This window comes from Pleuronectes platessa, chromosome 6 (assembly GCF_947347685.1).
Source record: "Pleuronectes platessa chromosome 6, fPlePla1.1, whole genome shotgun sequence".
In the NCBI taxonomy this organism is placed as follows: domain Eukaryota; kingdom Metazoa; phylum Chordata; class Actinopteri; order Pleuronectiformes; family Pleuronectidae; genus Pleuronectes; species Pleuronectes platessa.
In genome coordinates this window covers 16,855,476-16,916,423 of record NC_070631.1, presented here as the reverse complement: position 1 = coordinate 16,916,423, position 60,948 = coordinate 16,855,476, and the positions used below count along the sequence as shown (strand labels likewise).

General features: G+C 40.4%; 6 protein-coding genes across 8 annotated transcripts in view; 1 reads left to right on the top strand and 5 right to left on the bottom strand.

Annotated features, from left to right (window-relative positions):
* Window positions 1–412: 412 nt before the first annotated feature.
* LOC128442035 (taste receptor type 1 member 1-like) lies at window positions 413–6,215 on the bottom strand. Its single transcript, XM_053424202.1, has 6 exons — window positions 6,031–6,215; window positions 5,422–5,728; window positions 4,554–5,279; window positions 4,164–4,370; window positions 3,774–3,894; window positions 413–1,341 (listed from the first exon to the last, which is right to left on the bottom strand). Exons 1-6 carry the CDS (start codon window positions 6,213–6,215, stop codon window positions 413–415), a joined length of 2,475 nt encoding a protein of 824 aa, XP_053280177.1.
* Window positions 6,216–12,320: 6,105 nt separating this feature from the next.
* On the bottom strand, window positions 12,321–18,123 carry LOC128442033 (taste receptor type 1 member 1-like). Its single transcript, XM_053424201.1, has 6 exons — window positions 17,939–18,123; window positions 17,330–17,636; window positions 16,462–17,187; window positions 16,072–16,278; window positions 15,682–15,802; window positions 12,321–13,249 (listed from the first exon to the last, which is right to left on the bottom strand). Exons 1-6 carry the CDS (start codon window positions 18,121–18,123, stop codon window positions 12,321–12,323), a joined length of 2,475 nt encoding a protein of 824 aa, XP_053280176.1.
* Window positions 18,124–21,768: 3,645 nt separating this feature from the next.
* LOC128442032 (taste receptor type 1 member 1) lies at window positions 21,769–25,441 on the bottom strand. Its single transcript, XM_053424200.1, has 6 exons — window positions 25,257–25,441; window positions 24,706–25,003; window positions 23,882–24,607; window positions 23,231–23,437; window positions 22,865–22,985; window positions 21,769–22,752 (listed from the first exon to the last, which is right to left on the bottom strand). The coding sequence occupies exons 1-6, from the start codon at window positions 25,439–25,441 to the stop codon at window positions 21,824–21,826; spliced, it is 2,466 nt and encodes an 821-aa protein (XP_053280175.1). The 3' UTR covers window positions 21,769–21,823.
* A 550-nt stretch (window positions 25,442–25,991) lies between these two features.
* Window positions 25,992–34,525, bottom strand: rer1 (retention in endoplasmic reticulum sorting receptor 1). Of its 2 annotated transcripts, XM_053424596.1 has the most exons (8): window positions 34,368–34,525; window positions 32,534–32,615; window positions 32,005–32,109; window positions 30,776–30,872; window positions 30,326–30,404; window positions 29,342–29,477; window positions 27,971–28,025; window positions 25,992–26,537 (listed from the first exon to the last, which is right to left on the bottom strand). In XM_053424596.1, the coding sequence occupies exons 2-8, from the start codon at window positions 32,612–32,614 to the stop codon at window positions 26,527–26,529; spliced, it is 564 nt and encodes a 187-aa protein (XP_053280571.1). In that variant the 5' UTR covers window position 32,615; window positions 34,368–34,525; the 3' UTR covers window positions 25,992–26,526. The 2 variants fall into 2 exon arrangements, with proteins under 2 accessions (XP_053280571.1, XP_053280570.1); XM_053424595.1 differs by having other exon boundaries at window positions 25,992–28,025.
* Window positions 34,526–35,815: 1,290 nt separating this feature from the next.
* On the bottom strand, window positions 35,816–51,925 carry tp73 (tumor protein p73). 2 transcript variants are annotated; one of them, XM_053424573.1, is made up of 12 exons: window positions 51,632–51,925; window positions 50,415–50,663; window positions 42,274–42,460; window positions 41,965–42,080; window positions 41,536–41,645; window positions 41,189–41,331; window positions 40,999–41,087; window positions 40,712–40,839; window positions 40,051–40,205; window positions 39,730–39,862; window positions 38,123–38,216; window positions 35,816–37,819 (listed from the first exon to the last, which is right to left on the bottom strand). In XM_053424573.1, the coding sequence occupies exons 1-12, from the start codon at window positions 51,650–51,652 to the stop codon at window positions 37,418–37,420; spliced, it is 1,827 nt and encodes a 608-aa protein (XP_053280548.1). In that variant the 5' UTR covers window positions 51,653–51,925; the 3' UTR covers window positions 35,816–37,417. The 2 variants fall into 2 exon arrangements, with proteins under 2 accessions (XP_053280548.1, XP_053280549.1); XM_053424574.1 differs by having other exon boundaries at window positions 41,198–41,331.
* Window positions 51,926–59,550: 7,625 nt separating this feature from the next.
* Window positions 59,551–60,948, top strand: part of wrap73 (WD repeat containing, antisense to TP73) — a 13,749-nt gene continuing 12,351 nt past the window's right edge. The window contains exons 1-3 of the mRNA XM_053424575.1: window positions 59,551–59,713; window positions 60,298–60,385; window positions 60,552–60,704. Of these exons, the coding sequence (XP_053280550.1) occupies window positions 60,317–60,385; window positions 60,552–60,704 (222 nt within the window). The 5' untranslated portion in view covers window positions 59,551–59,713; window positions 60,298–60,316. The remainder of the gene's footprint in view (window positions 59,714–60,297; window positions 60,386–60,551; window positions 60,705–60,948) is intronic.

The following is a 60,948-nucleotide window of genomic DNA, read 5'->3' as shown; positions in this document are numbered from 1 at the left end:
GCTCTCCCCTAATAACCACAAAAACGTTAATCTGAAAAGAAAAAACTTTCCATTTATTATTTTTTTTACATACATTTTTCTATTACTGTTGTAAATGCAAACCTGTATAATAAATCTCAATTGAGTCAGCTACATGTCATAGAACATAATGATATTTTAAAGTTTGTGTTTTGTAGAATTCCTTGTAGGTGAGAACACAGAGGAAACAAGAGGTGTGAAACTGCAGAAAATGCATAGATGGTTGAATATGTCAGCAGCTGATACTGCGCTGGAAGTTCTAATGATTATTGCAAGAATCAGTTGTATGAGTTATATGTCAAATTGGAGTACATACAATTTTTAAGGACTTCAGATGTTAAAATATTTAGAAGACCTGAAGCACATCTGATCCATCAGATATTACAGTAAGCTGCTACTGGCTCATAGTTTTGGTATAGTTCTGAATGAGACCTTGGAAGTACTGCTGTGTGTTTTTCTTGGGTTGGAAAATGATGATGTAACATTTTGGCAGGAAGTACCACAACAGAAAGGAGTAGAGACTGGAGAGCACTGCCACAGCGTTAAGCGTTTGGATGTATCTTCCCCGGTAAAGCAGGTATCCAGTGACAAAGATGATCCAGGTGAGGATCAGCAGCAGCAGACAGAACGTTATCGCTTTGGCCTCGTTGTAATTTTTGGGGAGGTCTTTCCCCATGTAGGAAAAAATAAAGCAAAGAAAGCACAGACATAGAAGTAAAGATACAGGAGCAGAGCAGGATTCCAGACTGAGGTCACAACTAAGTATGATTTTATCTGGGTACCATACAGTTTCATTGTAGGGCCTGGGGGGAGCGGTAGAATAGCCAATGATTATAAAGAGTACCTGAGTGACAAATGCCACAGTGATGACCAGCCACTGTCCATGATACTTCATCCACCAGCTGTGCAGCTTGGGAAACTTGGCAGCCATTTTGAAAACGCAAACAATTTGAAACGAGCGCACAACAAAGCATGCCATACAAACAGTATAGAACAAGAAGAACGGTAAGAACCTCAAGATACAATAAGAAACAGTTGGTTTGCCAAAGTAAAAGAAAATACTGAGACTACACAGACTGAGGCAGCCTAAGATTAGGAAGCACATGGGTCCCCCAGCAGATCTGACAACAGGGGTGTTGTAGTTCACGGCAAAGAGACCAGACATGGTGAGTGAGATGCCCACCAAGGCCGAGGCCCCGAACATGATCAGTATAGCCCCACTGTCTGTGAATGGGATGTACTCCACCAGCCGCAGGGTGCATGAGGTGCTTCCTTCTGCAGACCACTCTGTCTCCTTACAGTCTATGCACTTGTAGGGATCCTCTGTTAAACAAGAGAGAGGGATGATTTGTTAATACAGTTTTGGAAAGATAATCAGACAATAGAGGAAGCAGTTTTACTCTCTTCAGCTTTCATAATCCACCACTCCAGTGCCTGTTCTAAACCCATCTGTTTGGAATGTTAATGAAAATAATATGTATTCATTTTTATTGTTTGTGTGTTGGATGTTGTGTTCAGAGTTTTTTATAAACAGACTATAATGCAGAGTGACATTAGAAAACCCTGTGATCATCCTACCTGGGTTATCTGCGATGAAGAGCTTTAATCCATGTTTTTCATCAAATGAAACTGAATTAGCTTTATAACTGTTCAGTAATGTGCTTTATATATGAAGCCCAGGTATAACCTAAGGCTATAGTAGTGCCATAATATGAATGATGTTGTACCTAAAGTGTATATATGCTAATTAAATAACTTGATAAAGCTATAGGATATAGTTGGACATCATATCTGTACAAAGTTTCAGTTCTAAATTAAAATAATAAAATAGGTAGTGTGTAGTCACTCTAACATGCTCGTTATGTGAAAAGATCAGTAGTTGGTGGTAGTGTCCATCACTCACAAATAGTGCCTCCCTATTGGTTGAGAGGCGGGATCTAAAAATACGACAGGAGAGCGCTCGAGACAGAGTAGAGGGAGAGAAAAGAAAAGAGACTGACGGAGTTGAATTACAGTAAGAAAGAGAGGGAAATTGATAAGAATATACTACAGCAGTATTAAGAAGGTGAAACCATTTTAAGGGTTGAACCTAAGGGTCTGTGGTGTTTATTCAGCCAGCGAAGTATTTTAAGTTTTCCCGTTTTTGGAGATATCTAGCTGGCTCAGCATTGTGGACGGAGACAGTGCTAGCGGATTTAGCGGAGGTGTGTCGCCGTCGTCAGGCAAGCTAACGTGCTGCTCAGATAGCAACCGAGCAACCCGGACGATCATTGGAGGCAGCCTACGAGGGAGCTACGCAACGGAATAGCGCAGCTAGCTACCAGGATTGCTAGGGGTTCCATTCAGCCTCGTTGGACGACCAGTTAGCTATGTGTGGATGCTAGCGGACCTACTGAATGCAGTGTTATCGTGGTGGTCGTGAGTAGCCCTCATTGGTCGCAAAAGAGTCCAGTTAACAGGCCTGCAACGGGGGGGGGGTTGAACTGACCGGTTTGTTTGTTGTTTTCCAATGCCGGCTTTTGTATTTTCTTTTACCAGTATGATGTTCTTGTTTGTAACAGATGATTGTTATTCCATGTGAACACAAAGTTATGTCATACTAGGAAGATTTTCTGTGACAGTTATTATTCTGGGTGGTTTATTATTAGTTACCATAGTGATAAGTCAGTTTTAAATGTGAGATGCTGTTGGTTATACAGGGCCTAAATATAGTTCAAAAAGCCTAAAATATAACTAAATCTATTTTCTGGTAGCGACTCATTTTTATTTCAACTACACTATTTCCTTGGTTAAATAAATTCTATGTAAATAATTGACAATGTGTTATTGACTCCACTCATTTCTATTAGTAGGTATTATTCAGGTGGTATAAATTGAACTCAGGTAAAAGCCGAGTCTTAACAGGGAATTGACAAAAGGGCTACATATATATATAAATTTGCTGATTTACTTAACTGGTGTTGTTTTTTTCATGAATGTCGGCTATTTAAAAGGTCAACTCAATCTTCACACCCAAGGTCACAGCTCTGTAATTCTGCTCAGTACCAAGCAATACTACAAAAAAACGTGTGATTTTACTTTGAAGACTTGCCAAAGAGGAAGTTGTGCTATGATTGTTTTTGCCATATAGGAAATCAGCACCTGTGAATGTCTGTTAGTCCGAAATGCTGAATTTAGTTTATTATCAAATTGATCTGGCGGCGATATTGTCCGCCCCCACTGATTGCTAACGAGCGCTGGTCACCTGTTTATTTAAATGTTATTAATATTGAACATATCATATGTATTAATCCCACCAGAATTGTAACTGCACTTTCCTGGGCCACAAATAATACACATGCTAAGTATAAAGCTGCTGAAAGTAACGGCTCAGGAGATTTGCGTTCCACATACAGACAGACGTTTATGGAATTAACAGGTAGATGTTCTGTCGTGACGATATTTTGTTAATTTAAATTTGTTTTAATTTGATATATATAAATATGGTTGAAAACTTAAGAAGAGTACATTGCATTGAATGGAATGGGTTCAAGGTGTAGCTGAAGACACCAGTATATTCTTAAAACCCAAACCAAATCATTTCACCCAAAAATCTCTGGATTCATCGGCCATGTTCAGGGGTCAGAGTGAAAATGGAAGCTTGTAGGTGTCTGAATGTTAAACAGCTTTCCAAATGACAGGACTCATCTTATCAAAATAAAAGGGCGGTAGTGTTTTTCTAGAAATGTTCCTTATTTTCCTTTATAATAATTTACCTGTGCTGTTGACATAAGTTCCATTCCGACAGAGTTGACATGTGAAGCAGCATTTGTGGATTCCATCTTGCTGTTTTGCATATCCCACTTCACATGGTGGGCTACACTGTGAAGTTGGCACCTGAATTGTTCAGCAGAAAGTAATTTAAGATAAGTAAATACCGTTAAGGATGAAATTTGAACTCACAACAGTCTTCATATGCAGCTTTTAAATATCTTGACATGTTTTGTAAAGTGGGAACAATCCTTTTTAGACACGATTTCCCTCATATGTGGCGTGTTGTACCACAATCTGTTTGTGATAACAGTTTGTCTGCTCTTTCCACTGCCGTTTAATGTATGCACAATTTTCTCAAACAACATACTGTACTGTGGGAAAAAATGACTTACTTCTCCACCTGAGTACCACTTTACTTTGGTACTGTTAATAAAATGATGGACTGATGGGTGAACATCGTAAAAGCCGATCTTCTGGGCGTCACCACTCTGGTTCCAGAAAACTATAGAATAGGATCCAAACCTGGGGTTTCCATTTTGATCAAACCGAATAGTTTGATTCATAAGCATAAAGTTTGACTTCTTCAACTGTGCAAGAACCTGATGTGGACACACAAAGTTCAGAGGAGCGTTACTACTTCTGTTGGTTGTAAAGTGGATTGTATATGATGTGTATCTAATAAAACACACGTGAGACAAGTATTTTGGATCTTGGTCAACTTATCTACAGGTGCTATCGTCATAAAAATCAAATATAAACCCTCTAATCATTTTCATACTCACCATGTAATTGGACAGTGTAATATTGTCATTACATTGACCAGCTTCACATTGTAAGGCATTGTGTAGGGCGTTGGCAAGAGCATGCACAGCAGAATACACAGCAAAAGAGAAGGATGGGTCCATAGAAATGAGTTCCTCTGCAGTCAGGCTGTCACAGTTGCAAACCTGATTACACAACGTCGGTTGTTTTGCATTACCACATTGAATCCTGCTTTTGGAAGAAAGGATAAAATCACTGAAACCAGGTATCGTCTCTACTGACTGAGACACGCCAAGCACAGTTCCAATATTCTGGATTCCTCTCTCCTTGGGAAGCATCTTGTTTAAGGACCAGGTGTCCCCTGCTATCCACACCTTGTTGGTGACATTCAGTCGTATTGCTGACCTAATGAGATCTTCAGCGGTCAACTTAGAAGCATATACAACAATGATGTCTATCCTCTGTACGTCTATCTGTCTGAACATTTGGGAGTGATTAGTGTCGTCAGTGAGCGTTTTGGTGAACGGCAAGCAGATCTCAGTGTCTTTAATCCTCTTTATGAACGACGTCAGGCCATCAACGCCAAAGTCGTTACCACTATTGAGGAAAGCAACCCACTTCCATTTGAAGTGCAGTAGGATGCTGACAATCACTTCTATGATTTCTTCATTGGAATGCACTGTTCGCAGGAAAGAGGGATATTTCGCTTTCTCTGAAAACGCAGAGCTGGAAGCTCCATAGCTGACCTATAAGAAGAGTAATAGAGAAATTGGCAATATTTTCATTGGCAGTAAAGAACAAATAAATTCACAATGTCATGACTAAGTCGAAATGTAAATTAATTGACATTGTATGAGGGAAAAATATTTAAAAAGAGGACAGATTTACCATAGGGATGAGATCAGTCATGAACAGTTGGGCGACAGTCCGTGTCTCAGTGCTTGAGAAGGGGCCGACCACTCCTATCATCTTAGTCATTTTGAACATAGTCTTATGTTTTTCATCCAAGACTTCAATTGAGCCATTGAATGAGATGAGTTGGAAAATTCCTGGGAAATTCTGAAATTCCGAGCAGTGGTCAAAAATCTCATAACCAAGACACACATTAGGCAGCAGGTTGGTGGAGTTATTGATTTGCTCCACAGCGAATCTCATCATCTGAAACCTCCGATAACTGGACACAATGAAGGGTTGACTGTGGACAGAGGAAGGACAACAGGAGAGCAGGACCGACTTTAAATCAACATTAAGTCTTCAGACGTCAACACTGATACGTTTACATGAAGAGAAATTACATATTTCATGGTACAATGATCGAGATCAGATGTTACACCGTCAACTTGATCATCTACAAATAACTGGAGTGGGTGTGAAGGAAAATGTCTTATGGAGCTTTACTAACTGGCTTTTACATTCAAGTATAATCCATTACACTAAGACCTGATCTTATGCTTTCAGCTTCATTAAATATCAATGCAAATGTAAAATAAAACTCACCTGGAGCAGTTGATGGCCTCTGGTCTGACTTGATGTACAGAGTCGATGACATGATGAATATCAAAAAGTCCACCTATCAGATAGTCTCCTTCCAGCTGAAACTCCGAGGCTGGGACAGTGCACTGAGTCGAGGAGGCGCGTAGAAGAGAGCCCAGCAGACACAGACAAAAGAGAAAATGTTTCATGGTTGTTCATCAATCTGCTGTGATCTCTAAAGGGATTCAGCCTCTGCTTTTAATAAGCAATGTGTGGCTTGTAATGGCAAACCCAAAGTCTTGATTTCCATGCAGCTCACAGATTAGTATGCAAACAGTATCTGAGGTGCACTTACCCCTGTGATGGCTACACACTGAGGTGAGCGATAATTATGAGCAAGCAAAGCCTCTAAGCTGTGTATATGACAAATGGTATATACATATGTATACACACACACACACACACGCACACGCACAAACACACATGTTGTCATGGTAATAAAACACACAGGTTTAATGACAAAATGATTTTGTTAGGTTTAGGAAAAGTTAATGTCTTGATACTTTCAATGGGGGGGGGGGGAGGGGGGGGTTGATCTATGGATGGACCTTGCAGTTTTGTGGTATGTCTTATTAGATAACTTCTCCTTATTGCATAGTGGCTAAAAATGTTGACACATTTAACTGTAACGTTTTCTATTACATAAGAATCGCAGTATATCAGTCAAAGATGACCTTTTACTTTAGGGCCTTGTCTTACACTCGTTGCACCAATTGTGTATTTGTTGGTTCCACATTAATGCAGTTGTCAGCTTCTCATCCTGCGGCCCCTTAATTTAAATAGCAAATGCTCTTGCAACTATGTCAGCACCCAGATCTAAAAATCTGAGGTCAGTGCATTGTTGGCACATTGCCATTTTGAAGCATGCGTGTCTTTTTACTTTGTACACAAGTGAACTTGTTTCTTCAGCAAAGAAGCGTTGTCTCTTACCATCTGACACATTCCCCATTTTAACATTTTAATTGCACTCCACCAAGGTACAAGGTGGGTTTTAAAGGGAATGGGACTTTGGCTTACTGCATGTTCTGTAAAAACCCACATCACATGGACACAATCTACATACACTTGCACCATATGCTTCAAATCATGTGCTTGTAATTAATAATGGCTTTAACTACTCACAACTGTTAAATCGGTCATTATAATTTAATTGCCTTTGTAAGATAAGTTTCATATTGAATTCAAGTGTTGCCATCGGGATGGTGTATGGATTACAGGGATGAAGTAAAGACGAGGCTGTGAGGTTGTGTGTGGTCTCAAGCAAATACAAACAAATGAATTAATTCAACCGGATATCTTTGGTTAATGCTAAAATGCTACATCCTCTTACAAATGAGATCTGCATGAGTTGAACCTTTGACCACACAGGTAATTTGGGAGCAGATTATTTGCAATCTGTTTGAGGATTATTATGAAGGATGACTAAAGATCATCCTTCATCGTCCCGGCTCGTCCAAGGCCATGTAGCGAGACTCCCTACAGGGGCATGGTGTGACTATGACGTTTATTTCGGTCGTAATCCCATTCGATGCCCTCTAGCATATCGTTTCTGAAATAGAGGAACCACAACAAATCGCGGGAGTTGTTTTTTTCCAGAGTTTTTGGGACGGTAGACATGCCAGATAGTGGAGAGCGGGGTAATGTGGGACATTTTTTACATTTGCTCCCCTCTAGGCGAGCTAAAATGTATATCAGTCAAATTTACACATTTCCAATTAATTCAGGATGTGTTCTAGCAATGGAAATGATCAGAATGTCTTCAGGACAAAGGGCAGTGAAAATATGATTCTTTAAAAAAAAGTGGTCTTGTGTCCCACTTTACCCCGGCTAATGTGGGACATCGGGTAATGTGAGACACCCCCTGTATCTAGGCAACGGAACACATTTGTGGTCATTTGAACTTTATGTTTTCAAGCCCCTCCCATTCCCCCCTTGCCATGAAGGAGAAGTTGGTGCTGGTGCTGTGGAAAGTATGTTTTTTAACAAAAATTTGTTTTTTGCATGTAAAAGTAAATTTTCTTGCTTTGAACCTAATCTACTGTTGTGTCAAAACAAATTGAATCAGAAAAATTTATATCATACATGTTGGTGAACTTCCAACATATAAAACCATGTGATTGATGCTAGCTGAAGATTAGCCTGAATTGATAAGAGATGTTTTTTCTAAAACGGTGGCTGTTGGGTAAAGTGGGACAAATGCTGTGGGGTAAAGTGAGACAGTGTCTCACTTTAACCCACCATGAAGCACAAGTTAAGTTTAGTCTTAAACATATTTTAGTGTTATATTACAATATATATGTTTTATTTTTTATGTCATAAACATTGTAGAAAAGCCATCATGCCAAGAAACTATACACCAGGAAGACAACCTGGGGCCAAACACCCCTAGCAGAGATGGAGAGTGCAGCCGCTGAGGTCATGCAAGGAAAGAAGTCCTTAAGAAAAGCTGGAAGGGGTAGAAATATTGACAAGACAACCCTCAAAAGATTCATAAAGAAAAAAGACAAAGGGAAAGTAAAATCAGTAGCCTGGGGTACAGTAGCTGAGGTAAAGAGAATATTCACAGATGAGATGGAGGAGGAGCTTGCCAAACACTTGAAACAACTAGCTGACCAGTTCCATGGCCTTGCTCCAGTTAAGTGCCGTGAACTGGCATTTGAATACGCAGAGAAAAACAATATCCCTGTCCCTGACAATTGGACAGAGAAACAATGTGCCGGTGAGCTAGGGTGTGCAAGAGATCACATGAATCATAATAATCATAAATGTGCTTAATTGACCAATCCCCATGATTCTGTTAATAGTCCGATATTAGTGGTTGTCAATCTAGCTGTCAGGATTTTAACTGTGTTGTTATGGTAGTTTTAAAGTGGCCGGGGTAAAGTGGGACACAAGACCACTTTTTTTAAAACAATCATATTTTCACTGCCCTTTGTCCTGAAGACATTCTGATCAATTCCATTGCTAGAACACATCCTGAATTAATTGGAAATGTGTAAATTTTACTGATATATCATTTTAGCTCGCCTAGAAAATGTAGCAAATGTAAAAAAAAAAACGACATTTCCCCGCTTTCCCTAGCCTGGATGCCAGACGAACTTAGCCCCGCCCACAACATTTTTGATCAGCAGATCGGTCTGGAGTCGTTCCGTTGGGAAAAAATTATGCCCGACCGGGCCAATCAGATTGTCAGGGCTGGCTTTATACGATGATTGACAGATGATCAACGGTAACGTAATCAACCACGTCATCAAAGTGCCCTTGGGTTGAATTCGTTTTCAACTAACATGCCCAGGGGTGGACTGGCCATCTGGCATACCGGGCATCGTCCCGGTGGGCCGTTGTCCCAATGTGGGCCGGTCTGGTCCGCTATGTTTTTTTTTTTTTCTCTTCTTCCTCTCTAAATTCCCTCCAATTGGGCCGGCCAATTGGCTACAGAGGGCTGGCAGTGTGTTGCCAGCATAAACACATATTATTGGTCTATTGTTTGTCATTGTCAATCAATCATGGGATGACAGGCTCAGAGAGCCCTGACAGTGCTGTCAATCACAACACAAACCAGGGTGGGGCGGGACCTCATGGCATTGGCGGGGGGAGGTGCGGGATGGGCTGCTGCTGAGACAGAAACTTAAAATGGATAATAAGAGTAAAAAACGCCCGGGTGGCGCTGAGAAGCATCGGGGAAAAAAGCCTAAGTCTCTGGAGGTGGAGGCTGCTAAATGTGCCAAACTGACGGACCTGTTTGGTGCCGGGTTCACCAGCCCAGCAGCAGCAGGTGCGCCGGGAGACGAGTGAGGAGGACTCGACAATGATGAGCGAGTGGAGGCAGACATGTTAAGTAACGTTGGCCTGGGGCTGGCTAGGCTACATTTTTTAGACATGTCCAAAACAAAGTAGAAAACGTTTTGATTTTGTTTTAATATGCCGAATTGTGATATTATGGGTTATTATTGTTCAGATGATTTAGCTAAGGTAGCTAAGCGCTGCTAACGTCGTTTACTGTTGCCATAGCAACAGTAAACTTTCTGAGCTGTAAATAGAGATGAGAGTGCTTATGTGTTGATCCTTAATGGTGTGATCATGTACACTAAATTATCAATTATTACAGGTTGTTGTGATATATTTGAGGAGTCGTTCTCCCTCTGTTTTATATGAGGACATTTGGGACCACTGTTAGAATTTGGTAAGTTTATCATGTATTTTTTAATGTATAAATTCATACTTCATAATTATAATAATTTTCAAAAGGTTTTAAAAGAAACACACATCCAAAAAGTTCTCAACTCTAGGTTCAGGACAGAGGAAAACATTTTCTTTATTTTTCAGACATTATAATGTATCCATGTCCTTCTCAGGTTGACCACTTGACATGTGAGAGCCTGAGGAGTTGTTCCCCCTCTGTCCATGTTCGAGGACTTGCTCTCTGTCTGCCTCCACTCTCTGCCTTCACTGTACCAAAGTTTGTCTGTTGAGTCTCTTTTTTTTTTAATGTTTTATGAAATCATACTTAATTTGTGATGATTAGAGACATTATAATGTATCCATGTCCTTCTCAGGTTGACCACTTGACATGTGAGAGCCTGAGGAGTTGTTCCCCCTCTGTCCATGTTCGAGGACTTGCTCTCTGTCTGCCTCCACTCTCTGCCTTCACTGTACCAAAGTTTGTCTGTTGAGTCTCTTTTTTTTTTAATGTTTTATGAAATCATACTTAATTTGTGATGATTAGAGACATTATAATGTATCCATGTCCTTCTCAGGTTGACCACTTGACATGTGAGAGCCTGAGGAGTTGTTTTCCAGACACAGGTAGAGCTGGCAGGGGCGTCACCCTGGGCCTGCCCTTTTGGGCTGGGCTTCAGCTGCAGATCTAAAGGCTGCTTCCAGGGGCATGGGGCCCTCAGCCTTTGTTTTTCTTTGCTTCTGCACCTTACAACATACATCACACCTTATTTTCACACATCCAAACACTGTTAACACCACTGACGCGTAACATATTTTACACATCCCACTACGTAGTTAGAGCTATCTTGATTTGGAGTTAAATAAATTTACTTTTGGCATGAGAGGTTTGTGTGTGGCCTCCCTTCTTGTTGCCATCTTTGAGCTAGGTGGTAACAGTAGTATGCATGAGAGAAGACACCGCGAGATTTGTGGACTTCTATGTGGTGTCCGCTGATAATGTAGTGGGCTGGTCTGGACAGACAATGCCAGGGCTGAATTTTTGTCCCAGTCCACCCCTGAACATGCCTGCCGCTGGCGAGCTGAGATGTGTAGATGCTGCCATTGAGTCTGTTTTAGAAGACATCGACAGCGCATTCATTTTGAAAGAGGAACACAGAACGTGGAGGCGACGCCAAAGCACCGCGCTAATCCCTATCGCCCCGAAGCTTGGCTGTTCACAAAGGACACTGAAGTGACGCTGAACCGCCGGGCAGCGCTAATAATATCACCCGTTGATCCAGTAGATCGCTGCACGGCTTTGTGCCAGTCACACCGGAGGCTGAAGCACCGCGCTGCGCCAAGGCTGCCTCGCGGTGCTTCAGCCTCCGGTGTGACCGGCACAAAGTTTTAACATGGGAGTGGATAGGATCCAGCTGTTATTTAAGGCTTGGCGCTGCGCTGAAGCGTCCGGTGTGAACCCGGCGTTAGTAAATAACTCACAATGCGTTGCTTAGCATACGTCACATACTACGTTGCTCTGATTGGTTGTAGGTCTATCCAATTGAGCGAAGAAGAATTTTACTTCCTGGTCAGTTGAAACACGCCCCATAATCACAGCCCAATGGAGCGGTCTCAGACTCACATTCTGACTAGAATTGTGAGTCTGACAACGTCAGGCTACGCTCTCCCCTAATAACCACAAAAACGTTAATCTGAAAAGAAAAAACTTTCCATTTATTATTTTTTTTACATACATTTTTCTATTACTGTTGTAAATGCAAACCTGTATAATAAATCTCAATTGAGTCAGCTACATGTCATAGAACATAATGATATTTTAAAGTTTGTGTTTTGTAGAATTCCTTGTAGGTGAGAACACAGAGGAAACAAGAGGTGTGAAACTGCAGAAAATGCATAGATGGTTGAATATGTCAGCAGCTGATACTGCGCTGGAAGTTCTAATGATTATTGCAAGAATCAGTTGTATGAGTTATATGTCAAATTGGAGTACATACAATTTTTAAGGACTTCAGATGTTAAAATATTTAGAAGACCTGAAGCACATCTGATCCATCAGATATTACAGTAAGCTGCTACTGGCTCATAGTTTTGGTATAGTTCTGAATGAGACCTTGGAAGTACTGCTGTGTGTTTTTCTTGGGTTGGAAAATGATGATGTAACATTTTGGCAGGAAGTACCACAACAGAAAGGAGTAGAGACTGGAGAGCACTGCCACAGCGTTAAGCGTTTGGATGTATCTTCCCCGGTAAAGCAGGTATCCAGTGACAAAGATGATCCAGGTGAGGATCAGCAGCAGCAGACAGAACGTTATCGCTTTGGCCTCGTTGTAATTTTTGGGGAGGTCTTTCCCCATGTAGGAAAAAATAAAGCAAAGAAAGCACAGACATAGAAGTAAAGATACAGGAGCAGAGCAGGATTCCAGACTGAGGTCACAACTAAGTATGATTTTATCTGGGTACCATACAGTTTCATTGTAGGGCCTGGGGGGAGCGGTAGAATAGCCAATGATTATAAAGAGTACCTGAGTGACAAATGCCACAGTGATGACCAGCCACTGTCCATGATACTTCATCCACCAGCTGTGCAGCTTGGGAAACTTGGCAGCCATTTTGAAAACGCAAACAATTTGAAACGAGCGCACAACAAAGCATGCCATACAAACAGTATAGAACAAGAAGAACGGTAAGAACCTCAAGATACAATAAGAAACAGTTGGTTTGCCAAAGTAAAAGAAAATACTGAGACTACACAGACTGAGGCAGCCTAAGATTAGGAAGCACATGGGTCCCCCAGCAGATCTGACAACAGGGGTGTTGTAGTTCACGGCAAAGAGACCAGACATGGTGAGTGAGATGCCCACCAAGGCCGAGGCCCCGAACATGATCAGTATAGCCCCACTGTCTGTGAATGGGATGTACTCCACCAGCCGCAGGGTGCATGAGGTGCTTCCTTCTGCAGACCACTCTGTCTCCTTACAGTCTATGCACTTGTAGGGATCCTCTGTTAAACAAGAGAGAGGGATGATTTGTTAATACAGTTTTGGAAAGATAATCAGACAATAGAGGAAGCAGTTTTACTCTCTTCAGCTTTCATAATCCACCACTCCAGTGCCTGTTCTAAACCCATCTGTTTGGAATGTTAATGAAAATAATATGTATTCATTTTTATTGTTTGTGTGTTGGATGTTGTGTTCAGAGTTTTTTATAAACAGACTATAATGCAGAGTGACATTAGAAAACCCTGTGATCATCCTACCTGGGTTATCTGCGATGAAGAGCTTTAATCCATGTTTTTCATCAAATGAAACTGAATTAGCTTTATAACTGTTCAGTAATGTGCTTTATATATGAAGCCCAGGTATAACCTAAGGCTATAGTAGTGCCATAATATGAATGATGTTGTACCTAAAGTGTATATATGCTAATTAAATAACTTGATAAAGCTATAGGATATAGTTGGACATCATATCTGTACAAAGTTTCAGTTCTAAATTAAAATAATAAAATAGGTAGTGTGTAGTCACTCTAACATGCTCGTTATGTGAAAAGATCAGTAGTTGGTGGTAGTGTCCATCACTCACAAATAGTGCCTCCCTATTGGTTGAGAGGCGGGATCTAAAAATACGACAGGAGAGCGCTCGAGACAGAGTAGAGGGAGAGAAAAGAAAAGAGACTGACGGAGTTGAATTACAGTAAGAAAGAGAGGGAAATTGATAAGAATATACTACAGCAGTATTAAGAAGGTGAAACCATTTTAAGGGTTGAACCTAAGGGTCTGTGGTGTTTATTCAGCCAGCGAAGTATTTTAAGTTTTCCCGTTTTTGGAGATATCTAGCTGGCTCAGCATTGTGGACGGAGACAGTGCTAGCGGATTTAGCGGAGGTGTGTCGCCGTCGTCAGGCAAGCTAACGTGCTGCTCAGATAGCAACCGAGCAACCCGGACGATCATTGGAGGCAGCCTACGAGGGAGCTACGCAACGGAATAGCGCAGCTAGCTACCAGGATTGCTAGGGGTTCCATTCAGCCTCGTTGGACGACCAGTTAGCTATGTGTGGATGCTAGCGGACCTACTGAATGCAGTGTTATCGTGGTGGTCGTGAGTAGCCCTCATTGGTCGCAAAAGAGTCCAGTTAACAGGCCTGCAACGGGGGGGGGGTTGAACTGACCGGTTTGTTTGTTGTTTTCCAATGCCGGCTTTTGTATTTTCTTTTACCAGTATGATGTTCTTGTTTGTAACAGATGATTGTTATTCCATGTGAACACAAAGTTATGTCATACTAGGAAGATTTTCTGTGACAGTTATTATTCTGGGTGGTTTATTATTAGTTACCATAGTGATAAGTCAGTTTTAAATGTGAGATGCTGTTGGTTATACAGGGCCTAAATATAGTTCAAAAAGCCTAAAATATAACTAAATCTATTTTCTGGTAGCGACTCATTTTTATTTCAACTACACTATTTCCTTGGTTAAATAAATTCTATGTAAATAATTGACAATGTGTTATTGACTCCACTCATTTCTATTAGTAGGTATTATTCAGGTGGTATAAATTGAACTCAGGTAAAAGCCGAGTCTTAACAGGGAATTGACAAAAGGGCTACATATATATATAAATTTGCTGATTTACTTAACTGGTGTTGTTTTTTTCATGAATGTCGGCTATTTAAAAGGTCAACTCAATCTTCACACCCAAGGTCACAGCTCTGTAATTCTGCTCAGTACCAAGCAATACTACAAAAAAACGTGTGATTTTACTTTGAAGACTTGCCAAAGAGGAAGTTGTGCTATGATTGTTTTTGCCATATAGGAAATCAGCACCTGTGAATGTCTGTTAGTCCGAAATGCTGAATTTAGTTTATTATCAAATTGATCTGGCGGCGATATTGTCCGCCCCCACTGATTGCTAACGAGCGCTGGTCACCTGTTTATTTAAATGTTATTAATATTGAACATATCATATGTATTAATCCCACCAGAATTGTAACTGCACTTTCCTGGGCCACAAATAATACACATGCTAAGTATAAAGCTGCTGAAAGTAACGGCTCAGGAGATTTGCGTTCCACATACAGACAGACGTTTATGGAATTAACAGGTAGATGTTCTGTCGTGACGATATTTTGTTAATTTAAATTTGTTTTAATTTGATATATATAAATATGGTTGAAAACTTAAGAAGAGTACATTGCATTGAATGGAATGGGTTCAAGGTGTAGCTGAAGACACCAGTATATTCTTAAAACCCAAACCAAATCATTTCACCCAAAAATCTCTGGATTCATCGGCCATGTTCAGGGGTCAGAGTGAAAATGGAAGCTTGTAGGTGTCTGAATGTTAAACAGCTTTCCAAATGACAGGACTCATCTTATCAAAATAAAAGGGCGGTAGTGTTTTTCTAGAAATGTTCCTTATTTTCCTTTATAATAATTTACCTGTGCTGTTGACATAAGTTCCATTCCGACAGAGTTGACATGTGAAGCAGCATTTGTGGATTCCATCTTGCTGTTTTGCATATCCCACTTCACATGGTGGGCTACACTGTGAAGTTGGCACCTGAATTGTTCAGCAGAAAGTAATTTAAGATAAGTAAATACCGTTAAGGATGAAATTTGAACTCACAACAGTCTTCATATGCAGCTTTTAAATATCTTGACATGTTTTGTAAAGTGGGAACAATCCTTTTTAGACACGATTTCCCTCATATGTGGCGTGTTGTACCACAATCTGTTTGTGATAACAGTTTGTCTGCTCTTTCCACTGCCGTTTAATGTATGCACAATTTTCTCAAACAACATACTGTACTGTGGGAAAAAATGACTTACTTCTCCACCTGAGTACCACTTTACTTTGGTACTGTTAATAAAATGATGGACTGATGGGTGAACATCGTAAAAGCCGATCTTCTGGGCGTCACCACTCTGGTTCCAGAAAACTATAGAATAGGATCCAAACCTGGGGTTTCCATTTTGATCAAACCGAATAGTTTGATTCATAAGCATAAAGTTTGACTTCTTCAACTGTGCAAGAACCTGATGTGGACACACAAAGTTCAGAGGAGCGTTACTACTTCTGTTGGTTGTAAAGTGGATTGTATATGATGTGTATCTAATAAAACACACGTGAGACAAGTATTTTGGATCTTGGTCAACTTATCTACAGGTGCTATCGTCATAAAAATCAAATATAAACCCTCTAATCATTTTCATACTCACCATGTAATTGGACAGTGTAATATTGTCATTACATTGACCAGCTTCACATTGTAAGGCATTGTGTAGGGCGTTGGCAAGAGCATGCACAGCAGAATACACAGCAAAAGAGAAGGATGGGTCCATAGAAATGAGTTCCTCTGCAGTCAGGCTGTCACAGTTGCAAACCTGATTACACAACGTCGGTTGTTTTGCATTACCACATTGAATCCTGCTTTTGGAAGAAAGGATAAAATCACTGAAACCAGGTATCGTCTCTACTGACTGAGACACGCCAAGCACAGTTCCAATATTCTGGATTCCTCTCTCCTTGGGAAGCATCTTGTTTAAGGACCAGGTGTCCCCTGCTATCCACACCTTGTTGGTGACATTCAGTCGTATTGCTGACCTAATGAGATCTTCAGCGGTCAACTTAGAAGCATATACAACAATGATGTCTATCCTCTGTACGTCTATCTGTCTGAACATTTGGGAGTGATTAGTGTCGTCAGTGAGCGTTTTGGTGAACGGCAAGCAGATCTCAGTGTCTTTAATCCTCTTTATGAACGACGTCAGGCCATCAACGCCAAAGTCGTTACCACTATTGAGGAAAGCAACCCACTTCCATTTGAAGTGCAGTAGGATGCTGACAATCACTTCTATGATTTCTTCATTGGAATGCACTGTTCGCAGGAAAGAGGGATATTTCGCTTTCTCTGAAAACGCAGAGCTGGAAGCTCCATAGCTGACCTATAAGAAGAGTAATAGAGAAATTGGCAATATTTTCATTGGCAGTAAAGAACAAATAAATTCACAATGTCATGACTAAGTCGAAATGTAAATTAATTGACATTGTATGAGGGAAAAATATTTAAAAAGAGGACAGATTTACCATAGGGATGAGATCAGTCATGAACAGTTGGGCGACAGTCCGTGTCTCAGTGCTTGAGAAGGGGCCGACCACTCCTATCATCTTAGTCATTTTGAACATAGTCTTATGTTTTTCATCCAAGACTTCAATTGAGCCATTGAATGAGATGAGTTGGAAAATTCCTGGGAAATTCTGAAATTCCGAGCAGTGGTCAAAAATCTCATAACCAAGACACACATTAGGCAGCAGGTTGGTGGAGTTATTGATTTGCTCCACAGCGAATCTCATCATCTGAAACCTCCGATAACTGGACACAATGAAGGGTTGACTGTGGACAGAGGAAGGACAACAGGAGAGCAGGACCGACTTTAAATCAACATTAAGTCTTCAGACGTCAACACTGATACGTTTACATGAAGAGAAATTACATATTTCATGGTACAATGATCGAGATCAGATGTTACACCGTCAACTTGATCATCTACAAATAACTGGAGTGGGTGTGAAGGAAAATGTCTTATGGAGCTTTACTAACTGGCTTTTACATTCAAGTATAATCCATTACACTAAGACCTGATCTTATGCTTTCAGCTTCATTAAATATCAATGCAAATGTAAAATAAAACTCACCTGGAGCAGTTGATGGCCTCTGGTCTGACTTGATGTACAGAGTCGATGACATGATGAATATCAAAAAGTCCACCTATCAGATAGTCTCCTTCCAGCTGAAACTCCGAGGCTGGGACAGTGCACTGAGTCGAGGAGGCGCGTAGAAGAGAGCCCAGCAGACACAGACAAAAGAGAAAATGTTTCATGGTTGTAGGGATCGTTCATCAATCTGCTGTGATCTCTAAAGGGATTCAGCCTCTGCTTTTAATAAGCAATGTGTGGCTTGTAATGGCAAACCCCCAGTCTTGATTTCCATGCAGCTCACAGATTAGTATGCAAACAGTATCTGAGGTGCACTTACCCCTGTGATGGCTACACACTGAGGTGAGCGATAATTATGAGCAAGCAAGTTGCCTCTAAGCTGTGTATATGACAAATGGTATATACATATGTATACACACACACACACACACACACACGTTGTCATGGTAATAAAACACAGTTTTCAGCACAAAATGATTTTGTAAGGTTTAGGAAAAGTTAATGCCTTGATACTTTCAAGGGGGGGAGGGGTCGATCTATTGACCTTGCAGTTTTGTGGTATGTCGGATTAAATAATTTCTCCTTAGTGTATAGTGGCTAAAAGTCTTGACAGCTTTAACTGTTACGTTTTCCATTACATAAGAATCGCAGTATATCAGTCAAAGTATACCTTTTACTTTAGGGCCTTGTCTTACACCTGTTGCACCAATTGTGTATTTGTTGGTTTCACATTGATGCAGTTGTCAGTTTCTCATCCTGCGGCCCCTTAATTTAAATTATAAATGCTCTCGCAACTATCTGAGCACCCATGGGTGTGTTGGTCTAAAAATATGTGGTCAGTGCATTGTTGGCACATTGCCATTTTGAAGCATGCATGTCTTTTTAAGAACTTGTTTCTTCCGCAAAGAAGCGTTGTCTCTTATCATCTGACACATTTCCCATTTTAACATTTTAATTGCACTCCACCAAGGTACAAGGTGGGTTTTAAAGGGAATGGGACTTTGGCTTACTGCATGTTCTGCTAAAAACCCACATCACATGGACACAATCTACATACACTTGCACCATATGCTTCAAATCATGTGCTTGTAATAAATAATGGCTTTAACTACTCACAACTGTTAAATCAGTCATTATAATGTAATTGCCTTTGTAAGATAAGTTGGGATAGGGGTGGTGTATGGATTACAGGGATGAAGTAAAGACGAGGCTGTGAGGTTGTGTGTGGTCTCAGGCAAATACAAACAAATGAATTACTTCAACTGGATATCTTTGGTTAATGCTAAAATGCTACATCCTCTTACAAATGAGATCTGCATGAGTTGAACCTTTGACCACACAGGTAATTTGGGAGCAGATCATTTGCAATCTGTCTGAGGATTATTATGAAGGATGACTAAAGATCGTGAGCTGGACTCTCACTGAAACCAGGCAAACTCGTAATGACACAGCTGAACCCCTTGTCTGTTGGAGATATTAAAGGGTGATGTAAAAGATAATTAAAGTATAAATGAAATGGTTTGTGGGAGCCACATGAGGTGGGTGAACTACTAAAGAGCAATTATTGCTGTCAAATGCTTGCACTTCTAAAAGATCATCCATACCAACAATGTGCATGGTTGTTGTTTGTAACGTTTGGTTTTCTTATATGTTAACGGGAAAATTGAGTTTCTGAAGGCACTGGTTTTCTCTTTGTTTCCATATCAGTCTTAAATTACAAACTCCCAATGCCACATTTAGTAAAATAATTTCAGCTTCATGATAGCGAGTTATCAAAGGCAAGTAAATGTGATCTTGATGCCATCTTGCTAAATACACTGTAAAAATGATCAAGGTTACCTCAACTTCAAGATAAGCTTTTTTTCAACTTACAAAGTTACGTAGTACAAGTTGTTAAATTATTGATAATTTATTGTTTGAAATGTTTTTTTTAATGAAGCTAAAACTAGTAACTATGTTACATTATCCATTCATGAAAACTACTTTGACGATCCATGGCGAATCAAGGATCGTGATCATGGTGGCAGCTGATCAAGGATCGTGATGGACGATCCTGAATATTGATAGTAGTGATGGATTGTGATGGTGCTGATGGATCGTGATGGAGGCTTGTGGATCGTGATGGTTGATCCTGATGGTGGATAGTGTAGGGATCGATTGAGATTGTGGTGGTGGATTATTGTGCTGGCTTATCATGGAATATCATTACAACAAGACAATATGACTACTCACATGTTCTACGATTACTTTTCCTGTTTATAGGGTTTTTCCTTGCTCTTGTAGAGCGTGATGGGCAGAGGATGTCGCACTTTGTTAAACCCTATAAGAAAAATTGTGATTGTGGGCTATACAAATAGAATTTGATTGATTGATGATTGACTTTCTTTTGTCATTTCATACCCTTTCAACTCACATGTTCAAGTTAAGATAACTAACTATATTCATACAATTCCCCTTCCAAGTATTGCTAACTCGTGTTTTTAAGCCGACGATTGAACTTAACTTTTCAAATTAAGTAGACTAATGTTTTTTTTTTTTATTCCTTATCTTCACTAATAAGGGCACGTTTAGCCATTTCCTTAAACATCTCACATAAACCTGTAAATAGCACAGCAAGTACTGATGCTTGCTGTAATCAGCGGTGACAGCTTTGTTCGGAACTTATTCAGTGCTTGGTTTGGTGCACAGCATGTGAAATTGAAGCAAATATGGTCAATGAACTTAACACATTAACAGGAGTGCAGAACTAAAACCAGTCACTATTTGTAAGAGTTAAAGATAAATATAAAAAAGAAAAATCAGCACCTACAAACCCAAACCACTTCTGGCTCTGACATCTGATAGTCTCATAATGTTGTCGTTACAGCTGTATAACTGTTCAATGATGACATCGTTCATTACCACACTGATACTGTTGGAAAGAAATGACGATATCTCAAATATGACAGTATGGGCGTGTACGTAGACGACCAATATATTTAGAGATTGGACATTATTATCTTTGATGAGATGACAGAAAATATATTACAAGCAGTAGACAAAAATGCAAAAACATTTGAATGCATAAAAAAAGATACCAGGTAAATTCAAGACATGTCTGTAGTCTCGTCTGTGAACAGCATCACAGTGAGTTGGTGTTTTCATGTTGTGAGAATAATGTAATAACCTCAAAAACATTAAGCTGAAAAGAAAAACGTTCCATTTATTAATTTTCTTTACATACATTTTTCTATTACAGTTGGAAATGTAAACCTGTATAATAAATCTCAATTGAGTCTGCTACATGTCATAGAACATAATGATATTTTAAAATTTGTGTTTAGAATTGCTGGTAGGTGAGAACACAGAGGAAACAAGAGGTGTGGCCTGACTAGGTTTTTCATTTTTTCCAAGATACTGGTGCTAGTCTCACATCTAGTGGCAGTGAATATTGCACATATAACCTTTGAACCAATGTGAAACCAGCAAAAAATGCACAGCGGTTGAATATGTCAGAGTCTGATACCTCGCTGAAAGATTAAATGATTATTGCAAGTATCAGTTGTATGAGTTATATGTACTATTGTAATACATACAATTTCTGTTTACTTCAGATGTAGCCCTTGTACTCCAGGTATCTAAATGTAAAATTCTTTTCCACACTCAAAATTGTATTATTATAGGTTCAATCAAAGTGGTAGAACTCAACAAAATATGTAGCAACTGCTTAAACTACATATATCAGCAGCAAACTCTGGATAAGAATATGGTGCTAGATAAAAAAAACAGCATACTATTCTCATTTATAGCAACATGTTATAATTTCCTTTAAAATATTTATAAGACCTGAAGCACATCTGATCCATCAGATATTACAGTAAGCTGCTACTGGCTCAGAGTTTTGGTATAGTTCTGAATGAGACCTTGGAAGTACTGCTGTGTGTTTTTCTTGGGTTGGAAAATGATGATGTAACATTTTGGCAGGAAGTACCACAACAGAAAGGAGTAGAGACTGGAGAGCACTGCCACAGCATTGAGAGTTTGGATGTATTTTCCCCGGTAAAGCAGGTATCCAGTGGCAAAGATGATCCAGGTGAGGATCAGCAGCAGCAGACAGAACGTTATCGCTTTGGCCTCGTTGTAATTTTTGGGGAGGTCTTTCCCCATGTAGGAGAAAATAAAGCAAAGAGAGCACAGAGATAATAGTAAAGATACAGGAGCAGAGCAGGATTCCAGACTGAAGTCACAACTGAGTATGATTTTATCTGGGTACCATTCGGTTTCATTGTAGGGCCTGGGGGGTGTATAAGAATAGCCAACGGTTATAAAGAGTGCCTGAGTGACAAATGCCACAGTGATGACCAGCCACTGTCCATGATATTTCATCCACCAGCTGTGCAGCTTGGGAAACTTGGCAGCCATTTTGAAAACGCAAACAATTTGAAATGAGCGCACAACAAAGCATGCCATACAAACAGTGTAGAACAAGAAGAACGGTAAGAACCTCAAGATACAATAAGAATAAGTTGGTTTGCCAAAGTAAAAGAAAATACTGAGACTACACAGACTGAGGCAGCCTAAGATTAGGAAGCACATGGGTCCCCCAGCAGATCTGACAACAGGGGTGTTGTAGTTCACAGCAAAGAGACCAGACATGGTGAGTGAGATGCCCACCAAGGCCGAGGCCCCGAACATGATCAGTATAGCCCCACTGTCTGTGAATGGGATGTACTCCACCAGCCGCAGGGTGCATGAGGTGCTTCCTGCTGCAGACCACTCTGTCTCCTTACAGTCTATGCACTTGTAGGGATCCTCTGTTAAACAAGAGAGAGGGACGATTTGTTAATACAGTTAAGTTGACTTTTTAAAACTTAACGACAAAACAAAAGGCAACAATGGCTGCACTATTCAGGCATAATAATTTACCTGTGCTGTTGACATAGGTTCCATTCAAACATATTTGACAGGTGAAGCAGCATTCGTGGATTCCATCTGGCTTTTTTGCATATCCCACAGGACACTCAGGGGAACACACTGAAGTGGGCACCTGTGCAACGTAATCATTCAGCAAGAAAAACAAAAAGTCATGATGGGGAAATGATAGATAAGTAGCAGTAACTGAGACTATACATCTTTTTAAATGTCTGATTCAGTTTGTGTTGGATAATAAAACATCACTTGCGCCATGAACAACCACCACTGGTTGACTGTCAACACTTAACAATCCCACACACTCATACACAACATTCCCTCAGAAATGGGAAAAGCTCTCCATACACAATAACAACTCACTTCTCTATTCTTGTACCACTGAATTTTGGTGCTGTTGATGACGAACTGGAACGATGGAGGAAAACTATAAAAGCCGATCTCCTGCGCTTCACCACTTTGGTTCCAGTAAATTATGGAGTAGGATCCAAACTTTGGGTCACCGTTCTTATCAAACTGAATGCTTTGATTTAAAAGAGTAAAGTTGGACTTCTTCAGCTCAGCTAGAACCTGATGTGGATAAAGAACATCCAAATCACTCTCTGTGGACATTGGAGGAGTTGATTAAATCCTTTTTCAGGTTTTATCTCTCATAGGGAGAAAGCAGGTTATCAGAATGTAAACTCTTCTATCTCTAAAATATCAGTGCAATGTTGACAAGGTAATAAATGAGTGTTCATACATCCAGGCAGAAATCAGACTAAACATCGGTAAACTGTAGTGGTTTCTCTCACTTAGATTTACTTTAGCAAAGTTTAGACTTCTCACTTTAATCAGATTGAAATGTTTCACAAGATTAAATAAACCCTGACAAACAGCTCTAAAATGGTAATCTGTAGAAGTAGAAGTGATCAAATCCTCACAATTTAGAGGCTGTTTACATGTGTAACATTTGATAATCATATATATATATATATATATATCATACAATTATTATGCTTAATTGATACTTACCATGTGAGGGTACACTGTAGTGCTGTCATTACATGTGCCAGCTCCACATTTTAAAACATTGTGTAAAGCATATGCGATTGAGTACACAGCAGAATAAACAGGAAAAGAGAAAGATGGGTCTGCTGTGATGATATCTTCGGCACTCAAGCTACTGCAGTTGCAAACCTGATTACAAAATGTCTGCTGTCCTTCATTTCCACAGTGGGTGTGGCTTTTAAAAGACAAGATGAAATCACTGAAACCAGGTATTGCCTGCGCTGGTTCAGCGACTCCAAGCACAGTTCCAACATTTCTGATCCCCTTCTCCTTTGGGAGCTTCTTGTTTAAGGACCATGCGTCCCCTGCTATCCACACCTTGTTGGTGACGTTCAGTTGTATCGCTGACTCGATGAGTTTTGCAGCGGTCCATTCAGGGGCAAAGACAATGAGTATGTTCACTCTCTGTGCCTCTATCTGTTTGAACACTTGGGTGTAATTTGTGTAATAATTGAGACCTTTGCTGTACGCCAGGCAGATCTGGCTGTCCTCAATCTTTCTCCTGAACTGTTCCTGACCGTCTTTGCCATAATCATTGTCAATGTTGAGGAAAGCAACCCAGCGCCAGTCGAAGTGCAGTAGGATGTTGAAGATTACTTCCACGACGTCCTTATTGGGATGAACCGTTCTGAAGAAAGACGGGAAATTGTGTATACTTGAAAAGATAGAGGTAGCTGCTCCATAACTGACCTGTTAGATGAGCAATAAAGAAAATATCAGCAACAGTAAATCCTCAAAAGTCAAATTGCTTTTTTAATTCAACATTTTTTTTAATTCAACAAATTTACCATAGGGATGAGATCCATCATCAGCAGTGGGGCTACAGACAGTGTTTCAGTGCTCGTATAAGAGCCGACCACTGCTGTCACCTTGGTCAGAGTCTTCTGTGATTCATCCCGACTTTGAACCGAGCCGTTGAATGAGATGAGGTCGAAAATCCCTGGAAAGTTACGTGTATCTGAGCAGTGGTCAAATATCTGATAGCCCAGAGACACATTAGGCAGCAGTTTGGTGGAGTTGTTTATTTGCTCCACAGCGAACCTCATCATCTGAAACCTCCGATAACTGGACAGAATTAAGGGTTGACTGTGGAGACAGGGTGAGTATGAGTTATAGTTTCACATATGGACATTTAAAAGTACTATGCAGACTTTATCTCCTTAAATAACTTTGATAATGCCGAAATTATTTGGATTGGGTTTGGTGGTAATGAGCAACCCCAAATAGCTCTTCACTCTAATTAAGAAAAGCTTCAACGGTGCTGTAATCTGTTCAAATACACGTTCTTCAATCATTTCAATGTCCTAAGAAATCCATTCAGATCTGGTGTGAGACTCACCTGGAGCATTCGATGGTGTCCGGTTGGACGTGATGAACAGGAGCATTGACATGATGCACATCAAAAAGTCCACCTATCAAATAATCTCCCTCCAGCTGAAACTCTGAGGCTGGGACAGCGCATTGAGTTGAAGAGGCGCGTTGAAGAGATTCAAGCAGACACAGATAAACCAGAAAATGTTTCATGGTTGAAGTTTACTACTCTCATGCCACCTCTAATTTGTCTTTGCACGTAGCAAGTTACGAGACACTGGCGACACCTCAGCCTCTGTGAGTATTTCCATGGATTTGTGATTTCATGAGGCGCAATAAATGGTTCAGGGGGAATTCACAAAGCAGTATGCAAAAATAATTGCACCTGCAGCGTCGAGCAGCTACTGGCATCAAGTTCAATGCGTCCGTCATGAATTTATCTGGTCATTGCGTAAATTACATGTTTAAATCTAAGATATGTGTGACAGGTATAAAACTTATGAATAATAACTGTTTAGCATTTATGGGAGACACCGTTTGTTGTCTTCCATGGGAAGCACAGGGTTACACAAAGAGACTAATAATGGACGTTTGTGGTTTGAAAGCAATTCAAGAAATGGGTCCTTATTGAGTTTGGAAAATGTCGAGTAAACCGTCAAAATTAATGCCATGGATTTGAAGAGAGGAAATAGAAGTGTACTGATATCTTGGATAGTTTTTTTAACCATCTATACCCACAAAATATGAAACCAAGACACCGACATACTGTTTGGAGGGACACATCTGCTTTAATGGCATTTGGAGTGAAAAAAAATTACACTTGAGCTATTAAAATCTTTTTTTTAATAACTGTTGCACAAGAAAACAAGAACATGCAATTCATGAGAAACATGTTTAATCAATCAAATTAAGAACCCAATTAACCAGTTCTGCTTTTGTCAATTTCAACCTAAATGGATAAAGAAAAAAAAGAAAGAAAAAAAACAGGAAACAGGAAACAGTATGGTGGTTGGAAGAAAAAATTATAATAATCTAAAAAAAAAAGATCTTATTTTAAAATATATATATATGTATATACAAATCCTCCAGACAATCATTTGAAACAAACTTTTTACAGGAAAATGTTTTGATCCCTTACTACAGTGCTGATCATAGTTTATTAATGACAGATAATCCCCAGCATTTTGATAAAAATGGGATAAACAAAAAATCAACAGGTTTATAGAAAAAGAAAAAAAAGTGTGATCGTCACCCACTTCATCCATTTGTTATAATAAAAGCTCTCAATCTCTGTTTTCTTATGTTTCCTCTGCAAAAGAAAGAGAACAACAGTTTGCTTGGAATGACTATATTTACCAAAACGTTTTTTTAAATCAGTAAACACAAATTATCAAGGACTACAACAGCTCATCTATCGAATGAACCCCAGACTTTGAAACACAGATGGGTAAATGCTTCAAAGAGAGGTGGAATTGCTCTGTTATAATGTAAGATTAGATCTTGTTAGGAATTAAACTTGAATACTGGTTCTGAACTTTGAAATATGTTTAGACTAATTATTCAAAAAATGGTGTAAAAATCGGAGGTAAAGCAAATTCATTAACTTGCCATTTCACTCTAAATGCCCAATACGATGAATTGACAAATTTGGTTTACAGGGGTGCTCAATGACACAGTATCCCATCTGTTTAACTCAACAGCAAAAAAGTACTAAGAACTTAAGTAGAGCTAGACTACAGTCTATAGGCAACTAAATGGGTTGGGGGTTAGACACATTTGCCTTGAAATATGCATTCAGCGTTGTGACGTTTGGCTGAAGATTGAAATAAAGTCAATGATAATCATCCATATTGATCCCAGTGTAATCTGGGCTGTATAAAGAATCACATTGACAGCCAATCCATGATTTATCTAAACCAAGAAAGATTAATGCCGACTACTATTTCAAGGGATGAAATATAATAAGTCCATTCTGTCCTGAATGCATATTCAAGTGGAATGTGACCAATTTTTTCTTCAAAGCGTCTGCATTTGGACATGAGGACAACTGGCCTACACACCTAAACCAGCTGCACGTTTGTCGAAAAAGATGAAATGATTCCAATTAAAAGACTGCTGCATTTCCTTCAGATTTTATATTACACATCTAATCGTGTTATTTTGCTATTAACACTACTGGATTCTCAATATATAACTTGTTACAAATAAGTAGAACTGATATATTATTTAAAAGTTGGCGAATTTATTTCAGTTGGGTATAAGGACATGGACTGGAATCACCATCATTAAGGGGGAAAAAACAAAAAAACAATTCAACCAAATAAATTCACTGCAAATTTTTTTTACATCAGTGTGGCTCCTTCTTTAATAATTTTATACTTACCCCATTGGGTTAAAAATACGAAAGGCAACACTGAGTCAGATCTTACCTACTAGTGAACAAAGGCAAACGAATCCTAAATTGAAGATCGGGGTCCTCAATAGAAAAAGAAAAAAAGGCTAAATTCCCAGACTAATTCGATCCATATTGCCATGTCCTCATCAAACATCTTGAACCATGGATTAAAACTAGTATTTTCATGTTATGTTTTCATGATACTGTTCCACTTACAAAAACAAACAAAAAATCTCTAACCCATGTCACTCCCCACCAGCTGTGAACGGCAGATTTCAAATGAGACGGAGGGGGGAGACTAAGTAGGAGTTTTTAACTAGCAAAGGCTTTCCCTGTTTCGTCCTTGCCTTTGTATGTCCTCTTCCCGTGTGTGAAGGGTAGGTATCTGTACTTGACCATATGCTGGAGGAAGTGGAGAAAAGAACGAGCAGAATTAGTGACAGGTATTTGAGTTTGTCCAAACATTTTTAAAACAATTTTTTATTGGCACTTTAAACAAGATATTCAGGTCTTCAAAATAAAACATGTTGATATCTCCTGCAGATGAGAGAGTTCACCCAGAAAGGAAAACCCAGATATACTCACCACTATGCCGATGGAGGGGTGGATAAAGTGTTTTGTTATTCACAAAACACTTTAGGAGTGTCAGTGGTAAACAGTGTTGCAGCAAAAATCCAACACAATTGAAGTTAACAAGCAAAATGGAGGCATGTTATGTTTTTCTATTGTTTAATTACATCTGAAGCTTTGGTCACTAGTTACTTCAATTGTAATGGATTGTGAAGGTGTTTAGTGTTTTTTTGGACTCAAACACTTCACCCACCCCTCCATCGGCATAGTGGCGAGTAGATGAGGGAAGTTTCATTTTTTGGTGAACTATCCGTTAAGGGTGAACACAATTACCAAAACATCTGTACATTATAATGGATTCAAAGAAAATATCCCTTTAAAAACATGACTCATCTGAATGTGACTTGCATTGCATTTAGGGATGTTCATCATTAACCATTTAAACATGAACCAACTATTAGAATGTTGCCGGACTCAGTATCGATGAATTTGTTTCTAGGACATCTATACCATCTGAGAAGGTATTCTCTACTGTGGGTGTCACAGTTAACAGACTGTGAACCAGACTGACCCCACAGCATGTGCACATGGTATCGTTTCTGAATAAGAACGGGTAGAGAAGCGGTCTGCTGAGGACTGAGTAGGTCCGGCATGTTTATGAGGGCTGATTATTGTGATCTGGTGAGTAAGAGGGCCAAGCAATGCTGCAGGTGAGTGATAAGTGAATCCTCATTTTCTCCTGTTTATGCTGCTGTTTGTTCAAAATTAACCCCATATTCAAAAAGCAACGCTTTGGTCTTTTTAATATGTCATCAATTATATAACAGTTTAATCTTGTTGGGTAGTGGCTAATAATATGCTGAGGGGCATTGATCATAGATTTAGAAATTAAAAATAAAAATCCTTAATTGCATTAGGCAGTTGGTTTTTCTGACATTTTGAACAACTAAGTTGCCAGAGCTAACGGCTATGGGGCATAATAAATAGACCTGAAACCTTACTCAACGGGTTATTTGCCTGATCCCGTAAAAATACTTGGATGAACTGCACTGCTTGCGTTACACTGCTGTAACTCCATTACATCCACAGTGTCAATGTAAACAGTTACATGTACTGTATCTGTCAATGAGTGAGTGTACACAATTTACCTTGATCTGCCTCTTCATGGTGATGCAGAAGAGCATGATGAAGTACATTACAAGTATAGGCCAGAACACTGGAACGTTGAAGGCCTCAAAAAATGTGCAGATCATGGCGATGACGATGCCTTTTGTCGCAGAATGCCTAGAAAGAAAAGTAACATGACCTCAGTTAAAACTGTGTAATCTTTTTTCTCTCTGATCCTTTGTGACACGGAGTCAGCAACACTGTCATCCTTAACTATTATTTACGTTCAGAACATGAAATAAATACATGATGGAAAATGAAAGCCACTTGGTGACTAAACTTAATATCTCCATATGCTTCATCATATTTTATTTAAATAAATAAATAATACGTAAATAACTTACACCAGGATAATTTTAAAACAACCTGGTCATTTATATTTTTATGTCCAATATTTTTGACAGCACAGCGACTAACCACATGAGGAACCCTAGATTGTCTTTGCATACACCAGACAAATTGCTACTGCAGAATGACTGATGCAAAACCACTCTACTCTCTTCCTGTATTTGTACACAGCAGGATGCAGGATTTGCATAAACACATAACAAACACAGTTTAACTGGTACAACACAAATTGATATGGTTTTGTTGATCTATTCATAGTACGTTTCTTAAACGTATAACTTTCAGAATGGATTAAAACTGCCCAAAGATGTTAAAATTGTGCAGTAGAAGTCTGTCAAAACAAGTTGCTGATTAGGTTTCATTATCAATGTTTAAAAGACAGAAGTTTATCTATGGAGAATACGAATAAAATAGAACTGATCGCATGTTGTCACAAGCAAATACACAGATTTATTCCACCCCATATCTGTGGTTTATGCTAAAGATTCTTAGTCCTTTTACAAATGAGCTCTGCGTGACTTAACCATGCACCACACGGGTCATTTGAAAGACCATGATTTGCAATCTCTCTGTGGATGGAAAGAGATAGGTGCCCCGACCACGAGTTGGACTCTCACCAGAATTTAAATTCAGGCAACCTCCTGATGAAGGGGCGAAACTCCTCGTTCTGCTTGGTAGGAAGGGATGGGCCCTCATCTGTAGGAGATATGTTAACAGATGATGTGGTGGTTATTAAAAAGGATACATTCATATGTGAGCATTTAGGCCATATAAAAAAATTAAGATAACATTTTTAAATCATTTTGCTTGAGTATTTTCTTGAATTTTCCTTTTTCTGTGGAACTGAAATTATTCATCTACATGTTAACATCAGATTGTCTGGTGCTACGACATAACATTTTCTGTATTCTGTTCCTTGGACAAATGTATAAACTATGAAAACATTTGCAATAAAAAAACAAATTTGATGCACACCTGTCGAATAGTCAAAATACTGAATAAACAGACAGATAATATACCAAGTGCACAACATGACCATATACAAAAAATGATTCGATGCAACTTGCCTTCGTCAAGCATTGAGGGATCCACTTTTGGCGATAGAAAAGCAATGAAGAGGTTGAGATGGTAGATTCCCAAAGCATACGTTACTATATACCATCCCTGAAAAGCAGCAGAGGAACATCACCACGTTAAAATGATTTCTGGGTAACTAGTGAACATGGAGGTGCACCTTTGCTAGTTACAATTACACACACGAGCGAGAACATTTTATGGCAACGACACAGACAAATAGACAAATTTAAAACATATTAGTGAGTCGTGCAACTACTGTTAATCAAACTTTTAAAGCAAGGATCATCAGCCCCCAGCAAAAAAAAAAAATAGATGTTAAGAGTTACTGTCCACTTGGAGCAGCCCCTAAGGAGATGACAAGGTTACTACCATCAAGAGCCTTTTCAATGTTTATAAATTCGATCAAGGAGCCGACTAAATTATTGCACACACACACTAACCTCTCTAATACAATGGCTGGAACTGCCTTCTTCTCTTTGGTGAGAGGTCTGATGTCAGTGATGATGATGCTAATTTTTAGCCAAAAGAAAACAACTCAAACCAATCCTCACCTTTGTTAGTTGCATGCATGACATGCAGAAAGAGTAATTCCTCCCTCGGGTCAAACTCAGCAGTGACCCCACAAACAAAATAGCTGGTCGAAAATACTGTCCTCAGAGTGTTTGTTGTAGCTTGTGCTGTATCAGTAATCTGCTCTGCAACAGTTCTTAGTGACAAACTGTGAATTTGGAGCAATTTTACTTGGTTTGGCTCTAGCAGCACAACATCAGCAACAAGGCTCCTTCATATACTCTCCTTCTGGAAAAAGTGTTTTACCTCTTAGCTCACTCACCCCATAAATAGCATGATTCATTTAGTCTGTTTCTGAATGTGTTGTTAAATGCTGGTTGAACCAAAACTCAGTCACTGAACAGTAATTTATTCACAACATGTCTTTCGATAACATAGTCTGTGCCCCAAAAGGCATATATAGCCAGAAGGGACCTAACTGGACATGTTAGTCTACTATTTAATATCATTTTCTTTAATTGCAAAACTTTAATTCCTTTTAAGATAATTGATTTGTGGTTTTTAAATCACATTTGGACAAAGGTCAGAAATCCGTTGAAGTGATGCTGTCATCACAACTACTTACAATTCCCATGGCTTACATTTTCTTACTTTACCTGAGCAAATAACAATATACTAAATGGGGTAATATACAGAAATGAAAGATTACCTGTAGTATGTACACTCTGATCATGTAGACAGCAGTAAGTAGTAGAGTGGATGCCCATCGGGCTGCATAGAATGGAGTTGACTTGTCTAGCCATGACTGATAGACCTGTTCCACGATATATACACAAAAGGAAACAAGGAGTAGTCATCAGGGAAAAACATCCATGAACAAGCAAGATATTTAACCTTAGAGAAAACACCACATTTGTCTGTTTCACTTTTGCATAAATATGACTAAAAGACATAACATCTGCAACCCGTCATCCTTATTTCTAATGAATGTAAAGGAAAATATTCCCAAACCCTAGGCCCTTTGTCTCTGCCTGACTGTTGGAATACACTTAGACAAAGCCATTGACCACTTCTCACGTATGATAGCTAGTGACATTGTTTAAGCATTAATAACATCTCTGAGTACAAAGCTTGGGGGAAAAACTACTGAGTGGTTATTTTGATAGTTAGCACCATATCAGAATTTTTGAACTTGTTATATCAAGTTAATAAGACCCACACATCACACGATCACTCACCTGTCCAATCCGTGTGAAGAAGGCACCAACTACAGATGGTTTCCCATGGATCGAATCCCCAACACTGTCCCCTTCTGACATTCTACAGACAAACAGAGCATATTGATTAGGGGTAGAAGAATATAACTTACCTGGCTAGTTTGACTGAAACCGGCCATTTGTCACTGCAGGGCAGCTTCATTATATAGGATCCACAACTCTAGTATCTCCACCACCCTTGGGTGTACAGAGGCTGGAATTTCAAGTTTGTAAACCAGCCAGTTGGAATTGTCTACACTCGACATACGTTTTGTTTTGTTATGAGACTAGACACACATTCCAACATTCACTGGCACTATCTTTAATCACAATCCAGTGCTTCAACTATGAGAAATAAATAGAAATGGCAATCTAAGGAGGTTTTTTTAAATAGCCTACTATATCTAACTGTATCTGGTGTTTGGATGATCTACATTCCTGCAAGGCCTTTTAAAGATATACTGGACTCCTATGGGTCCCTGGATCCCCTGAATGGGATTATAGCATTTAAGATAAATAACACCATAGAGGCAGCAACATGATTTGATGCTTGAAGCAGTCACAAAGAGATGAAACAGCACAAAATGATATGGATGGGTCTGCCTGCATGTAAAAGAACAGCAAGAGGTCTGTCACTTCCAAATCAGTGAGGGGTTTTCACTGATCATACACACACATAATCCATTCATGGAGACGAGTTAAAAAGGCAACGCACTTCTGAAATGTGTGACCAGCTCGTTGTGGTAGATGTGCGATATTCTCAGATGAACTAAATCTACAGGAGCTGCTCTCTAACTTGTGTCTTCCTGGTTCACACCACCCGTGTAGAGATTCGAAAGATCACCGGCTACAAAGAAAACGAGAACACAATCTAATAGCGTCCCTGTTAAAGTGAAAACGCTAACTGGCCATGGTCACACATTTCAGCTACTTTCACACAGGGACGAGAGGTCCATTGATTTAGAAACGAGTTGGCCGTGAATCTTCTATGTAACGTGGACATTAGTTGACCACCAATCACAACGTGTGTTGTCATTACGCACCCACTTACAGATGAATTGTATTTATGTATTTCGACACGTAGCGTTAGCTGCAGAAAGGCAAGACCGTGTTTAACTGTGCGTTATGGGGGCTAGCTAACGTTAGCTGCATAACTAGCTAACAGGCTGAGGCACTCCGGAAGGCAGCTAACAGGTAATATTTGTAGAAAGACACACACTGATAAAATAGTGAAATCACTACAATCGACTAAAGCAACAACTGTTATTATCGTTTTGTCGGTTGTATTATTTTTTTTTTATCAGGGACGTTAGCTGACAAATTAGCCCTAGAAATAGCTAACCAGCTATCTTGCTGTACATTGCCCTTTCGCCCAAATTACCTGTTAGTATGGGGGATGTAGTTTTAGACGAAGCTTCAGTTAACCCCATACGGTCCTTGAATCAATTCACGAGACTACACTTCCCACAACTCACCCGTGGAGTATATCAAAGCCGAGACAAAATAAAATGTAGTTCGTGACTCGCGTTCACTTCATTGCAACGTAGCTGTCTCTGGAAATCATTGAACTACAAGTCCCGGCAATGCGTTTGATAATCTGACAACTCACTTCCGGAAGTTCGGTACTACGCTGCCGACGGCTCCTCAGCTAGCCGTCCGACTCTGACAGAAATGAAACTCAACTCCATGAACCGCGTCACTGTTTACTGAACGATACCGTGTCTGTACAGCGTGGGTCCTGGTTCCTATGTCTCTCTGTGTCTTTGGGTTGCGTTTGTAAATCAAGTGAGGATAATCAATGGCGCTCCTCTCTTACCTGATGCGGCCGCTGATGTCACTACCCGGCTCTACCTAGCTAGCTAAACTAGCCACCTCTCGAGCAAACTGGTGTGAACACGTCAGTACTTCCGCTAGGACTCGAACACACGCCAGGCAGGAAGGTCGATCCCCGAGAACGACGAGCCAGTGACAGTGTGTTGATGACGTATGTGGTGACGTTCAAAGCCTCGCGAGCCGGCCGTACCACGTGACTCAGTCAGGAAATAGTTGTAATTTTTTAATAAAAATTAATAAAATGTTGACCCTAGTGGCATAAGCACATTCACATCACAACCCTCTGCCCAATTTGTTTCCACTTTCCTTCCTAATTTATGTATTGGCATCACAAACATCATTCATACATTTTTCTTCAATTCAAAGCTTCACACATCAAGCCATGGTGTCATTATAATCACTCTGCCTGCTTTCAATTTATTGTCCACTTGATGGCGCACCATGAAGCTTTGGCCCATGAGTGAACCAATTGGATGGAAAGCTTCAGTGCTTCATGAAGCTTCATGTCGCCATCACTAGCTATACTAGCCATACTATGCGACTTACAATAAGTTCACTCAACATTTATGAGTTACATTATTAATAAGTTATATTTTTTTAAGACTTCATACTCTTTTGTTTTATTTAGGGTTCTCTTATTTAATGGAATGATTGAGAATGAACTGAGTTTTAATATCCCTGTTTCCGTTTTCACAAACCATATTGGTTTGTATTTTTTTATGACTAGTTTGTTCTATATTGTTGAGGGATTTTATGACTGGTTGGTTTTATTTTCTTTACATGCCAATGTAAAGCAATGTGGATTTTGAAAAGTGCTCCATAAATGCGCCCATTTCAAGCTACTCCATCTCTACAGTGAATGACTTTCATCATTCAGTACTTCAGGCATTCCCCAACTAACTTGTTGTTGATCATCACAAATCCTTATTTTTATTTTTTCCTTTGTTACTTTTTGGAATAAATATGTTTTTTGAATCTCTACCCTTCTAATGCAACATGGGTAAAATATTACCGTTATTCATTTCCTGTGTTATTTTATGCATTCTTTGCTATATGTTTGAAATAAATGTATTTTATCATTTAATCATTTAATATTTCAGTGAAGTCATTGTGCTTATATGCAATAACTCAGAACTGCCTATGTTATTTTTATATAATATTTAATTATTTCTATTATATTTTATTGATATATGTATCTCATTTTTTGTATGTGCCATGCATAAGAATTCCAATGTACCTGTTCTGTCTTGTACCAGTGCAAATCACACTTAACATCAAGCTATCATATATATCTTAATTCAAATGCATGTCTTATCAAATGCTGCAGACATTAATCCCACGTATGTGAAAACTAACGTAAATATCAATAAGAAAAAACTCAGAGCAGTGATTAGTCTTGTCATTTTTTGACTTCAATAAAGAGAGACAATGAAAGACGCCAAATATTTTAATATCCACGGTTTTAAGAAAAAAAAACACTGAACTTTACAACCTAAGAAACTAATAGACATTGATGAAGAGCAATAGTTACAAACCTCTTAATAATCTCTATATATTTATAAAAAAAACTTACCAGGAATATCAAAACAAAGCACTATTTCTATTTACACTATGACAATGCATAATACTGATCATAAGCACAAATAATCCTAAATCCTTTTACCTAAAGCATTAAAGTGCTCTGTCTTTGACCAGTTGGTGTTAGCCGGTGGAAATGTGAACGTATGAGGGCCATGGAAAAATTACTGCATCTCAGGTAGAGATTATTATCATGGTGCAAAGTCAGCTACTTACTAAAAACAAATTTGACACCATACTAAAATTGCACCATGATCAATCATGTTGATGGCAATTGATTGAAATTGGAATGTTGTTAATGATTAAATATCCACAAACAAGTGCTATGAAGAAACACACAGCTAGTATGAGGAACCTGCCCTGCAAGGTTTTATTCAAAATTCACCAAAAAGTAGACACATACTACTGTCTTGTCTAGTGTCGTAAACAGGGATGCCACTCTTAATGTATTTTCCGCAACTCTGATTGAATCCCTTCTATTAAGATATAATACTGCTTTTGATATTTTGCCTCTCAGCTGTTTTGTAGTGTGTTTCCATACTAGTATATAAATACAACACCTCCCACAGTAAAAAAGTAATGGATGCAATGTTTTACTTTTGATTTTACTTGTTGACTTGGATGGGACTTCCCTTGAATACACACTATTCATACCAAATCCCATTTAATAAATTTGAACATTTAAATGATAAGGGCATACTGAACTAGAAGTCATCAAGTTATCTTTTCCATTATAATATACACTACTAGGTGATCCCATAACTGATTTACCAATCGCCTCTGTACATTTGGTTCAAACAGGAAACACAAGTTTTCATTTTGATTCTAAATACCCATTTTCAACCCAGCTAGTCTAAAACATTTACAAGTTACAGTATATACATTTGCACAAGTGAAGTAAAACTGAAAGAGCAATAAATAAGGCAGCTGAGAACTAGTTTTATGATAAAAGAAAAAGATACAAATTAAAACTATTCAATGCTACAGTTGATGTACACCATAAATGTCTGGACTGTTAGAACATTTTTTGAATCTATTATTGCACTGTGAGACCAAACAACATCCCGCCTCCCAGAATATTTGATATTCCTCACTTGTCACCTGCGATCATTAGAGTCAGAAAACTTATAGTTCAAACGATGTGTTCTTCCATTGGCATTGCCTTGACAGCTGCATTGTCGCAGTGGTGTACGCCGGGAGAACTTGAGACATATTTTGTGGTATCTCATGTTCAAAGTCCTGGATGGAGCAAGTGTTCATGCACAAAATAAGGAAAGCACAGGAAATTGCATTCATACACTGAAAAACATTCTAAACAAAACTTGATTCTCTGCAAGATCACTGGGAGAAACACCTAACTGCACATATAAAGAGCCGATCCACATTGGAGTACGATGCAATTAGACGGATTGTGACAATAACGCTGTCAAAACAGTCCCGAGATTCTTTTCAGCCTCAGTGAACGTCACTTTCCATGAACTCCTCCTTGATGGAGTGTTTGTTTCGTGACATTCTGCAGTCGGGCATGTCGAAACCAAAGTCAGCCCACTCATCCCCAGGTGCTGCCATACCTGACGTCCCAACGACACCTGCCCTGTTGGGGATGGTGATGGTATGGCGGACGCGAAAGTGCACGGCCTCCATGACACGCTGGCGTTGCAGTTCCCCACCAGTAGTACCGATGGCAGCCATCGCCGAGGCGGCCATGTTGCTGCTGGAGCGGAGGAGCTGCTGTCCTTGGTAGTCATGGTGATGGTTAGAGGCGGGCAGCTGGATGGGAGCGCCATGTTTCATGTCCTGCAGACCTCTCCAGATGGCGTGGCGGGACTGCTCTGGTATTTTCAGCGCGCCTAAATCCTGACAGAGGCAAAAACAGACATTGGAGAAGTGTGAGTATGAAGTAGAAGACGAAGAAAAGAAGACAGATAATGATGACGTTGTCGGTGCATCCTGGTGTATTTGCAGGTAGAAACTATTTGTGGTCAGATATTCAACAGGACACCTTTAATAGCGATTAAGTCAAAGTATTCCTTTTTTCCAGTGGGTTTCCAAAATGTTCACGTTCACTATTGTTTCCTCTCTCCTTTTCTATGACCTAGCATTTGATATTGTAATGATTGTTGTCAGTGTGAGGTGGTGAGCAACAAACAGAGCAGTTACCTCCATGGTGAGAGTCTGAAGATGGTAGATCGACTGGAAGCCTTGGGAGGTGAAGTACTCGATGAAGTTCTGACAGCCGAGACTGGTCAGGAAACTGTATGGGGAGAAAAGCAGGGCTGCTTAGACTGTCATCAGACCACAGCTACAAAATTTAAAGTAGGACTGAAATATATAAAATCTATTTGACACAGATGAAAAGTGCAGCTGTGCTTGTATCACATCATCATCTCACTATCATCTCAATCTAATATTAGTTTATTTTAAATCCGCGTGAAGGATTTAGGGCTTATATTAAGCCTCAAATCCACAGAAACCATACATCTTGATAGATGCAATTATGGTAGAACCACAAACATGCATTTATATTAATGATTCATAAGGCCATAATTGCTTTGGTGAAGAACCTTTATTATAAATACATAAAATGTTAATGTTTTTGTAACATACAATGTAATCGAAAAATACGCTAAACTGTACAATTCAAAATAAACATGATGATCTAGAAAATGAAAAGCTGGACAAAGTCTGATGTATCAAAAAAAAGTTAAATTTGTGTCAGTCAAACAACTGCATTGACACGTTCTCTTAGAAAAATAAGAAAGTAAACAGTTTTAAATTAGACAGAACGTAAACAACGAGAGATTCTTTAGAAGAAAATCCACTGTAGTGCATTGCAAAGGTATATGTAGGCTGTATACATAGTGACTGTGTGAACGTTTTTAGATGTATATGTATGACGCACAGTTTGGGCTTCATAACAAACCCCGACATCTGATTCAGATACTTAGCTCATGCAAGTAGTTGAAGCGAATTAAGGTAAGAGCACTAGTTGCTTGTAGACAGTCGACAAAGACATAGACAATTTTATCTTACACTGGTAACAGAACACAGCACAATTTGTTTTTTTTAATTTTCCTTATCTTCACTCAAACATTAATTAACCTGTTGCTATAACACAACCTTTCCACTTAAAGTTCCTTTTAGGCTGTTTAATAAATGGTTTATTTATCAATTGCATGGAGCTAATTCCTCTTTGGACTTTCATTGTGGCACCAGCCATGGTTGCTGGGAGATTTGTGATGTAATTGCGAGTCTTTGCAAAGCAACTATGATCAAATCAAACAGTCTGTATTACACAGATCCATCTTAACACATTTCACTGCAAAAAGGACCCCCCCGTCCTCCCAAAAAAAGGAAAAAACAAAGTTTGGCCAGATGATCAAGCATCAACATGCCACTTGTTCGTATATAATCCATAGAACCTTGACAAGATGGATGACATGACATGATGACATGACATGATGACATGGTTGTATGAAAATGAGAGGTGCTGCCATCTTGCGCTTTTAACAAACTCGATATGATGTGTTATTTTTAGTTTGGTCAATGTCCCATCCACTAACATGGAGTGGAGTGGGCAGGGTTTATGAGCTATGCTGCAGCCAGCCATCAGAGGGCGAATAACGAGGGTATGGCTTCACGTTTGGGAGCCGACATGCCGTCCACCTTTATATACAGTCTATGATTTCAAACCAACAAGTGCATGTGATTGTCTGCTGGCCTTTTACAGGAGAAGAGAGGAGAGGTGTCATTGGAGGGTGAGGTACCTGACGAGGCTGGGGTCAGGGTTATACGGAGGGGGCGGGCTGCAGTGGGAGGCAGACATTAGAGTCTGACTGCTGTGGCCTCCGTTCATATCACCGTTGGCCTGCATGTGGTGGCTGTTGAGCATGTTTGAGCCTGGGACAGAGGAAGGGGCAGTCAATACATAATCAGCAGCAGATGACCTGTACTATAATTTACTATTACTACAATCGCATACAATTATTCGTATTAATATTTTCTGATCGGAAACCTTTATCAACATACAGGTTTTAAACATGCTACTTGTGATTTGTTTGAATCACACACACAAGGTATAAACTCACCCATATGAGCTATGGAGGTGGGGGCAGTGGGGTGCTGCTGGGGCTGCTGCCCCACCAGCTGGTTGACTGAGGGCGGTTTGCTCAGGCCTCCGTGGGCATGAAGCTTGTTCATGTTGGACATTGGAGAGTAAGAGGAGGGGGATGACACATGACTCCTAGACAAACGAGGACAAAGAGGCAGAGTTCATTGAGATACGTGGGATATGTGTGAAGGACTATTTATTCAGCTTCTTGTGAAGGTTATTTCATTCTACTCTGAGATTGTAACTTCAACTTCATCTGGAAAATGACTCATAGAGAAGTGTGTCTGGGTGTGGATATATTTGTGTGAATGGCAAAGTGAGAGTCCTTTTATATGTTTTGTGTATTCGCATTTTACACAGGTAGAGTAACTTCAATTTAATACTGGCAGCAGGTTTTTGTATTTCTCTTTAGCCCTGTTCATACCTGAGAGACCCAATCTCAAATGTGTCCTCAATGCATCTTGGCTGCATCACACCTGTACTTCGAGCTGCCCACTTGTGATTAGGTCAGAGCGGATGTTAATACCGGGTCTGAACAGGGTCCTTGTGTATAATTGAGTGTTTTTAAGCATGTTTACAGTATGTAAATTCATCAATGGTCCTCTGTGTGCTTGTGCATGTGAGTGTGAGTTACTCACGGCCTCTGCAGCAGCTGCTGCTGTGTTTGTTGTCTATAGGAGTCCACCAGCGGCTGAGGCACCAATTCCACCAGTTCCAGACTGTCTTTAATCTTCATCAGTAGCTCGAAGTTCTCTCTGCCACGAACCTGCGGCAAACACGACACCGGACCTAATCAACAGCCGTTGGAGCACATCTTTTGAACAATGGTTCATAGTTGAGTTTAGGGGGTTGAAACCTCACAAATCAGATTTAAAAATAACACTATTTATTAAATTATTTATGAAAAAGTGTGTAAAGGACTTACAGGAATGTAGTAAATCTCTTCTTCTCCGTGTCTTCTCTTCCTCATGTTAATATTTGGACTCGGGATATTCGGCGGACTCTGTTTGAAGTCTATAGACGACAGAATCAAACTTCAGCAGGTTTCTCTAACATGCTTCACATCTCATCCTTAGACATTCACATTTCGTGAACGTCTCAGAATTTCGACTCACTGCGCTTACTGGCACTGCCATTTTTGGCCACATTCTCATTCAGGGCCTGTTGTTCCCTGAAGTGGTCCTCATCGGCTTTGCGGTCTCTGCCAGGACACGCACATATCCGACCTTCGAACGACCTCCTGCCCAAGACTTGACCACTGGAGTTAAAAGAAAAATGTACTTGTTACTGTAAGATGAAACACTAATGCAGTGACCGAAATCTGTTCACACGGTGACATTATGGGGACTTGTCTTCCTTATATGGACAAAGAGCAGGTCCCCATGAGGTTTAGATAAGGTGTGAAGGTTAAGTGTGAAGGTTAGGGTTAGCCATGCGTTTGACCTATGTATAGCTGACTTACTCCCTGGTCTCCAAAGTGATGATGATGAGGATGGGTCTTCTGTTCATGCCACCCACACAGCTGCTGTTGCACATGAAGTTATACAGGATGGTGGTAAACTCAGTCCCCACCTGCAGCAAACAACAATAAATGTTTAGGGGTTTAAGGTATTTTATGAATCAAACAATATCTCTTATTACCAACCATGTGCAGACAAACGAACCTCCCATTTTCTCTGTAAGTGTGACCAATCTACCACCAGGGGGCAGTGCTGTACTGCACTTTGATGTGAGGCAAGACAATTGATGCTTTTCATTAACCTCCCCTGATAGTTTCTCACTCTAGTGATTATTTGATGACCTTCATCCTTATTTACAGATCCGACTAAGTATTTCCCTAGAACTGACATCACAACAATGTAACGTGTCTCTATGATAACGAGCCACCAACCTGAGGAGACTCATAGGGCACGAAGACGCTCTGTCGGCCAGTGACAGGATCGTCCACATACTGAGAGAGGTTGTTCCCCTCCACCCGGATCAGGTGACTGGCTGGGGCTGCTTGACCTGTGGGGAGAATGATGGAAGAAAGGTGAGGATGCAGTTGGTTGATCTAACTCAGAGCATCAAACCCTTCATTCACCACACAATCTGGTTTTTAAATATGTTACTGCACAAAATGTTTGTGCTTAAGGCCTAAATGACACCAAAGTTGTGATTAATGAGTAATGTGTCTTATCTCCTATACTGTGTGATTTACCGTCATTGAAATCTCGTCCCAGTTCATGATTGGGGCAGCGCTTGACCACCTCTGTGACGTGCTCCGCCTTCTTGTAAACGGGCATGGCTCTGAGGATGCTGCCATGTGGAGGAGAAGCGGACAGTTTGATCTGGATCGGACAGGTCTTAGCAATCTGACAGTAGAGCTTCTTCAGCAGAGGCGAGTACTGGATGGGAGAGGCACAGACACAGGGCCAGAGAGACTCAAGTCAGTGATCTGTGACGATGACGGCGTGCATATGGGACAAAGTGAAAATGGAAGAGGCATTTCTCTAACATATTCTCAGAACATCAGCACAGTTGAACCAAGACTTGAGCCAACAAAATGCCAAACAGTTGCTGTGTTCAAATGTGCATCACCAGGTTTCTTTCTCTTTCTTGAATTTTACAGATGCTCATTTCCAGAGTGAAGAATCAGATCCATTAGTCATCAGTTCACGCCCTGAGGTTTTTTGAATAACCTACAGAAAATTGAACTTGTGACAGACATAAAGAGTTGTTCCCTCAAGACATTGATATGAATAATAAGATAAAAGATAGGTAGATTAATCTCAAAGGATTTAGCACCATAGACATCAGGGTAAAATAATGTTGAAAGAGATGCTGCTGTATGTTAATGAGAAGAACAAGTGATTTGAGCCATTACATTATATATTATTGCAGCAGAGATAAAAGGGATTCAAGTGGAAAAATCCAAATTAATCAAAATATGATTTTCTGATAAAATTGCGGGGCCCAAATAGGACAGTGTAATTATAGCATAATGTTATGACTGAAGAAAACATGGTGTCAGGAAAGGGAGCGTAAGTAAACTGAACTGTAAAACTGTCAGCAGTAAATTTTAGTCGGTGTTATAAAAGTAAATACTGGGTTATTAGAATGAATAAATGATTATTATCCAGCAGGGTGGGTAGTAATGCGAGATGCTGCAGATGGTAGAGGAAAGGCATAAAAGGACAGACTCAAAATATGGTGTGTGGGTTAGGGTTAGGGTGTGTGTGTGTGTGTGTGTGTGTGTGTGTGTGTGTGTGCGTGTATCAATACCAAATGGGGAAAAGGTGAAACAAGCGTTGGATGTATTTGACTGCGTTCAATCCATTCAGTTCAATGAGATTGTGCTGAGCTGTGTTAGCTAAGTTTTCAATGACTCCTTGTTTATGAGCATTTACACATGCAGGTGTGTACTTGTATGTATGCGTGTGAATGCCTGTTCAGACGCATCGCAAAGACACCGGGACAAAGGATGGAGAGCCTTAACATGCCCCGACACAATCACCAAATCTCAAAAATCTTCCCCCGCTGAACTTGGGACCTTCCAGAAAAGACAGAAGACGACAGTTGTCCTGTGTGGGCTTGCAACAGTGAGCTTGAATTCAGATGAAACAGTGAAACATGTGGCAGAAGTACATGCAGCTCAATATCTGCCACGTCCTATTGGAAAGAACTTTAGTGTCATTTTTATTATTATTCTTTGAATGTGACAGGTGAGAGAAAGCACACCAGCATGAGAGCTATTGAGAGAAGCTGGAAATGTAAACCATGACCACATTAATGGTCTGCATCTCAAACCACTTACTAGAATCCTCAATTATCATTTTAAACTTTTTATCTGGTTGACTTTAATCGTGTGGTAAATGGTGAATATTTTGACATCCTTCAATCGATGACTGTGTTTGTAGGAGTTTGTAGGAAATTCAAAAACTAACACCTGATAATATTTTGAAGTTTATGAAAAAGGCTGTATTACAAATTGGCATTTTGGGTCTAACAAATGATTTTCATAAAGATTTCTGCTGCATAGTGGGAAGTGTAGTATCCACTTGAGCTAGAAAACCTATCTTCACCCAACTCAAATAGATCACTTTTTCATTTGGACTCCACTTTCATTTAAATATTTTTATAATTTGTTCTTATCATTCCAATTCTGGTTTGACTCTCCCTCCAGACAGCATCTGGCCTGATGACGACTGGCACAGAGTCATTCCTACGCCAGCAACTGCTTGGATTCCTTGTTGTGACACCGTTACTAAGCCCCTCACAGCCACACACATATCCCCCCCACACACACACATACACACACACACACACCCTTAGCCATGAGCACTCCCTTGAGGGCAATGGAAATACCTGTGCACAACATTACCTTTCCCACCTAACTTTGCCTGACAAGTCTGAACAGCCCATCCATACCTTGAATAAATAATTTTTCTGAGAAAAGCCAGGCAGAGTTCTTATTTACAAAGCTGGGGACTGTTCCTGTAGCAACAATCACTTATATCTAAAAAAAAAAACAAATACATATCCATTGATTTATCCTACAGCATGAGCACAGCAGACTTTTTCCGTAATTAAAAATTATTGACAAATTAGCAGGCAGCGTCAGAGAAAGTATGATATTTGGTCAAGCTGGTGGTTTCAATGCTTTCTGTTTGATAAAACAGTTCCTCTTCCATTGGCATATCTAATTGTAAATGGATGATCCACGTTTTTCGCAGGCTTTATGAGTTTTTAGCTATTTTTGTTATTTTTCAAATATTTATCTAAATTGCCTTCAAAAGAGGTAATGTTTCCACCTCTGTCCATTTGTTTTTTAGTCTGTGTTTTTTGTAGGCAAAATTATTGAAAAACTAATGGAAGGATAACCTCAAACCTTGGTAGAAGGATGCAGTATGGGTTAGAAAAGAACCCATTCAGTTTTAGTGTGGATCTGGATCAGGGGGTGGATTCCAGAAAATAACTTTTTTTTACATTGTGAGATAGGGAATATTTTTATTTTTTTTTGTCTTTTGTCTCCTTGATTTCCAAAAGAATAATTAATGGATCTTGATGAAGAAACCTGGTGTGTTGAGAGGACTGATCGTAATGAGTGTGCAATTTGGTGCAGATCCAAATAAAAATCTGGATCCAGTGGATTTAAATATGTTTGTAAACTCTACTGAGTACCATTCTAGTTTTATTCATTTGCTTCTCTACATGGTTCTTATTCTACAGCACCTTGGTCAATTTTTTTGCAATTCCAGGTCTATTCTGAATTCCTGATGGCCGAGTATTAAAAGTGACCATTGGTTCTTGAGACATTGTGGAGACAGTAGGAATCTCAGAGTGCATGAAAAAATCATAAATTACTTTTCCTGCAGATGCCATGGGAGACGTCTCAACTCGTCCAGAACATCAACTAGTGTATACATGCACTGACATGGAATAGGCCCGCACACACACATGCATCACAGATTAGTCTGGGAGGTCAGCTCCTTGTGTCATCGAAAGAAGCGCAGCATTAATGAAAGAACTACACTATCCGATGTGTTTCTTCCTGTTGAGACAAGAGATGCATATATTCAGACAAGTGATGAATAAGCTGGGCTTCGTTTCAGGACACAGGGTGGGATGAAAGGATGGAGAGGAAGGACAAGGAGTGACTGAGAGTGAGAACAAAGAACTACTGACGGAAGCTTATTTGGTTTGAGGTGGAAAAACTCTTAATATGGGTAAGAAAATAACATTTAGAATTGAGGGAGGAAACCAATTTGGAATACTTTTAGACATAGAATTTGTAAACGTAAAAAAAAAGAAAGATGTCAATTGCAGAAGGTTCAACCGGATGTTATGAAATCTGTTCCATCTGTTGATTTAAGTTGATGTAGACACTGTCATTGTTGAGGGTAAAAACGACATTGACAATAAAAATACCCTTTTCAATGTATGTTTAAGTTTTCATCACATAATTTCAAAAATAAGATATATGGATTTGTAACATTTAATCAAACGTGCCAACCTCCTAAACATCCAGTTTATCATTCCAAAAAGGTTTAATGTGATTATGACATCTATGTTTGGATTTACAGTTAAATCATCCATCTATCCATCCATCCATCCATCCATCCATCCATCCATCCATCCATCCATCTATCCATCCGTGCCTCTACACTGTGGACCAGCAGAGGCAGGTCCTGACAGGCTGCTGGAGACAGGGTGATGATTGCCAGACCGTCATCCATATACACAAGCAACAACTTGCCCACTGCAAATCCACTTAACTGTCCAAATATCGAATACATTTATGCACGCGCGCTCGCACACACACATACACACACACACATACACACACACACACACACACACACACACATACACACAAACACACACTGTAATTGCTGTTTGTTTCTAAGAGACTTTGGGAAAAATATGTGATGACCTTAACAGACTGACTTTCTTAAGAATCGTTTCTTTCCTTGGAAATTCACTGCAAATTTCCCTCTCTTTTTCACCCTTGTAAAGCATTATTGTTAAGAGAATTTCTTTGAGTCTATAAGGATATAAAAATAATGATTTTACCTATTCAACCAACTGACAGATTACATAATGTAAGAAGTAATAGAATGAGTTGAATGGCTTCGTATTGATTGCATTACTGCCCATCACTGGTGAAGTATGGATAGTAAAAGTTCTGTATTTATGACAGCATGGCAAATACACAGTATTACACAGTGTGAGTGTTAAGGGACACACAGCAGAATAGAGCAGTCTAAAACATATTCGTATCCATGATTGGTGACATGCTGCAGTCCAGATTTCCACTGAGGGCACTGGATAATGTTCACAGGGATGATATTAGTTAAGATATCAATCCTGGAGCCTCTATCTTCTCTAGTACATCTACCGGTTGACTATAAAAAGCACCTCTCTTTTATAGATTCACACACACACAAGATCATGTACTTGGCTCGCATCTGAGTGTGAAAGACACCATCTTTATCCAGTGTGTTTTCCCAGATCCGGTGGTCGACAGGACAGGTAAGCCAGTGGTGATGTGGCCGCGGATGATGCATGGGGAGAGGAGGGGAAGGACGCATTGTGTGGGGCGTGTTGGGACCTGTGTCCTAACGGAGAGAAGCTAATAGCTGGGAAAAGCAGCTTCTGACAAGCCGCCGCGAAGTGCATGTTCAAGCCTGTGTACCCCCCCCCCCCCCCCCATCATCCCCCAAACATACTGTACGCACACACACACACACCCACGCACACGCTGACATTCACATTAACTGAAGTCTGAGTGTATGGAAAGAAGTCTTATTATTTGACAAGGCAGAGGTGTTACATCTCATTTCCAGTCGCAGTGACGCTTGCTGGCATCCACGCCAAGGAATCATCTTCTAGGGGCGAGATAGCGGCAGAGTTTCAGAGCTATTATCACTAATACACGGCGTCTTGACGAGACAGGCGGGGGACTGGGGGATTACCAGGCGAGCTTAACATGGGCTTGGATGGATTTACAGCAAGTGGAAACATTATGATAGTTGAAAAAAAGTATTGTGTCTTCTCTTCTCTTCTCCTCTGCTCTACTCTCATTTCGTCTCTTCTCTTCTCATCTTTCCCTTGATACCCAGTTGTGTACAACCACAAACCTAACCTTTCTTGTAATCTCCCAATGCCACCCACTCTAACTCGGAGGACGGGAACCAGGTAACTGATTACAGTCAATATGCTTCTATGTCGTTCGGCATTCCCCACTGCCTGAGGCCTTGAAAATCTGCAGGAAACCCAGACTGTTGAACTTTATTCAAACAAGGTGATTCAGTCTGGTCCAGCTATCGTCATCCTTTTCTTTGAGCATGTTCAAACCAGGGCTTTCTACAGGATTTTGCAGATACACACATACCCACATGTGCATGCACATTACACACACACACACACACACACACACACACACACACACACACACACACACACACACACACACACACACACACACACACACACACACACACACACACACACACACACACACACACACACACACACACACACACACCCGCACACACACACACACACACACACACACACAAAATCCTCATCCACAGTGTTATTTCTGGGGGAATCCCCTTCCATTCCAAGAGGCTTGACCTTAATCTCTATTCTTTTCAAAACTAAGACTTGAGAGAGACTTGACTTTTCCTTGATCTGATCCTTTAAACATATTTTCCCACTGAGCTCATGTTTATTTACACTTGTGTTTTTATATCGGTAAAAAATGAAAAACTACTGCATGCTATAATTTTTATTCAGAACATTGTCCTGCCGGCATTTTAAGCAAAACTTCAGCGGCATCAAGAAGTATCCGAGAGGATTAAACCCTATCATACTGCATCATTTCACACATGAAATGCTTTGTTGTTGCTGTATAATAATCTTTAAGTACATCTTCTTATACAATCATATAATCAGGTGTGAAAGATGAAAAACAAAGCATTACAGTAAATTCCATAAAAGCTATGAGCAATCACCCTTTTTCTCTCTTTCTCACTCTAATCCCTCCTGTTTAACTGCAGCAGAGGCATCTGAATAATCACAGGCTTCCGCACAGTCCTGTTTCTGCTGCCTCATCATCTGTATCGTAAGTCGTGTGCCAGTAACAAAACTCTTTTGTTTCTGCCGGTAACACACACACACACAAACAAAGCCATGATTTGAGTCGTTCAGGCAGGTACAATCAACGCTTTCTTCTTTTTTGATTCAATTCGGATCATTTTCAAGCTATTATCCACGCAACCAAAGAGGATAAGAGGAGTTTATTTGGTTTGTTGCAAAAGGCAAGATGGGGCCGCAGGATGGTGAAGTCAGTAGAAACACTAAATTATCTGTTGGCAGTTGCCCTTCAGTTAAAGGTAAAAAGATGATCAGGGATTATCCCTGATTTGATCAATTATCTGGGATGAAACAGGTTTGAACTTAAATGACACAAAATAACATCATTGTCCATGTTTTTCTTGGATTCTATGAAAGCACTTTGGCCTTGAGAGAGACCTTAGTAAGAGAATGGACGAGAGAAAAGAGATGGCAGACGTATTTTAAGAGAGGACCGGGAGAAACTTTAGGCGCCAAAGGTGACAGCCATGAGTGCGTGTTAAGATCGGAGGAAGAAAGAGACGGAGAAGAAAAGCAGCAGGTCAAAGACCACCACTCTAATGTCCAGTGGGGGATCTTCTTACATCACTGAGGGCTGAGTTAAACTGCCCGCACCATGCATGGTTACTCCCAGCAAACACAGCCACGCAGGAAAACCTCACTCTATCACGCCGAGACACTCACAGGCCTGAAGGCTCGCAGACACACACACACACACAAACAACACACACACACACACACACACACACACACACACACACACACACACACACACACACACACACACACACACACACACACACACACACACACACACACACACACACACACACACACACACACACACACACACACACACACACAGAGTGAAGGAAGTGCAGTTTGTCTCTCGTTACTCTTGTTTCAGGGAGGTCAACTATGTGACAGTCGGAGGTGACACCTTTCCAGCAGTAGACCCCTCATTGGGTCATGAGGAATTACGCAGCTCCCATTTCACCTGTCTCTCAGCACCATCACATCACACGGCAGTTGTGTGTGTTGAATTCATTAGGTCTGGTCTAGGTTTTAGTTAGGACATCTCTGAGTTGTGTTCAACTAGGACTGCTGGTATTTTTTCTAACCCGTAAATTATATTATATATGCCATATATATATATATAAATATATGAAAAAGGGATATATTGTCAAATAGTAAATATCAGTACCACCTACTATGAATCAACAGGCAACACAAACATTGTCAAGAATGGATTAAGACTTATATTTAGTGTAGCAGTCTTTCTGAATATATTACTGTATTATTATTATTACACAAATAGTGATTGAACAATTCCTAAAGTTATATTATACATATTATGTGACTAAACATTATTTTCTTTTAATAGATTGATTGATTGAATTGCCTCGCAAGACACTGGACACTGGACAAAAGGGGTCTCGGCCATATACCAAACTTTTCCAGTTGCACTAGATTTTATTCCTAGAGGTGAGTGGAGGACATGATCAATTACTGAATGATGCACAACTTTCTCTTGCACGTGACACACCAGCACATGTGCTGGCTTGGATGACTGGGTGAAGGAGTTGTGTCGATGTGTGGATGTTTACGTGTGTGCAATACAGTTACTCACTAAGAGAGAAAGAAAAAGGCAGAGAACCACTAATCAACAGACACACAAACACACATTGCACATCCAACAAGAAAGTGTGTTGTACTCACAGTCCATGTGGCAGACTTGGCGGTGCTGGACTGCTGGAAGGACACCTGGAAGGTGTGCGGTCCAGGGTAGTCGGTGTTGGAGGGGATGGCAGGGGCAGGGGACAGGCCCTCGAATGTGGAGTTGGGCTGGGAGTAGGGTGAGGGGGTGGGCACGGCCGACGAGGAGGCGTTCTCGGAGCTGTAGGGGCTGGCGGAGGTCGCACGGCTCCCCAGGCTCTCCATGCTGCTGCTCAGCAGGTTGTACTGGGACTGGGGAGAAAGGAAGAGGGAAGAGAATGAGGAAGGCGGAGGAGGGAGGAGGGAGACGGAGGGAGGACACAGGTAGAGGTGCTGGAGAGACAGGGGCTTGGAAGCTTGCAGGGAGGTCGGGTTACACTGGGAAGCGAGAGTTGTGGGTAGTGTGTGTGTGCGAGTTTGTGATGCTACATGAGTGTTGGCACACATGTAACTGTCTAGGTAGATGTCCATAATCTTCACTGAGCATTGTTTGTTTGATTTTTTTTCACAAGAAATTACAGAGAGGAAAAAATCATCACAAGCTCAGGACAACATTGATTGTGATTGTGTGTGTGTGTGTGTGTGTGTGTGTGTGTGTGTGTGTGTGTGTGTGTGTGTGTGTGTGTGCGTGTGGCTGTTTCAGTGAAGTCCTCACAGGATCCTCCTTGGGGCTATGTGAGGCAAGTTGTAAACGACAAGCGTAATCTGTGCTCTGCCTAATTGCCTGTCATTCCCCTGTTGTCCTCTGCGTTGTGTTTGAGAGGAGAGTTAAGGTTTGTTGCCCTGTGTGTAGCGACACTTCTGTTAATGCACTGTGTGAGGCCCATAAAGAGTTAAGCTACTCTACAGTAAGAGGAAAACTACTTTGTGACCCCGTATTTCTTTTTACATGGACATTTGTAAATTCTTTGTCAGACTATTCAGCAAAAACAGAAAAATCGGAAGACATAAAGCAACAGTGAGTCCACCTGTTAAACTTCTGCTCATCAGTTACAATGAGTCCACGTTTCATATTTGTATCATATCCAACCCAGCAAAAGAAACCAACTTACAAGCAATGATAATGACAACAATTATATAGATTATTAAAGTAAAGATGAATGTCTCGTCCATATGCGTGTCACAAAACTGACAGAGACTGTAAAGTTCACACTGAAATGCCATGACATTACACACACATACACAACCACCCTATGAGCAGAAAAACATAAAATCTTTACCTTCTTTTTCAAGTAGTACATCCTTTACTGCTTTGGTCTCATTTGTTAAATCTTCAGTCAGAAATGTCCAGACACAGTAAAGCAAAGAGAGTGCAGGAGAAGTGTGCATCAGTGGACACACAGTCACACAGTCACTCACACACACACCAAACACCACAGACACATGTACAGCCAGGAAAGGGGACAGAAGGTGAGGACTGGCGTGGTGAGAGAGAAACGATAGACTGAGACGAGAGGAGAGAAGGAGAGAGGCAAAGAAGGATGGGAACCCAAAAAATGGTACGACGTTCTAATTATGGCATGCCCGGACATAGACGGCAATGCCGGGGCGCATGTACACACATGCTCCAAAACACCTTGTGAAGGCCTGCACTAAGTAAACACTGTCTGGTCTGAGAGAGAGACAGAGAGAGAGAGAGAGAGAGAGAGAGAGAGAGAGAGAGAGAGAGAGAGAGAGAGATAGGTAAAAAGGAAAACACATGAAAGTATAGATCAAGGGTCAGACCCTCGCGCCCATTATTGTATATCAATACAGCTTTACATCAACAGTTTGTCTTTTAAAAACAGAGACTCCTGAACACCGATGGACACAGAAATCATTGATCCAGGATGATCTGAGTAAATGGTTTATTAAATGGTTTATTTTAACTGTAAACTGTTTTTTTTTTATTCACATTCGGTTAGAATCTAAAACCCAACCAAGCCCAGAGAGTATTTACGATTACTTAATAAATAAACGTGTTTTAAATTTACATTTATTTACTCTAATTTGTGGGTAGAATTTCATTTAGACTGGACGTGCTGGAACTTGTCTTTATTTACCTATTTTCTGGATGTTATAAAACCATAAGCTGAATTCATATCCTCAGTTTACCTGGATATCCTGTCCCTGAGCGCTGATGTGTGTTTTCAACCTCAGAAACTATAACAAAGTTACACAAAGATATGTAAACTTCATGCTAGAGTTCATGAGCTGAAAGCAAAGGGACAGGTCAGTGTCCTCGACTTGACGCAAACAGTATAGGTTGAATGTGGACGCATGCATCTGTGGGTGCTGAGAGTCCAAAAACATCTAATCTATGATAGTTTTATGCTTTACTTTCTGGTGTTGCAGCCTAATATCAGTGACAACGCTAGATCACTCATCACATGCAGCGCCGAAACGATTAGTCCATTAATTGTAAGGTTAATCAACTGAAGAGTGGTTGGGAAAAAAAATAGTTGCTTTATTAGGAAAAATTTGTTTAAATTTTGTAATGTTTTGCTTTCTTCGTAATGTATGTACAAGTGTCTTAAATGTGTCATATGTGGTCGCGAAAGGTGGGATAACTGTGGCATTTGCTACATATATACCACTATATGAAAAGTATGAGAGTGAGTTCCTCTGCTGATGTTATTTTTCTGAGAAGTATATAAATAGCCAATTCTAAGTGCTCCCTCCATTATATGACTTTTCACTCTTTACTACTTTTGAAGAAGAGCTATGGTAAAAGGGACTTTGAGGGCAAATCGTAAAGCCAGGTGTGTGTGTGTCGACAACAGTAAACACTTGACACTGGGGGCATGCACACTGTCACACAAACACATGCACTCACAGGTGTGCTTGGACTTAATGTCTCAACTTGATCTGCAACAAGTTGAAACAGGGCTAAAAACCTCCGCTGCAACCGTGTGTGTGTGTGTGTGTGTCTATGTGAGAGAGCTTAAGCTTCCCATCCCAACAGAGTCTGATGTGCCCTGTGGGCAGCCATCCTGGTAGCTGCCACTCAGGGCCGAGCTTTAACGGCTAAGAACATTTAGAAGCGTAGATAAGGGAGCAACAACAACCCTCACTTGTCAAGATGAGTGAAACATTAATGGCTGAGTATAAAGAGAGCATCAACATGCTAATGACCTCTGTTTACAGCCTCTTATTAAACTGAAGCCTATGGTTTAATGAAAACAGCACAGATGTGTTTTACCACCCACACTCACATGTTATTGAGTGGCTCTTTTGAAAATAAAGAAACAACCTGACCAAAACGAAAAGTGAGCCCACATAAATGAATGACAAGGCATCATGGGAAAGCTGGTGCATGGCTAAACCTCGCCAGCTATGTTAAATGGAGGTGGGGATGAGAGGAGGTAAAATGTGGAGAGATGTGGAAGAAGGTTGCCCCCTGTTGGGAATACTTGGAAAGGTGCAGCAACAGCATGCATCATTAAGTGGTCCACAACCTGAAGAACAGTATATTCTATAAAGTTCATGTGAATAGTCATGTTTTAGAATAACATTATCAAATTTAATTTATTATTACTTCATAATTAATGTGAGCGTAAAATGAAGTTAAACCAGAGTGAACTAAACCTGGATCAGAATGTGTCAGGGGCTTGTTTTAACGTCCATGTTTACTCATGAACACACAATTTTAAATTCACGTTGGCCACTTCTTATGCACGCAAGAAAAATAACGCAATCCTGACTTTCAAACATCAACTCACTCTCACACTGCATGATGAGGGATCAGATAATACATTCACTTGCATCAGATGTTTGACTGCCCCTGACTGGAAACGGTGATCATGAGCCAAAGCCAAGTTCATCAACATTACAAGCAAAACTCTACACTTATCTGAACCATTAAACAGCTTCACTATCAGACCACAACATTTTCAAAACCAGCCTGAATGTTTCCACAACACAATCCATTCCCTATTGTCCACTTACCACACCATACAGCATCTTAAGGCTCCTAACAGGTGAGATGGGGTGTATGTACGACGTCTCCGACCCGGCTCTCATAGGACTGTGCTGTGGTCAAATGTGGCTGAAGGAGTCGAGCTCTCCACGGCCAGATGGCCTCAGTGTGGAGCGGCACATGATGGAGGATACAGAACACATCCAGCCTCCCTTCTCCTTCACTTGTTTCCCCCGCCTGACTGGGCCTTCTAGACTGGCCTCGCATCTAACAACAAATCCCCCCCCCCCCCCTCTCTTTTTCTGTCATGACTATTCATTAACCAAGTCAGGCAGGCCCAGACTTGCCCACTTACAGATTAGATCCTACCAATATTACACATCAGTAGGGGAAGGAAACATAGGTGTGTTTGGGAGGGACCCAGGGATTTCCTATTTGACAAGCAGAGATTTATAGAGGTTCCGGAATCAATTGGGTATATCAGTGTGTTCTTGCCCAAACTTTTTATCTGATTTCAAGGCTCAGGCAATTACTTTGGTGTTAAATTTAAGAAAACAAAATATAAATTGCACTTATAGCAACAAAAATGAGAAGGTGCATACACCTGCAAAAATGTGCGCATGTTTGTCAATGCTTACACACACACACACACACACACACACACACACACACACACAGAAGCACTTTAATTAGCCCTTCCCCAACTCAAACACACACACTACCCCCTCAGTCCCTACAGGCCGCTCAGCAGGGAGACAGATGGAGGGAAAAGGCTGCAGAGAAGAGGGAATCTACAGGGGAGGGAATCTCCTGCACACTGGAGGGAAAACAGTGGAAGATGGCACCAAAAAAATGTGAAAGAAGGAGGGATGTGTGTGTGTTTGTGTGTGTGTGTGTGTGTGTGTGTGTGTGTGTGTGTTTGTGTGTGTTTGTGCTTGTTTGTGCAAAGCTTGACCCACAAACTGAACCGCAATGGGAGCCCACGTTCTTACCATCACATTGTCGTTCATGTCCCTCATATGGTAGACGTCCATGGAGACTTCAGCAGCGCTGCAGTGGCTCCCCGGGGTGCTGGTGGAGGGCACTGGCCGCTCACCTGGCTGGCTGCCTGGTGGGAGCTCAAAGTAGGTGCTGTCCGGCTCCCTTTGAACACACAAACACCGTGGATACAAGATGGTCAAAGGGATGTTGCCAAAAAAGGATAGTAGCACAAAGGTGTGTCTTTGTGTCTCATATGTCAATACAAAATATTCATTTAACGTAAATCTACTGTTTGGTTTTTCAGGCAGGCAAAGGGAAAATAAAAGTCTTCATACCACAATATTTTTAAATCCCTAAATCCTAGATGTTTTAGATTAACAAAAGTGGCTGAAAAAGCAAATATCTTTTCACATTGTGATTTTTGACTATGTTTGCAGCACAGAAACACTGGTCCGTCTAACATTCTATTACTGGAGTTTAAGTACTGAAATGATGCATTGTCTGGAATAGTATTGAGTTTGGAATAATCTGTTTGCTTATTAGCTCTCAGGTGATTACAGAAGCATGTGTCTGACACATCTTACTTTTTGATTAAAGAAACCATTATGTCATGAGGGGAATAGGTTAATCACTGCATGGAAAGTGAAATGGTGATCAGCAGATGTTGTTAACACTCACAGGGAACTCCACAGGTGTTCAAAGGTGCCTCCCTCTTCAGTGACAGTCGACTGGGACATCTTAAAGGATGGGTAGTCTGGTGAGGGACAGATCACTCTGCAGAGCACACACACACACACACACATAGGTTTTTTTATTAATAAGCTAATGAAACAAATCATTTTCCATAAAACAAACTCATCAGTGTTTTCATCAGTGCTCAAAAATAATCATCTCACACGCACGCACGCACAGACACACGCACACACACACACACACACACACACACACACACACACACACACACACACACACACACACACACACACACACACACACACACACACACACACACACACACACACACACACACACACACACACACACACACACACAAATCCAGGTGTGATCACACCAATGTAGTTCCAGTAAGGTGGCACAGGGTGTCAGGGGGCCTGGGCGTGCCCGGACCTGCCGGCCTCGTCACCGTCTCACTCCGAGGGGAAGCTCCCTCCCTCCCCTCAGCAAAGTCTCAACACCCCCCCCCCCCCCCCCCCCCCCCCTCTCTCTTGTCTCTAAATAACACAGCACCTTCAGCGCAACTCATGCAAAAGCAGCGAACATCCAGCAGCTTATTTCACCTCCATCTCCTGACAGAAAACATGTCAAAGATATGCACAGTCAAGAGATACATCAGCAATGAAGCCATCCGGGGCCTCATTGTGGGGGATTCAATGCAAAACTTATCCGAGCTGTCAGTTAAATGGAGAATGAAAAAGGGCAGCAGGCCTACCGCGTAATGCCGATAAATTCACGTCCTCGACATGTCCCCAGTGGGACGTGCTGATCAAGAAGCAGCAGTAAACCCTGTCGGATACGCGGTTCTGTACTTGTGCGTATCAAAGTTTGTTATATTCACAGTGGCGCACCGCAGCAGCGTCGCATCTCCTTAGTAACCCCTGCGAAGGAGTGCGCCAGTTTGTGCGTAGTTTTAAAGACGCATCAGCCCTGATTCAAAACACTTCCTTTATGTGATTTTCTGTCAATTCATCGTTACTCTAAGTGACCCCGCGAGTTTAAATGGTTCTCTATGAACTGCAATCTTATCTCTTACCGTTTCACTTTGGTCTGCATCGATTAGAGATATGCAGCTTTGGAAACATCTGAAGTGATGTTGACTGTTGAACAAAGGCTGTCAGGTTCATCTCAGTAAGTTTTCAGACATGATCCATTGGACGTGACGACCAGATAAATAGTTGGGACACACATGCACGGTTAAAGGGGCCTGCAGTACACCATTCAGGCCACGTGGTTCCCGCTGTTCCCCTGCTGCCTGCCGCCGCACAAATCAGCACCTGATTCAAAGCTCGTCCCGTGGTGCCGCCTCTTCAGACCCCAGAGCAGCTCCAGTGTTAACGCAGGGGATGTGACCTCAGCAGCTTCACTGAGATTTCCACACGCACCACAGGACTGTCCTCTCATACCCTGACCACACATAACCACAAGCCTTGTGATCTGTATCTAAAATGCATTTAAAACTGAGAACATACAGGAAGGGAAACCATATTATATATATATATATTATCCACAGAATGATGGATATCTATAGATAGATAGATAGATAGATAGATAGATAGATAGACAGATAGACAGATAGATATTTAGAGTGAAAGACAGACATATAGATAGATAGATAGATAGATAGATAGATAGATAGATAGATAGATAGATAGATAGATAGATAGATAGATAGATAGATAGATAGATAGATAGATAGATAGATAGATAGATGGATAGATAGACAGATAGATAGACAGATGGACAGATAGATATTTAGAGTGAAAGACAGACATATAGATAGATAGATAGATAAATAGATAGATAGATAGATAGATAGATAGATAGATAGATAGATAGATAGATAATTCTGACCCTGATTTCTGATCGAGTAAAATAGTCTTTTTCAGTTTCAACCAGAATTTGCATGGCGCCACATATTCAATGATAAAAAACATATTGAAACACTTTAATGTAAATTACAATTAAGTATTTATTTACAACACCTCCTCTTTAGGTGTCTCTGATGTTCACCTGTCTCTACTTTGTGTCTCCACTCCCAGGTTACGGCACCCATGACAACACACACACACACACACACACCACACGCACATTGCTTCCCGAGGGCCAGTTTATGAAAGAGAATATAGAGTCCCGAGCGAGTAGAAATTAATTTTAAAATTGTTTTAGATTCGATCCTCCTCAGCCCCAAGTGATATATTTAATAAGAGGTTGGTAGTTATTGATGTATCATCATTGGATGTCGCTCGTTAACCCTAAACACACAGCATCGAAATGTATTAAAAAAGGACAAATAGCGGAAAAGAGAAAGCATTATAAAATAATCCTAATTACTCAGCATTTTACAAATGTTACTCAATAGATGTTATGTTATTGATAACTGGCTACATGTCAACATAAACAATAACAAGCTTGAATAAAATGGGAAAAAATTGAAATCTTTACGAATCTTTATAGTGACGGTTTCTTAGGCCTTCATTATTATTTAGACATTTTCATACAATTGTATTTATAATAACCTACTGTTTTTAGATACTATTAAGAACAGTCCAGAAACGGTCATTAACAATTACCCTAAACACGATCTGCTGCAAAAGCAAATCAATAAAATAACCAGAGCGATTTTTAAATGAAATACAGTTTTAAAAAATGGAATCAAATAGATTTGGCCTTTTCTAAAATGTAGCTTGCTTAGAATATTTTTTTAGATCAGTGTATTTTTGTAAAACAAATGCTGACAAACTAGGCCCGCTTCAAAACTTAATAAAAAACAAAAAATTTACATCAGATAATAGATCCCACATCGCCACCATCAGTCATTTAGGAACAAATCAACGTACCTGAAGGTTATTACGACTCCAATCCAAATGCACAGGAATTATGTTGCGCCGAGCACCTGCTTGTTTATCATAGAACGTGCCAAGAGAGTGACCCTCCATAAAAAATAAAAAAGATAAAACAAAAAACAGCAACAACAAAAAAAAGAATCGACCCTATTCAGAGTGTGATATCAGTGGTTGGAGGTGATTGACTTTTCAGAGAAGCAGGATGAAGTGCGAGGAAAGCGCAGCAGCAGCGGAGGGAAGCTGTGAGCTCTGCGGAGGAGGAGGAGGTGAAGCTGGGAGGCGGCAGCGCGGTTTGGACGCACACAAGCGGGAAACACTGAGATAATGGTGGGGGGTATGACAAGTAATAAAAAATGCCCTGTAGCCTACACCGACATCAAGTTTATATGAATAAAACACAAGCCTCTATCTAGAGTCTGTACTGCAGTGCTATGTAAGAATATCAGATGATCAAGTTAGGATTGTGGGGAAAAAAATGAAAAAATAAATAATAAGAAAATGGCAGAATTTTAAGCTTATACGCCTGAAAGTAGCTGTTGAAAACATTTTTCTATTTGGGTCAATGTCAATAGCACACGCAGACGTCTACACGCGCAGAAAAAGGAGAGAGAACATAATAATGAACTGCATTTCCCAGCAGACCCAGCGCAGCAGACAGACGCTGATTGGACAGCGGCGGTGTGTCATCATCTCCTCAAACAAACAAACTAGCAACAGTTGGAGGGAGCAACAGAGGGAAGCTGCGCTGGAGACATGTGGAGAAAAGTACTGTTATAAAGTCGTACTGGGCAGTTTGCGTCCGTGCACTGGTCGACCCAGTTAAACCAGAGCTGAGACCGGAGGTGAGACTTACCACTGTTTGTGAATAAGACCGTGATGGTTGGCTAGCGTGAATGACAGGATGCTAGCAGCGCCTTAGCGTTCAGTGACAGGTAACAGCTAACATCACCGTTAGCATCTTATCTATCCGTCTGTCGACTGGGTTTAAGTTATGTCTAGTAAGAGAATAACATGTCGATGAAGTCGTGATTAGGACTCGTTCTATTTGTCGCGTTGCTTAATTCGAACTGTTTATTTTAAGTGTGTTAGCTAAGTTAACATAACTAGTATGCGACTAGTATCTCTCGCTGCTGAGTTTGTTTTAAAATGGGATGAATCCAGTGTTACTCCGGTCATGACTTCCCATTCATTATAACTCCTCTTGCATTTGAGGAGAGCTGCGTGTCTGATGTGGCGCTCACTGTGTGCAGAGGGTTTATTGACTGAGCTTATGGCGCCACCACGTGTCAATATTCGTGCACTGCTGACTCCTCAGTTTGAACTGCTCGTCTCTCATCAAGTCGATTGTTTGAATAAACTCACTGAGGCTTTGATTTAAGAATCCATATAAATTTGTATACATTTATATGAACTTTTCCTTGTGCAGGTACAGCTGTGATCACAAGATGAATTTCTCAGAGGTCTTCAAGCAAACCAACCAACTTTGTAAAGTTTCCCCAGATGGGAAATATTTGGTAAGTGGTTGTTGTTGTTTTTGTTGAAGAAGTTTGAGACATACTCATTTTCTAGTGTGTGCATTAAACTCTCATCTAAGGTATTTAAATAATTACAACCCAGAAAGACACACAGCCGAAATGAAAGTCTTATTTTTTCCGACATGTGTTTGGTTGAACTCCGCAGGCTACCTGTGTGCAGTACAGACTGGTGGTGCGAGATGTGAGCACCCTGCAGATCCTGCAGCTCTACACCTGCCTGGACCAGATATCCCACATGGACTGGTCTTCTGACTCTCTCTTTATTCTCTGTGCTATGTACAAGAGAGGACTGGTACAGGTACGTTAAAGTGGGCAATAATGTGAGTAACTCAACTCACAACTGATAGATTGCTGCATTCATCTGATAAATTGGTTGTTTTTTGAATGAAAGAAAATGTCATATTTTTGCGATTCATTTGTACGGCTATTGATTAAATACTTTGTTGGACAATTTAAGGGATATGCAAATCTATCGAAGCTCCAGCAGCTTGGGGCAGTCACGCACCAACAATGTTTGTGAATTTGATAAAAATAACAACTAA

Bases quoted from the DNA above. Each gene is read 5' to 3' on its own strand.
- LOC128442033 (XM_053424201.1), bottom strand. From the start codon at position 18,123: ATGAAACATTTTCTCTTTTGTCTGTGTCTGCTGGGCTCTCTTCTACGC. The intron at 17,637-17,938 runs GTGAGTTTTATT...CTCTGTCCACAG, and splicing joins GAGGCCATCAACTGCTCCAG to TCAACCCTTCATTGTGTCCA. The intron at 15,803-16,071 runs GTAAGTCATTTT...TGAACAATTCAG, and splicing joins AGTGGTACTCAGGTGGAGAA to GTGCCAACTTCACAGTGTAG.
- tp73 (XM_053424573.1), bottom strand. From the start codon at position 51,652: ATGTACTACTTGAAAAAGAAG. The intron at 41,646-41,964 runs GTTGGTGGCTCG...TGTTTGCTGCAG, and splicing joins TGCCCTATGAGTCTCCTCAG to GTGGGGACTGAGTTTACCAC. The intron at 40,840-40,998 runs GTAAGTCCTTTA...TGTTTGCCGCAG, and splicing joins AAGAGATTTACTACATTCCT to GTTCGTGGCAGAGAGAACTT.
- LOC128442032 (XM_053424200.1), bottom strand. From the start codon at position 25,441: ATGAAACATTTTCTGGTTTATCTGTGTCTGCTTGAATCTCTTCAACGC. The intron at 23,438-23,881 runs GTAAGTATCAAT...TATCCACATCAG, and splicing joins CTACAGTGTACCCTCACATG to GTTCTAGCTGAGCTGAAGAA. The intron at 22,986-23,230 runs GTGAGTTGTTAT...TACGTTGCACAG, and splicing joins AGTGGTACAAGAATAGAGAA to GTGCCCACTTCAGTGTGTTC.
- LOC128442035 (XM_053424202.1), bottom strand. From the start codon at position 6,215: ATGAAACATTTTCTCTTTTGTCTGTGTCTGCTGGGCTCTCTTCTACGC. The intron at 3,895-4,163 runs GTAAGTCATTTT...TGAACAATTCAG, and splicing joins AGTGGTACTCAGGTGGAGAA to GTGCCAACTTCACAGTGTAG. The intron at 1,342-3,773 runs GTAAATTATTAT...CTTGTTTAACAG, and splicing joins AACTTATGTCAACAGCACAG to AGGATCCCTACAAGTGCATA.
- rer1 (XM_053424595.1), bottom strand. From the start codon at position 32,614: ATGTCAGAAGGGGACAGTGTTGGGGATTCGATCCATGGGAAACCATCT. The intron at 30,873-32,004 runs GTAATCTTTCAT...GCTGCTTTTCAG, and splicing joins TCAGAGTGTACATACTACAG to GGATGGTATATAGTAACGTA. The intron at 30,405-30,775 runs GCAAGTTGCATC...TATCTCCTACAG, and splicing joins TCCCTCAATGCTTGACGAAG to ATGAGGGCCCATCCCTTCCT.